Source organism: Conger conger, chromosome 10 (genome assembly GCF_963514075.1).
Source record: "Conger conger chromosome 10, fConCon1.1, whole genome shotgun sequence".
NCBI classification, from domain to species: Eukaryota; Metazoa; Chordata; class Actinopteri; order Anguilliformes; family Congridae; genus Conger; species Conger conger.
The window spans coordinates 33434131-33505969 of NC_083769.1; the positions used below are offsets into that span (position 1 = coordinate 33434131).

General features: G+C 46.3%; 2 protein-coding genes across 3 annotated transcripts in view; one reads left to right on the forward strand and one right to left on the reverse strand.

Annotated features, from left to right (window-relative positions):
* Positions 1-16267: 16267 nt before the first annotated feature.
* On the forward strand, positions 16268-60160 carry sema3b (sema domain, immunoglobulin domain (Ig), short basic domain, secreted, (semaphorin) 3B). 2 transcript variants are annotated; one of them, XM_061256976.1, is made up of 18 exons: positions 16268-16709; positions 37026-37349; positions 41127-41284; positions 43586-43648; positions 49698-49817; positions 50173-50266; positions 50506-50625; positions 50965-51107; positions 51291-51405; positions 51551-51620; positions 52157-52301; positions 52411-52630; positions 52827-52918; positions 53583-53624; positions 53899-54056; positions 55101-55156; positions 55745-55884; positions 56218-60160. In XM_061256976.1, exons 2-18 carry the CDS (start codon positions 37172-37174, stop codon positions 56713-56715), a joined length of 2412 nt encoding a protein of 803 aa, XP_061112960.1. In that variant the 5' UTR covers positions 16268-16709; positions 37026-37171; the 3' UTR covers positions 56716-60160. The 2 variants fall into 2 exon arrangements, with proteins under 2 accessions (XP_061112960.1, XP_061112959.1); XM_061256975.1 differs by lacking the exon at positions 16268-16709 and adding an exon at positions 32314-33117.
* A 7306-nt stretch (positions 60161-67466) lies between these two features.
* Positions 67467-71839, reverse strand: part of sema3bl (sema domain, immunoglobulin domain (Ig), short basic domain, secreted, (semaphorin) 3bl) — a 44809-nt gene continuing 40436 nt past the window's right edge. The window contains exon 16 of the mRNA XM_061256918.1: positions 67467-71839. This exon is cut by the window's right edge and continues 216 nt beyond it. Coding sequence (XP_061112902.1) covers positions 71561-71839 — 279 coding nt within the window. The 3' untranslated portion in view covers positions 67467-71560.

Below are 71839 nucleotides of genomic sequence, written 5' to 3' on the forward strand. Positions count from 1 at the left end.
GTCTGTAGGGGAAAGCCTTCCGCTCATTTTCACCAGTAGATCCCCCACTCTGCTGCCCATCCACATACAGTATAGCTGTAATCTTTTTGTGTTTTTTTGCGCAAATGAGTGCATGCAGTGTGTGTGAATGAGTCTGTTTGTGTGTTTTTGCAAGCGGACAAAAATGTGTTGACTGTGTGTTGTACACACAGAGGAAGAGGTGCCGTGTATACACTTGTGTGAACAGATGATGTGGTGTGTGTGTCAGTGTGCTTTTCTCTGTGTGCACAAATGATGATGTGAGTGTGTGTGTGCATGCAGATGAAGTGTGGTTGTGTGTGTGCACAGATGATGATAATGATGATAATGATATGTGTGCACAGGTGTGTGTGTGTGAGAGAGACAGTGTGTGTGTGTGTGTATATATGTATGCGTGTCTGTGAGAGAGTGTGTGTGTGAGCATACAGTATGTGTGTGTGTGTTTTTGCTGGGCTGTGTGTGTGTATGTGTGTGTGTGTGTGTTTTTGCTGTGCTGTGTGTGTGTGTATGCGTGTGAGTGTGTTTTTGCTGGGCTGTGTGTGTGTGTGTGTTTTTGCTGGGCTGTGTGTGTATGTGTGTGTGTTTTTGCTGTGCTGTGTGTGTGTAGATGTGTGTGTGTTTTTGCTGTGCTGTGTGTGTATGTGTGTGAGTGTGTTTTTGCTGTGCTGTGTGTGTGTAAGTGTGTGAGTGTTTTTGCTGTGTGTGTATGTTTTGTGTGTGTGTGTATGTGAGTGAGTGTGCGTGCGTGTATGCGAGTGTGAGTGTGTTTCTGCTGTGCTGTGTGTGTGTTTTTGCTGCAGGGCTTGAATGTGGGAATGCAGGTATGGTGAGGCCGCTGGGGCTTAATTACAGCTTTCTCAGAGCTGCGCTGCTTCAGGAAGCCTCAGGAAGGGCAGGAAGAGGGATCACTGCACACCCTCAGGCTTGTTCTCTTACCTTCTTTCTCTCTCTATCTATCGCACCATCTCTATCTCTCTTTCTCCTGCAGTGCTCCTGAATAGCATGCGAGGTAAAAAAAGGAGTATACGTGTTTGTTGGGGGGCAACTGGAGGGATCTGAAAGATTGTGAGCAGAAGAGGAGAAAGGGGACGACGGAAGAGGGAGGAACGAAGGAAAAAGGTGATGAAAGAGAGAGAGAAATCCCCTAACTCTGATAACACAATTTAAATTACAGTCCTCAAGCTGTGCAGCCAGTTTGTTAACAGTGTAAACATCAGAGGCTGAGGTTTCACGGGGGCTGGCTGCTTTAACGCGTTAGCACAAGCACATGTAGCAGCTGTTTTCGGTAAGTATTTTATGACCTTTGACCTCACATCTCCTTGGACAGCAGCCCTCTTAAAGGGAACACTCTGGTGGGGTATGCCCAGATATGATGTGATTAACCCTGCACCTTTTTCACGAGGATGCTCGTTCAAAATGATAATCAAAATGATAATCACTTCATTCTTACTATTTGGATGCAGCAGCCAGTGTGTTGGTCTTATGTGTCTATGTCAGAGGTGAGGACAGTATTCAAAAAAAATTATTTGAATTAAAACGTATTCATGTGAGAATAAAAGTAGCCCTCTTTATAAAGTGGTTAACATATTATCCACACAGGTAATGTTTTCTAATGAGCTTGCAAGCAACATTCATGCCTGGCAATATCTATAACTGGCTATAGCTGTGGTGCTACTAAGTGGCACTGTGAGTGGGCGATGCTTCGCGTGTGTTGACACAGGGGAGCTGACAGGGAACGCTCTGATGAACTTCAGCGTGACACCCTGCTGCCCGCTCTCCTCCTCGCTGCAGCTCAGGCAAACAGGCTTGCTCCGTCCGATCCGTCATGCAGGCCCTCGCTTGCCCAGGTGAGCTGAGCGCTCTTTCACTGGAAAAAGGGACTGAGAAGAAGTCAGGGGGAGGAACAGGGGAAAGGGCTACAGGCAGATTCTCTGTGGATGAGTCATTGTGTAATACGTACGCTCCCCTGATTCTCCTATTCTACAAGATACGCTGTAAACAATGACCACTGATCATATGACCCTGTGGCTATTTGTTTTCCATTCTCATCATGTTGCCAGCCCTGAGGGCGTGAACTTCCACCATGGCTAGCGAGGAGCACCTGAAGTGTCTTCCCATAGTCAGAGGCCAGCAGAAGTCTACATGTCAGAGGTGAAAGGTGCCAGAAGCTGTGTTAAATTCCCATTCTTTGGTTATCCTTCGCCCTGTGGACACAGGAACAGATGTCATATCTGGACTGGAGCGTTGCGCCAGACCAGATGGAGGCCGCAGGGTGCCTTCGGCAGAACTGACTCAGGAAGTTGCATTTTTACAGAAATGGAACTTGTGGCTCATTTTCTGTGTAGGGAGGTTCTGCAAGTTCTGTTCACTGGATACAGTTGGGATTGGGATAATGAAGCAGAATTAAACTAATTAATGTTGGACAGAGGAGCAAATGGAAACATAGCTGTGTAAAACAATGTCATCTCCTGTGCTGATAACCAAAGCGAGGGGAAAGGCATACTCTTCCTGCTGAGTTCAGGAGCCAGACCCACACAGAGGTCATAGTTGAGCTGGCAAAGGAGGGCAGTTAAGTGACAAATAAAACAAGAAAGAGACTTTTTTCATCTCCCTCCCTCTGTTCTTCTCTTGCTCATTAAGCAGTGCTGGGTCATAGCCGAAGAGACAGTGAGCGTTCCACATTTTCCCCCTCAGGGAGCTGCCAAGCATGGCTGTAATCTTTCACAGGCTGGAAGATTGGGTAACAAGAGCTGTGTTTTGGTTTAGTAGGCCCCGGCAGCTGTGGAGCACACTGCTGATTCCTCCCTCCATAGAATACTGGTCAGGCCATACAACGCAGTGCTAGTGCTGACCTAGTGTGCCCCTTCCACTCTGTCCTCCTGATTTTAACCTCTTTACAGAGGTAGGCGCCAAACCCACCGTGTTCAATAATGATATAATGGAATAATGGAATGGAATGGTTTTAATCACGATTTCTGCAGAGACATTTTATTTTATATAGTATTTTGTTACTGTTAAATGTTTATTGCTTTTCTCAGAGTGTATTATTATTCATACCCCAGTCTTGAGTCATAACCGAAGGCTTTGATCACTGTTCTGAAGGGCATGTGCTAGAATTCATGGTCTGCAAATTGCGGTTTTCCAATCACCACTTCTTTTCACTTAGCTGTCTACCGACTGGCTGCTGCTATGCCAGATGACTGTGCAACTGGTGTAGCTGAGTCTGGCGGGTCACATGGTTTGACTGGCTGCTGAAGGGGGCAGGGAGTCCTGGGTGATGCTAGAGCCAATTACATGTCCCCACAGGGTGATGAGACAGTTGGCACTGGAACAGTCAAGGTATTGAAAAAAAAAACCTGTTATTCCCGCAAACATTTTTTATGATCTCTGCTTTTATTAAGGAACATTTCAGTTCAAAGAAATTCGTCATGACATTTCACAAACAATCTAAAGGGTTGGAGGTGTGCACACAAAAAAATGGACCTCCACATTGTTTGTGTAATGTGTTGAGTCATAAAAAATGAGTGCAGGAATAAGGAGTTAATATTTTAATATTTCATTATTTTGAGGACTTTTATTCCTAGCACTTCGTGCACTCAGTACACATGTACAGCCTCTGTGGTAGGACCCAGCATGGCAGAGCGCTGCGTTGTTGCAGTAAGGCCTAGACGCTGGGCTGCGGAGTCTGAGCAGGTTAAAGATGACTGTCTCAGGCTGCGGCAGCCGTTCCAGTACAGCGCAGACAAAAGGGCCCGTTTGGGCCACACAAAGCCCAGTCTCTCCACGGGCAGGAAGAGCGGGCCGGGGACTCTTTCACGCAGCCCGGCAGGTGCGGCTGATTTGATATATTGTTAGCGGCTGCGGTTCACTGCCACTGCCACTGCGCTGCGGCAGCTACAGCCAGGAAACCCCACAGGAGAAAAAAGTCTTTTTGACCGAAATGAGAAAAGGAAGGCAGAGATGGGGAGTTTGTTTGCAGAGGGAGAGAAACGGGGCAGAACACAGAAAGATAGAGGAAGAGAAAAGAGTGTGGTGGGAGAAGGGGAAGAAAGAAGAACACGGATGTTTGCTTTGGGAAGGAGATGAGAGACTCACCGGAGGACATGAATAACGAAGACTGGCCCACCTCATTTAGCCCAAGATCCAAAAGCCCTGGCGCTACAAGGTGTGCCCAGTGAAGATAAAGACGGTGCTCAGGCACATTCTGGATCTCCCGAGGCTGATAGAGAAATGGGACCATGTCCATATTCACATGATAATGAAATTCCAAGATAGCATTCCTATTTTACTCCAACGTTTTGTGTGTCTACGTCTAGGTAGACTCTGACGAAGAACAATCAATAAAAAGCTGAAAGCACAGCAAGAGACACAGTGTTGCGGAGTTTATTTTATTTTTGACTAAGTATCGGCATGTAATAATCATTATCGTCATGTTCGCAGAGAGGAGGGGGAGAGTTAGAGAGGAGCTGAAGGGAGGGCGAGGTGTGGGTGGGGGAGTCTGGCTTGGGAATTCTGAATCAGTCCTGTCATGGGTGAAGTGGAGGCGGAAGATTTCCACCTTGTCAGAGAGGAAAAGTGAGTTTACGGAGCTCTGGTTCTCAGTTCTGAGTAGTGGTGGGCAGTGACACATATGGGAGCAAACAGGAAAAGATATTGAACTACCAAAATGTCAACACCTTTTCTTGGAGAGTGCGCACCAAAGAAACGCACATTCACACACAAATGCACACGCACACACATACACACACACATGCTGAAGTGCAGAATAGAAGTGGGATAATAGCAGGATTACACTGCTTGCTGTGAGAGGCTGCTGGACTGAGCAGAGCTGGCAGCTTGTTATCCTCTCCCTGGTGTCAGCACTTTATTTATTTATTTGTTAGCCAGCTCATTTGTCAACCTCGTTCATGCCCTACAGACATCTCGTATCAGCACGTGTCAAGCACTTGCAGGATTGAACGGGGAAAGGCTGGAAACTCATCGTGTATACAGTGTTTGCTTTGCTGTCAGTCCTGTGGTCCTCTGTTGTATACGCCCCTGTGACCATGGAGCCACACCTTCTTCCTCGTCTCCATCTCCACACACGCCACAAGCACGCGGAACTGAAGGGACACCGTGATCCCACACAAAGCTGAGGAAATACAATATCCTGTTTTTTGTACAAGATTGACAGCAGATGATTGTTCAGTGTCCCCTCTAATGGCAAACATATGCCCAGGGAGAGCTGAGTGGGAGACAACAGGACCCTGCATGGGGGCGTAGCCTGGGACCCATTGTATGGCATGGACAGAAGAGACACAGGAAGAATCTTCTTTGTGTGTGTGTGTGTGTGTTTGTCTGTGAGTGGGAGAGCTAGAGTGAGAGTAGCAGAGTGGGTTTTGCACTCTATGCACTTTCTCCTGTTTTATATATGTCCCCAAAGTCACACAGTAATAGCAAAGATTCACTGAGACGTGTCACACAGGCCCTGTTCCTTTCTGGCTGTGTTGAAATTCTTCCTTGGTTGAAGACTTTATTGTGCTGGGAAATGTGAGTTGAAATTGGGTTAGCAAAGTTACTAGAGCAGTACTGACACTCCAGAATCACAAAGCAGATTCTGCTTAAAAATGCATTTCATAGGACTAACAGAACAGAGCTAGTAGAACATGCTGTCTTTATGAGGTGACATGCCATGTATAAACTTTTTTTTGACTGCTCAGTGGCATTCAGGGGACAGGGAGGCTTTTTGGGTTTTGACAATGTGACCACAAGGAAAGATGCTCTGTTACATATGTATAGTACGTGCCAGTGCCACATTTCCAATCTGTCAGCCACTGGCAAGGAGTCCCTGAATTGATGAGAATGTCGGCAAATAATTTCACTATTTACTCTATCCTTTCTGTGTGGGTTAGCAGAGGCTAACAATCTCAATCATCATCATCATCATCATCATCATCATCCTAATTGTCATCATAAATGTGATTTCTGAAGTGTGTCTTATATGCAATGAGTTGGACTTTGTTTATCTATATTCTACATCAATGGTATCAACAATAGGGAACAGATGCGTGCTTAACTACCGAACTTAACAGTTTAGCAAAGTGCACACGTACACGCACTCCTCCTCATGCTAATGGGAGATCCAGGTGCACCACACATCTGCTTTAACAATGAGAGCCAGAGCGTGGGGCCAGAGCCACAGTCACACTCCTGAGTGCTGACGCTATGCTGGGCACAGTCCGGCTCCAGAAGGCACGGGCTGCAGATTACACACGTGCTTCACTACACACCGTCCTCAGCAGGACCAGAGGAGGGGGAGAACATGATGGTGAATATGAAGATGAATGATACTTTACTTGTTTATTTGTCATTAGTCTCACCTTGCCGGCCCATCTGCTGCCGATATTTGGCAGGCTGGGAGAAGCTCTTTCCCCTGCCTGGTTCCCTGGCCCTGTGGAGGGGTGTTCTGCTGTGGAATGCTGCTTAGATGCGGATGGCAGCCAGGTGTTCAATCTTCACCAGCAGTGTAATTACTGGCCTTGCCAAAAGTCCCTCTGTTGGACCATCTGACATCCCTGTGAGCAGTGCTGAGAGGAATGATTAGACCTTTGGATCACACTGTTTGTTACCGGCTGAAGTGGACATTTGCTCGGTATCAGAAGACATGGCCTATGAGCTGAAGACGTGGAAGCAAATATGTTTGTGTTATATATGTTATCTTTTCAGTGTCTCATTTCTAGGCTATGCAGCTTGGGGAAGACTACTGCTGTGCTGTGAATCCCTCACAGACCAGTATAGTGCCCACATTTATCAGTAAATAGTAAAGTATACCTAATGATAGTAGACTATCAGTACAAACCTGGTACTGTTTAAGGGCATAGACATATGTGCCACACATCAGACATGAGAATCAATTGCACATGCATGGTCCAAAAGTCCTTTCTTACATAGCAAATTTGGATAGATAGTTGCATTTTCATAGAGCTCACACTCAAAGCACTTTACAACGATGAGGGGGAAACTCACCTCAAACACCACCTGGGTGATGCAATGGCAGCCATTTTGAGCTCACCACACATCAGCTGAGGTGGAGAGAGTGATTTTTTTTTGCCAGTTAAATTGTGGGGTGATTTTGTGTCAGGTTGGGCCAGGACACCAGGGAGCCCCCTACTCTTTGCAAAGAGTGTTATTGGATCTTTAGTGACCATAGTGAGTCAGGACCTTGGAGTCAGATTGATGCAGAGAGAGGACCAGAGAGTCTTGGGGGGGTGGGGGGTGGTGAGGGGGTTATAGCAGAACACTGATCTCAGATCAGAAGGTCTAAGCCAGGCACAGCAGGCAGAAATGTCAAAAGTCAAAAGAGGAGACTATGACTGGGGTACACAAAGACAAGCTTTCCATCTCATAATGTGGGGCAGAAGTATAGAATGTGCATTAGCCACCGCAGAATTAAACACACCTGAAGCAAATAAATAATGAAAAATGCATGGTGGGGGTCCGGCTGGCTTTCACTTTGAGGGAATGACACGATACTGTGGAGCGATCCCTGACTCTGGAACAAATTAAGTATGTGGATCAAAGAAGAGAGAAGAAAGGGGAGTAAGAACCTGAAAGAAAGAGAGAGTGGCACAGAGAGAGAGGGAGAGATTGAGAGAGAGGGAGAGAGAGAGAGAGAGAGAGAGAGAGAAGCGAGAGGAACATTGAAGACTGCATAGTGTCATGTTTGCTTCTCTGTCCAGATCATGCGTGTGTATGGGGTGTGGGGTGAAGAATAAGAAGGGCTTATTCTTGCGGCTGTGCCTGTGGTCCATGATTGTTTTTCAGACTTCTTTTTGAAGTCAAGGCAGCTTTAATCTTCAATGCTGAAAGGGAAACTGAACTCCACATGTGTATCACCAGGTGTTTGAGTAAAAAGAGATTCCATGAGAGGGGGGGTTAAAAAGATTTAGACCAGCGCTGGAATTGACCTTAAACCATAGAGGACCTGGTGATGATGATAGGTGTCCTACATATATGCTTACATACCCCTGTTCGGCCACAGGCTAAACTCCAACCTCCTCTGTGCTGGAGGTCCTCCCACCTGGTCATGTCCTGAGAGGCGGAGGTATCTCAGGCCAGGGAAACAATGGGGTCCTCTACAGCAGGACCCCGTGCCACTGTCCAACGATCATTGTGTGGCCAGTGCAGTGATGTCATTGTGTGTCATTCTCTTGCATAAAGTTCACACAGTGCCCCTATTCATGGAGCCACTTTTACTGTCTCACTGTCATTGTGGTAGTCATAAAGATTCTGAACTGTGTGTGCATTCAAAATGGAGCCTGTGGTATATTTGTGATCTAGATATTATGACACAGAAGTGAACGTATAATTATCAGATCTGCAAACAAAAGATCACGTTCCATGAGTCACAGCAGCCACATTTATTCAGACTAGCGCTAGCTGTGATGAGGGAATTGTCGGAAACGTAACTGATTCAAGTATTTCGGACATGAGTGGGGAGAGTGTTGAATGGAGAGTTGCTGGCTCTTGACGATTTTCCTGGTGAATTGGCCTGTCTTTGTCACTCTTTCTCGGTTGTGCTCCTTGACGTGTTCGTGATTCCCCCAGAGCATGAGGCAAGTCTCACATGGTTAATCTCTGCTGGTCCCCACGCATACCCTGCCCCCCACCCTTGAGTGTGTTAACCTGATCTTGATTTAATGTGCTACTGGAAGGGACACCCTTCTTTGTGTTTGAGTGTGAATGTGTTTGCCTTTAAGGCTCCAAGGACAGTTCATTTGTTTGCCCATTTGGGGGGTGTTGGGTTGTATAGGAATTCTCCCTAAGACTTAAAATGCAGCAAAGATGGTGGAATCCCATTGAAAATCATCAGCAAACATCAAGTGTTTTTATTTCTAAACGCCTTGCTGTGGTTTTCCTCACATGGTGCACCTGTTGTCCTTTTAGACCGGTCCCCATGTGGCATGTGGCATGTGACCCCAGCAGGTGTTTAAATTTATCGCATGTATATTTTTCTGCTGTAAGCTCTGGCTAGAATCTGAGAGGCTTTGAAACATGAGCAGCAAGGCAGGAAGTGGAGGGCTCTTGGCTGGGACATCGCCGGCATTAACGTGTGCAATTAAACAGAAATAAATCACTCTGACTGCTTTCATCTCCGCGGCCACTACACTTACATAACCTCCCCGAGCCCAGGCCAGCTCTGCCAAGGGCACACGCTCCAAACTCCCTCGTCTTCATCAGGTCCTGCGGCGTCCCCATCCCTCTCAAATGTTCCTATTCATTCACCTCCTCGTTTATAACTGTCTTACGCTGTTCGTCTGCTCGCTCCCCCCCCCCTCTGTCCTCGCACTGCTGCTCACACACATCCTTTCTTTCTATTCTCGTTCATGTGAAATGTCCCGCCGCCTCTGTGTGCGCTCACCTCTTCCCCTGCAACGTTAGATTTATGCAGAACGTCTGGTTGAATTGCTCTTCAAGGGCATGAAAACACTGATAAGTGACGCGTTGAAACATATCCTCGGAGCTCTCCGCTTTTTAAGACCTTGTGTGGTGACAGCCTGTCAATAGAGCGAAGCATCTTTCTCTATTTCCTGCTCTCTCACACGCATACACACGCAAGCTCAGACATTCACACGGACACCCGTTCACAAACGCATGTATACACACGGAGATCAACAAATGAAAAAGTATAATGATAACTAATCATTATTTTTCAGTCCATGTTCTTTCTTTATTTACAGAAAGATTGCCATTTAACAAAGCACTTAACTCCTCTGACCTCCACGGGTGATAAACAATAGCCAATTGTCAGTGTAGCATCTTGGCATTTGCACCACCACATCCTTTGTGCTGGAGATGTAGAAGTTTACGCTAAACGTTCACACTATGGCTAAACGCAGCCACGCAAGCCCATTTCCCACGGCTGTGTGAGGTTGCAGAGATGAAGACCCTCCTGCTTATCTGTGCATGTAAAAACAGGTCCGCGTTTTGTGTTTATAAGGGATTTATGACCCCCGGGACCAAGCAGCTGGCCAGAGATGCGAGGCAACAGGGGTCAGCCGGGCGGAAGCTCCCACAAAGCGGGCCGGACAGGCAAACTGAGCGCCATCTCCGGTTTAAAGAAAATAAGAAAAACACAACCAGCACAGAAAAAAATGAAAGTGATTTCACATTGCCCACTTCATGAGTAATCACATGCATGAGGTCCAATTTAAGAGGAACCAGAAATGTCATCAGCGACAACAAGCTTGTACTTTTCACCATGACACTCGCTGTGAAGACCAAGTGGCCGGATTCTGAAAATAACGTGCTTAAGACCAGGGCTCAATGGCGCTGTTATTCTCATACCGCTCAGAGGTTATTAAGTTAACTATTTCACGCTATGCAGCATTCATGTGCCATTATGGGTAGGGTGCTGTATACACATGATATGATTCATCAGATCAGGGTCAGTTGAAGGTTCCTCTGTTGAAGCTTTAATGGAAGGGAACTTTGATTCAGCCAGTTTCACCTCCGGTTGCATAGCAGCGTAATGGGTAATAAGGTAGAACGTCATGGGGAATTCAACAAAAATGCCACAACAGCAGGCCAGAATCCTATTACCTACTATCTCAGAATTCCACTCTCTTCCCCTCTGGGGATTTAGCCCTTAGCCTTTTAGCCCGGAGAATGGGGCTACCATGTGTAGGATGACAGGGAGAAGCTTTGGAGAAGTTGGCCAAGAGAGAGACAGAGAGAGAGAAAGAGAAAAGAAACAAGAAATGTATGGATGTTTCAATTATGGTGTGATAATCCTCTGTCCTGAATGAGTTATGAACAGAATGGAAGCCCCCGCCCACCCACGCAAGAAAATTGGCCTATTAGACTGTACAACCCCCAGGAACAAAGCTCAGTTTTCTCCTCTGCAGTACAAGGAACTTTCTGTCCCGCCACCAGAACGGTCCGTTTTTCTAAAGAGCAATCTGAGCCACGGCTGACACAAGGACGAAATGCCGAAAGGCTTTTTGATTTTCAGGTCCTGTGCTCAGCAGTGTGTGTGTGTGTGTTTGGAGAGGCCCTGCTATATCATCATCTGTATCGGCCACAGGACAGAAGAAAGCATCAGTGTCCAGGTGCTCGGTGACAGACCTGCTGGAGCGATGAAAATGCAGGGTGACTTTTGTGCCATGCAATGCAGCTGGCTTTGAGTCCATAGCGCTACAACTGGTATTAGTGTTGGTATGTGCACCAAAATGCGACACTGCCTTAGAAGCCTGGAAAGGGCTCATCACTGTTATGCACATTTATTCAAGTACGTAAATAAAATAAATAATGAATAAATAAAAGCCAAATGTGCATGCATCTCAACAACATAAATCATTTACTCAAATATCCTGGACACATTTTTCCATTTGGACTTTCTTTGCTGAGCCACATGTTCCTGGTTTGAGCTTGTGTAATGGAGCAATGTGGGGTAGCCTTTGAAGTGAAAAAGAAAGAGTCCTTAATGTGACTCATGTTCAGGGTAAGAAAGCAGGCAAGCACATTTTTTTTTTGTGGAGGAAAGTAGTTTTTGCTAGTGATGAGCACTGAACTGGCAACATTTATGCTCAAGACTATTTGCAGCTCTATTTGAGGTATACATGCATTTTGTATGTATTATACATGAAGGTTCATGTTCACAGTACTGTAGAGGCATGCAGTACTGGCTCAGTGGTGGAAGAGGTTTCAGAATTGGTTTGTTTTCAGAAATTACACTGAAAAACCCCCACAAAATAACAAGTATTTAAGTCTTATATTGAAACTTAGCCTTAAGACCGTTTGACTCATTTAAATATTTGCCAATAGATTAAGAAAATTTCACTTTCACTTTATCTTATCAACATTATCTTAAAGCAAACTAATATTTTGTACTTCAGAGAAAGTGTCTGTTTACTTTGCTCTGTAATTAGCAAACAATAGACCTTACAAATCCATCGCTGATCTTTTAAAAATTGACAGGTGGTGGCTATGTGCCATTGAACAGAATCTTTGAGTCATTTAGACTGCCAGGTGAAATCATTGTAGTCCTAATTGCTGAAAGTGTGGTCACCTGGTTACTGAAACTGAACTATTTGTGAAAATGCCAAACCTGCATTAAAACAAAAGTCAAAAGTCAGTCTGAAAAATGTTCCAAGACCTGCATTTCAGAAACACTGATAAAGAGCATATATAGTAGGTAGAGTAACAGATGTAGTGCTCACCTGCAGTATTAAGGAAATAAAGTGTTCTGTGATGCCATACAGATACAGTACACACTATGGTCATGGAGGTCACTATCAAGGAGTACACAAGTAGGTTTGTGTTTCCGCAGATAAAAATGACATCATACACACGCACGCACACACACACACACACACACACACGCACACACCCTGGACACTGGTGAACACAGATGTTTCAGGAAGAGGCCCTTTAGGGCTTGGGGGACTGCTGATAACAGCAAAGACAGGTGTATTCAGTAACCCCCTCCCACCACAACCCCATTACCCACACAGCCACCCTGACAGCTCTTATTCATTGCCTCTGCAATCTGTGTTGGGCATTGTCTTGTGCCGTGTACCTACTCATCATTTCTCTGTTTTTATCCTCTCTCCCTGTCTCTCTCTCGCCGTTGCCTTTGTATTTCTCCATATATTAAAATTGCCAGGCATGGTTTATGATCCATGGAGTGGCACAGAATCTGCAGAATTGTATTTTCACCTGAGAATCAGTGACCGATTCAGACCCAATAAACCAGGTAAGGTGAGTTAACTGTGATTACCTACTTCTTGAAGCAGTCAGTAATTGCTGTGTAACAATGAAAATCAGCCAACCGTACCATTCTCCGGGATCAGGGTGGTAGGCCCAGAGGAACAGGCTGTATTGCTTCAGTAGTCACTTAGTGTTCAGAGTCTGACCTGACAGTGTGTGAACAGATTAGGGAACAGGGAGGTGGTGTGTCCAGTATCTCAGTGTTCAGACTGTGGGACAGTTTGTTCAATCAGTAATTAGGTAGATTGATACAGTGGATACTCCTGAGATCAGTGTTTAATGGGGTCGAGAGCCAGACAGTAGCACGCTCACTGGCGTTATTTGAAGGATAAGTTCAGGAACTCATGTTTGGAATTCTTGCTCCTATTTGTTCAGCGCTCTGTTACTCCATCTGGATAATTTCAATGTTTAGACCCCCTTAAGTTATATTCCAGCACTGACAAGGCCTGCTGAAATCTCTTCCAGAAACAAAGAAGGTGGAAAAAGCACCCGTATGGAGTTACTGGGCTTCTGTTGCACAGCTTAGCAAATCTGATCCAGAGGGCCTCACTTTCCACTTAGGCAGCAGGCCCATTCAGCCTCCTCTGGGAGAAAGCACACAATGGGACACAAAGAGTTACAGGCAGACCCATGGAAGGCTCCTGCCTCTCAAATGCAACTAACATGTACAGGTGTGGCACTGTTTATCTGTGTGCTGGTGTGTGTGTGTGTGTGAGAGAAACTTTCTGCATTAGTGAGTGGAACTGTGAATGACTAGGTGTGACCTGTGTGTGTGCATATTGGCGTGTGTGTATGTGTTTGCGTAAGTAACCGTGTCAGTTGAGGGAGAGGTGTGCTGGATAAATCTGTGTGTACAATGCGAGAGAGGGGGCAGGGGTGGAAAGGGCCATTAAAAAGCAGAGCTAGTCAAATAGTAAGTTGACAAAGGGCAGTGGGGCAGGGGGTTGAGGGGTTGGGAGGCTTGGAGGAGGGGGCTGGAGGTGGCTGGGGGACGAGGGGGGCATTTAGGAGTCCTGCAGTCGTGTAGCTAAGACTGAAGGAGCAGTGATTCAGTGCTGGGGAGAAAAGCGTCCCTTTGAAAGCTGCTCAGCTGGTCCCTGCGCTGTGATTGGCAGCCACAGTGGCCTGGTCTCTGTGGGCCATTCACGGCAGATTGTCCCCCTCTCTCACGCTGAGGAAGTGTTTAGAGGCCTTTTACTGCGCTCCCCACGTTTCTCCAGGCATCCCTTCCTCCTTCATTACAAGCAGGAAATAAAGGGAACGCAGTCCCCTTCTGCTCCCCCATCGACACCGGGGGAGAAGGAAGAAAGGACTGTATTATCATTTATTTTGCTTATGGAATGTAGTTCTGTTATTCACTTTGACAGACCGAAGAAAACATTCTTTCAGCTGTCCAAGGTTTGGTTTTATTGCCTGCGTGTAGGAGGGGAGCATCGGTTGATATTCCAATCGGTGTGACGGTGCTCAACATTTGGAGCCTTACCTACACACTTTGGCACCATGGTGTGGGGCCAGAGTACTTTCCACTGCTGTGCTCTGTTCATCACAGCGCAGCATTCACTTCTAGGTAGAATGGCTTTCTGACTCAGTAAATGACAATTAAAAGCTACAGCAGACAGTAGACCTAAACAACCCAATGAGGCAATGACAGGCATTACAGGAAGTAGAGATGAAGTGACTCTCACTGGTCTGTGTGTGTGTGTGCATGCGTGTATGTGTGTGTGTGTATATGTGTGTGTTTAGAGGGTGGTGGTGCTTTCTGGACCGAGGGCTCATTTTAAAGCATGGTCCAGGATGTGGCAGGCTATAATAAGAAGGTCCCGTGGATAATGAATGCCCTGGCATGGGCTGACCTGCAGTCACACTAAACAGGTGAGAGCTTCTCAGTACGTGTGGCTCACTTGAGCACTTGAGTGTATTTGTTTTGTATGCTCATTCCTGAATTCAGCCATTGGTGCCAAATTAATCTAATGGTACATATGCAATATCTTTTAGAACTGATATGGTTGGGCAGGAGACCTGATTGCTGGGGAAACTACGTCTGAGGAAAAGACAGTTAGTGTTATTTAGAGTCATTCTGCAGTGTTGCACCTTTCTGGTGATGTAATGTGAGAAGGTGATGCAGCAGAACTTGCTGGAGTGGCCAGGTTTGTACTGTAAACATACAGAGTTGCTAAATTATGATGAGCTGCCTGCCCATGACAGTATCACCTGAGTTGCATGTAACATTACATTACACTGGTGTGTGAGCAAACACTTTATACATACATACACACACACACACACACACACACATGCACACACATACAGACATACTCACAGACGCACACACACACACATACATGCACACAAACACTCTATACATACACATATATACACACATGCACATGCACACACACACACACACACGCATACACATACACACACACGCACACACATGCACATACACACATGCACACACACACACACATACACACACATACAGACATACTCACAGACGCACACACACACACATACATGCACACAAACACTCTATACATACACATATATACACACATGCACATGCACACACACACACACACACACACGCATACACATACACACACACACACACGCACACACATGCACATACACACATGCACACACACACACACACACACACACGCACACACACATACATACACACACGTAATGAAGAAGTGCTGAGAAGATTGCGGCTTTCCCATGGCAACACAGGATGTAGTCCCAAACTGTGCCTTGTCCCACTACACCAAGGCTGTGTCAGGTGTCAGGAGTCAGTCAGTGTCTGTAAACACAGACATCTGCTTACATGGCCGTGTGCCCTGACTTAACAAGTGGGCAAAACAAAGACACAGATGTGTTCCAGGGGTTAAAGGTGAAGCTGTTAACACTGCCGGCATTAGAAGGCTGATAAACGTTGTTAAGTGGAACTCGCCGGCGTGGAATCAGCCGCACTATCTGAGGTCGGGAGCGATTTGGGGAATTTCACTCCTCCAGTCATGGGAAAGGAGAGGGCGCCTACGGGACGCCTGCCTGTCCCCCCCCCAGCTCAGCTGGCCGCAGTGCACTCTGTTATGGCGAGCCACGCCCCGTGCCCGGGCAGAGCTGGTAAATGATTCACTGCAGCAGGAACTCAAGGTGAGGCCTGACAGGACAGGGCCGGGGAGGGGGTGACTCTCCACGTCTCTCCTCCGACTCCACCGCGCTTCGCGGCGGTCTGAAACATACGGGAAGAGAACGCGGTGTACTCCCCGCTCACAGATGGGCAGCAGGGGAGATGGAACCGACTCACTAGGGTTAGATAAAAATGATAGAGAGAGTACGAGAGAAACTGAGAGGGAGAGAGAGTCACCTCTGGACAGTCTACCAATTGTAGCCTACCACTGTGGAGGGAGGGGCTGAGAGAGGGAGGGAGGAAGAGAGGCAGGGAGGGAAAGCACTGAGCAGCTTGTGAGAAAGAGAGCCAGAGTGAGTGAGAGAGAGATAGGGTGAGAGAGAGAGAAAGAGAGAGAGAGACAGAGACTAGCAGAGATTGAGTGAGTGAGTTGCTGGGATTGAAAAGCTGCTTGGCTAAGCTATCCCACCCCTCAAACCTTGGCAGAGGAACAGTATCTGGACAGAGAGAAAGAGAAAGAGAAAGAGAAGGAAGAGGAAAGAACACTGGTATCCCATCGCAGAGGACCTGGAATTGAGGAACTTGGGAGTCACACGCACACACACAGGGGAGTTACAGTGTGAGCCCGCCTGCCTGCCTGCCCCTCGGCTGTGGTCTGATCCTTATCTCTGCTCCCTCCCGTGACGAGAGAGAGACGCAGCTGCAGCTGCTGACCGCGAACGCTCAGTGCTCCCGGGGAGAGGACCATGGCACCTGTCGGAAGAGCCACACCACAGTGCTGAAGACTCAGGCACAGAGTACAAAGGTGAGGGACTGGGACTCTTCTTCTCTGTGTGAGGGTGCGAGTGGATGATGTTACCGTTGCAGCCTGTGTTTCTCACATTGCTGTGGGACTCCTCAGTGGGCTGTTCTGGAGCTGCTATGGGGCAGAAGTGTTGTTAGAGTGGAGAAAGTGCTGGTTCTCTGGTTCACAATGGCTTGGTCCGCGTTTTGATTTTGTAATTCTGTGTGAACTGGTTGATTTATGAATTGCCCAGGCCATTATGCTATGACCTATGTGACTAATTACTTCAAGGTTAATTTGTTCTGTAATACTGCTAGACAAAAACAGATTTTGTATGATTTTCCAAGAAAATGTCCAAGAATATATGATAATATTTGATTCACATTTTGGTATTCTGCTCCTAAAACCTCGATAGATTACACTACCAATTACACATATTGAAGTTGTCTCACTTACTTAGAATTATCTCTGCCTGTAATGCCTAGCCGTCGGTCATGAAATTTATTGGCCCTTAACACTTCTCCAAGCGTTCCCTGGTTCTACCGCAATGTTTTCCTGCTCACGCGTCTCATCTATCATTGAAGCGGTCTGTGTGGAAGGCCATATAAAAACAAGTTTAGGGCTCACATGTCCGTGGGCACAGAGCTCTGGTGAGTGTCTGGCTGCCCAGAGGGAATGTTTCTGATTGGAGGAAGACGCTCTCCTCCGTAAGCAGTGTCACTTGTCTTTGTTTGAAATATTTAATCGGTGCTGTTGCACTTCTGAAATATTGACTTTGTGGTAGCTGCAGGGGGGGAAAGACAAAAGCAGCTTTGAATGCAAAAAGCAAAAGGATGTCATCATAAACATTTCATGGGATTTTTTTTTTTTTGAGAAGCAATTGAAAAAAGGCATGGCTGTCTAGCATAAGCAGAGCGCTTGTAATCATATTGAATTTTGCCACAGAATACACACATTTGCTCATTATATTCATCTATTTGAATTGGGGGAAAAAAACAGAATCATTGCTAGATGTGTTGTATATTCAGAGTGCTGGTGCCAGTGTGAATCAGCCTCTCTAGTGTACTTTATGTGTAATGGGACTGTAGAGGCCACTGAATAGAGTAGTCTATTTTTTATCATTCAAGGACTCCACCGCATTTCTGAGTGGCTTTGCGAAATCAAAATTTGCAATTGCTTTATATTGTCCTCAGCAAACATTGAAGTAAGCGTATGAGTGTGTATGTGAGTGTGTGTGTGTATGAATGTGATTGTGTGTCCGTGTGTAATCATCTTTCATGTGTGTGGTGTAGGTTCTTTCATCATGTTCTCTCTGCAGTATGTCACCTGACAGTGCTCTGTCCTGTAGATCGTAACGCTGATTTGGACAGGGAATCTAAATTAAATTACAAGTTGCATAATGAGTATTACCTTGTGTATCCTCATAACAATGACTTTATCTCCATGTCTAAACATTTTTAAATGAATGTTTTTAGTTTAGAATTATAGGGTCAGAGGGATTTAGACACCGTTCACATGTATTTTTAAGTATATGTGCAGTTTAACTTTGAGTGAACCTTCTAACCTTCTGATGATGTACAAAAGGTTTTCTGAAAACATAACCCATTCCTTTATGTTGAGAGAATATGAAGGTTCTTATTTCTAATAAGGTTAAACTGGTGTGCAAGAGAGTGTGCAGCCATCTTGACTTTTTAATATCAAATGAATTAAACATGGGCCAAATGCTTTCATGGGAGCCTAATACTGATTGCGAAGGAGATTTTCGCTCTGTCCTATTGCAGTAAGAGCAGGCACTTTGCAGTGGCAGGCTGTGGAGCGCTGAATTACTCTGACACAGATTTATAATCCTGGGGCTGAAAAATTAAACCACCTTGGCAGGCTGGATATGGCTGCGACAGCTCCCCTGGTCTCTTTGGAAATATTCAGTGTCTTTTTTTATTATTCCCGCTTCTTCTTCTTTTCCGTAATGCACAGATCTGTCCATCACAGCCAAAGCAGAGTGTGGGGGTCGGGGTTGAGCTGCTGTAATCGTGCGTTTATACCGCATGCTGGGGGGATGTCAGGTCACTGTCTCTGTGAACTGGGGGGTCGGCATGCCATCACCTTGAACTTGGAGGCGGCAGAAACCAGAATGGAAATGGAATTACTGGGGCAAAAGACCTCCCAGCCACCCCCCTCTCCCAGGGGGTGTGCTTACCAGGCTTCTCAGGCTTAGTGGAAATGGATTTGGCATCTGTGGTATGCACCACAGAGATAAGGAAACGGGGGCCCCGGTAATGCACTAGTGAGCGCATTCCACCTGTCATACTGCCGGTAGAGCCTTCAGCTCTGGGCCATCATACTGCTGCTCTGAATAGCAGGGCTTTGGATCGTGGTCTTCAGACCTTCTTGCAGTTGTGAATTGATCAGCAATTCTTGGTTTGGTGGCTGAGGCAGAGTTACTTAGTCTCTTGTCCAGCTTGCTCCTGGTCTGACCTGCCCCAGAGGACCTTCCCTGTGTGTGTGTGTATCATGTTCACATTACAGGGTAAGCCAGGGATCCTATTGAACAAGTCTCACTCTGTGGAAGAAAACCTTCCCCCCTGTTACACATTACCTACCATCCTTCACATCCACCCCTTAACATGCAAATCCCCGCCAGTATTTCCTGGATTACTGAGCAGATAAAGCTGGCTGTGGCTCTGAGATTTGGGCTTGTGTAATGTTGATTGATTCGTTCTCTGTTTAAGTGCACCGCCACCTCAGCTCACTGCTGTAGTCAGTACAGCATAAAATTAGGCTCTGGGTCTTAGCCGAGCAGCCTTGCTCTGGCAGGTCACGGCTGGAGGGTGAGCAGCTAAATGTGGCTTTACAAAGGTGCTGGTGCACCCCTCCCTCTTCTGAAACGCATTAGGAGTGCGGAGGGTCCACCATCACCTCCCTCGCCGCTGTTCCCCAGATGCTAGCCGAACGCCGCTTCCTCTCCCCCCTCCCCTCCTCCAGTGGCTCCTGTGCCTCTGGAATCGCTGCCAAAGGTAATCAGGGCCGTTTGGGACGGGTGCTCTGCGTGGCGTATCCTCTTCAGCGGAGAGAAGAGAGAGGCTCAGCCCATAAAGCCCGTTAATTGCGCTGCTCCCAGCGGGAGTAGGGGGTGCGTTGTCGGCCCTGCTTCATTTCTAATTTGGTTTTTCTTGTGATAAAACCCCACACGAGCGGAGGCTGCAGGGCGCTTAGCGCTGTCAATCTCCCAGGCTCTGCCAAGGGTAACAGATCCGGAGGGAGGGTGAACTAGAGGCTGGGCCTGGTCCAATCTATTGGGTAGGTGTGAGCATGAGTTCAGAAAAATATTCATGTCACCTACAAGAGGAAGAACAGTGGGAATGTAATTGAATTATTTTAATCTATTCCATTCTGAGGCTTTTTTTTTACACGGCATACAATACAATTATCTGCATGTGTGTTCGTTTGACTTGAATTAGTTTTTACTTGGACTGGGATTTTTCTAAGAAAAGAGTTATTTGGCAATAGGTCATCTCAATGGATATACTGTAGTCATGTTTGTGAAGTAAATAAGGTGCTCTGAATGGGGACATCTGACTCATGAAGGGTAAGGGTAATAGCCTGGAGGTAGAGAATCAGGGAGCATTAAAAGAGCCTCGTGGAGAGTAAAAAGCAGAATGTGTGATAGAATATTGAGTAGCATACTGTATGCAGAAGGTGGGGGTAAGTGGTGTGTGTGGGGGACGTTGGGGACTGTGTGTAGAGGATGGGCGCAGGTGGTGTGAGGGTGTGAGAGTGGGACCTTGGGCAGCATGTGGAGTGTCGGGGGCAGCTGGTGTGGAAGAGGGGTTTTGAGGAGGGCAATGGAGGGTAGGGGGGCAGGTCGTGTGGGAGAGGAGTGCCAACTGTGCCATCTTAAACCCACGTTTCGCTGGTAATTGGTGATTTTTAAAATCAATTCACATTATTTAGCCTTTAGAAATGGCATTTTCTTGGGGTAATGTAAAGTTTAGACCGTTTAGATACCTACAAAGTACCCTCACATGCCCCTCAGGAGCAAATACCAGAAAAGGTGCCTTAGAGTAATATAAACAAGAAAAGAAAAGAGAGAAAGAGAGAGAGAGAGAGAAAGAGAGAGAGAGAGGAGAGAGAGAGACAGAAAGAGAGAGAGAGCTTGGGTGTGCACCAGCACCTGTGCTCCTGAGACTTAAAGCCCACAGCAGGTAGTACCTCAGTTTTGTTGTCCTTTGTTATCTGCTGAGATAAACACTTGCAGGTAAGCACAGTGCGGCTGGTAGATGAGAGGCGCTTGATTAGGACGTGTGAAAGGAGCGCTGACTTGTGGCGGCTGTGGACAAACAGAGGGTGCCTTTGTGTCCAGCGGTGTGTTTGTTTAACGCCCACCACACCCGTGCCCAGGCTCGGCTCATTAGACACGGCAGGAAGGTTGGGCCGGAGCAGCCATCCAGACGAAGCGCTCCCTGGGTGATTAAAAAGAGGGAGTGTGAGCGCTGCGATTGATTGCCTGTCCTCGGAATGCAATCGGTGGTCGGATTACAAGGTTCGAGGAGCGAAGGGCAGAGGGGGAGTGCCGGGGGAGGGGGGTGGAGAGAGAGGGGGGTTGACAGATAACCTGGAGATGTGTTGGGGCAGGCCGGTGTGTTTGGATTTGTTCTTACACGAGGCCTGAGCACTTCCTTAAGGGGGTAAGAAAGGAGAGCGCGATGATTTGTGTCGCTGGCTGAGTGAAGGGGGCAGGTGACCTGTGAACCGTGTGATGACCGGGCCAAAGCAAACGTGTCCCCCTCCCCCCAGACCGCCATTTCATTACCCAATGAATCACTGACCACAATTGATGAATCACTGACTACAATTGATGAATCACTGACTACAATTGATGTCACTCTCTCTGAGCTCATTGATAATTGAAGAAGTGTGACTCTAGACCAAAGAAACTGCAACACACAACATTTGGAAGCCAATTTTTGTCACTAATACATTTAATTTCCACCAATTGAGACTGAATGGTGACCTGTAATGGCCTTCAAGAAGAAATGGAGCTCATATGAATGTAAGGCCCACATTTTTGTTATGACCTGCAACGCTCAAAATAAGCCCAGGCTGTATATGCACACCCTCACACTCGCTCACAAAGAGAAAAAAAAACTTTCCGGAAGTTTTTGGTAGACATGAACTCCAAAACATGCAAAGAAGGAGAGAATGGGGGACGTTGGGGGCCATCGGTGTGGTGAAATGGGGCCCTCGGGGACCTGTGACGGCCCGCCTGTCAAACTGATCCAGAGTATCCTTTTCTGGGTCTTTGGGGCGAGGATAAACACCCTCAGGGGAGCAGTAGTCGTACAATCAGCCGTCGGTGGGTGGGGACTCTCAGCTTTAGACACTGTGCGGTCTTATTATCTGCCCATCTGACACACCTGTGAAGGAAACAGTGGGGGTTGGGTTAAAATAATAACCTCACTCCCCCATAAAACCCGGTACTCTCCCTCCTCAAGGTGACTCTGTCAGATAAACCTGGCTGCTGTTGCCCTTGTTTGCACTGTGTAAAAACCTCCTTACCTCACTTACTGATGTGATCCTAACCCCCACACGGCTTTCACGCCACCGTAGCTCAAACTGCAATGTATAGGGATCATAGAATGATGAAAATGTTGAAGGGGAAATGAAGAAAAACGGACATGGTGATGTAGAAAGGAAATTGAAAACCTGAGACCTGAATATTTCAATCTGGCCGCTGCATTGCCTGACATATAAAAGTCATTAATTATTGTGTCTAATGGCTCTTAGATGTCCTTTTGCATTAGCTAATGCTCATCAGTACACTATGCAGCATGGGACTATTTGCATATTCACATGCAGCTATTCAAATTTCTAAGGCCTGTATTCTTAGTGAGATAGGTTGCAAGTAATAGAATATGACATCTAAGTGTATCACTGTAGGTACATTGTGAAAGTAGTCCAGCCCTCCTAGCCTAGACCTAGTTCTTGAGAAAAAATTTTTTTAACATGGGATGGAAAGTTTTATATAAACAATTTGCTCTGCCCTCTAGTGCTTTAACTATTACCAGGGGGATTGAGTGTTCATGTCTCCTTATGTGCCTGGATGTGGGGTCACAGGCGATTATGTGAGGAGGAATCTCAGGTGATCGTTGATAGCAACAGACTGGTTCCCATTGTGCTGGGACGAGCTGTGGGACCCATGCCTTAATGCAGCAAAATGAATCCCTGGGGCTCCCCAGTAACACAATACATTTCCAATCACTACATCTGACCTCACACAGAGCGCAGGGCAGAGTCACACTCAGATGGATCTATCGACATGCCCTCAAGCTTTTGGGTGCTGAGAGGGTGCTTAAAGCCAGTGCAAGGGGCAGCCAACCGGAGGAAACAAGACTGGGCAAAGAGGCGGAAAAAGAGGCATGAATCAACAAAGAAGAATGCACCGGATTGTTATGGAGGAGGTGGGCAGCACAGTATTCTGCAGACAGGCAAAATGTGAGTGGGGGGGCCGTGTCACTGAGGCAGAGACTGGACGAGAAAACAAATTCCAGACTGCATTCTTCTGGAACTTCTCGGAATGATTCCACAGACATCCAACATTCTGGGAGGCTTAGCCAGCAGCCTTGTTCCATCTTCTATTGCAGTTTGATCTTTAAAGCAGCAGTTGAACCTGCTGGTTCTACTTCGGGTCAGCTGATGGACGTGTGTACACTACGTGAGCCTATGCACTTGAACGTGTGTGCCCGGTGGCATGTTTATGTTGAGTGTTTTGTTGTTTTGAGAATTGTTGTGAGGTGTGACACCTAGAACACCCCTTATTTGCTTCATGGCATCAATTTGACTGCCTGCAATGAAAGCCATAATTGTCCTCTGCTTGCTGTGACAACCCCACACACCAGCCACTTTCAGAGAGTCCTTTATTATATGTTTGCAGTGCTTGGACCCCTCCCTCTCTCCATCCTTCCCCTCCCTGGTAGCCCAGAGCAGGGCTCTGTCACTCACAGCCCTCAAGGCCACACATACTACTGCGCAAGCACCAGCCAGCGCACCCCATGCCACTAGCTTCAATGCAGTGACCGTTGGCAGGAACAGCGTGTGCTCCTAATGGGAAGGATGTCCATGCATGCATGATGGAGGAGGCCTCTCCTGCCCGTGTCCGTAAACACTGCAGTAGGCCCAGTGATGTATGAATGTGTACAGTGTGCCTTGCTACAGGTCAATTTACCGCGAGACCCTGGTGTGGTTTTATGTATGTTGCATTGAGGCTTACCATGGGAACTGTTAAAGTCATTAGATCACGTAATAGACTAATATACCTCTCTTTAGGGTGAGGAGAAAAGAAAGCATGGGTTGTGAATATGTAGTGGTTGTTTCAGTAAAAGTTTCCTTCAGTATCAATCCCAGTTAACAGGGTTGGCTTTGTCAGCTTGTCCATTGGGGAACGATAAAGGTCTGTTTATACAAGTGTTGAACAGGGAGTGTTAAATTAGGAAATGTACATGGTTTCAATTTGTTCTGAGTAAAAAAGAAGGTCCACTGAGGAAAGTCCACAGTGGGGGCATTTCAGATTGACGCAATGTGTGTCAGGTCTCCCTGCGTGCATGTGATTCTACATATGGCATAAGCAGTATTTCATGACTCTAACCTGTGGGGTTTATGAGAACAAATATGTTCCTAGCATTGCTTTCTCTTGTTTTTATGACTTGTATAACTGGTCTGCTGGAACTCGGTGGTCATCGACAGCTTTGGAGAGCCATTCTCTGACCTGCCTGCTCCACCAACCTGTGTCTGAAATCTCCCTGCATCCTCACGTCCAGTCAAATTTCAATGCAATTTAGTGTACTGCCCACAGATCAGCGCCTCAACATCTTGCAAATCGGTTGCTGTAAGTTGCTTTTCAGCTCTATGTTCTGTAAACACCTTATAACTCAACAACTAATAAAGTTTTTTTCTAAAACCCCCTGTGGCAAAACCATACTGTTTTCAAAGAGACAAGTAAACAGGTTCTGTTTGTGAGGGCTCATTTTTTGGTACTGCATGAGGTTTTTCATGACACTGACAAATGATTGCCACACGATGACAAAATGAAACACACTGAATAGATATTCATTTTGCAGTCAAAAAGATAAAACAAACAGTTTAATCAGAGAACCCAGACAATGACACTATCTGATAAATATGACTGAACTAAATGAAACTGAAAGTGATAAAGTAGCAGTAACATATGAATAATTATACACACTAAACATACAAATAGTACATGCCAGACAGTCCAGTAGGTTTTAATCAGTCTGATTTGTATATCTCCTCATCGTTCTGTGCATATTAATTTAGTGTGCATGCTGTAGCTTTAATTATCCTAGTTAGATCCGATTTTAAGCCTGAGTATTCCTTAAGGGCCTTTCCACCGAAGCTGGAATCTCCCAGTGTTTTCATAATCTAATATACAATCATCACAATGTGGGACTGAAGCAATGACCAGCAAATAACTCCAACAGAATTTCACTGGAAAAAAGTCCCGGCATCAACCCAGCCTATACTTAAATAAAACTGGCTTACAGTGGGTTGTGATAGGAAATCATGGTGTTGCTGCGGCTTCAACTGGCTGCTGCAAATCATTTCTGTCGGTTATAAAAGAAAGAGAGTGGCCTTACTGTATGTAGTTAATGGTCCCTATACTGATTACTATGTGTACTTATAGGACCCATTACTGAGAGTAAAGGTCCCATTACTGTGTATTGTGTGTAGCTACATTACTGCAAGCCACATTAAAGTGGCCTCCATGGGGTGGGCTATTTTTAAAGAAAACCTCAGTATGCCTTAAAGTAAAGTGTGAGATTTTTCAGTCCTCTCGTTGCTCAGCAGGTAGGATCTTGATTTATTGTGACAACAGCGTGAAAAATCTTTGCTGCATATTTCATGTGAACTGAACCTGGCCCATTTCATGCTTCAAGGTATTATATTCATAGACTATACTGTTCATTTGTTTTGACATTGACTATCACAACATCTGCACCAGCTTCTCCCATGTGGCCCAAAAACAGTGTCCCCCTCTGCCTTTTGCTTCAGCGGCTCATTCGGAGCGCGCTACCCCACTCCGACTCCAACACGCAGACACGCTTCCAACCCCAGCCTCCAACACTAGTGCCAGCACCTCCTCGTGTTTTAATGACATTAGCAGGATTCCTCCCTCTATCCAGGGATCCAGGCTGCTTATCTGCCTTTGTGAAGCGCTGACATGTGCACATTGTTTTCCCCGTGGCCCACGAGGAGTGTCGTCTGCTGCTAATCCTCCCGTCTCGCTCCTCTCTGGGCACGGGCAGCCCCCGCCGGCGCCCCACCCGACGCGCCGCGCCTCCTGGTTTGCGTTTCGTTTCCCTGCGTGACCTCACGCCGCATTCCGCCGCGGACTCTGCGCCCCGCCGTGCCGGCCTCACGAACACGGCGAAGAGAATAAGCGGCTCTTTTTATCTGGTCACTCTGGTTCCTCCGTCTCTCCTCCAAGGCTGTACGGGCCAAAAGGGTTTGTGTTAGATGCTTCATTGCCATCAGCATTCAGCCGTCCAGTCCTCTGGGCAAAGCCAGCAATGTCTTATGAAGAGCTGAATTCTGCCTTCTGATTGGCAGTTGGCAATTGCAGCTTGACTTTTTCTCAATGGATTACACAGGTGACTGCTTGTTGATGAACCGCCCCCCCCAACACTTCCCCCGTTAGCTGAGTGATGGAAAGACGGTTCAGAGAGAGGAGAGGAGAGGAAGGAGTGGAGAGGAGCAGAGCTGAGCCTGAGGAGGGTTGGACTGCCCTATCTCCCTCTCTCCTCCCTATTTATCATTCCCAACCAGGCCTGCAGCCTCATGGTGCCATGTATGGAGATCCCATTTAGGAGACATCTCCGAGGACTCCTTATCCACCATGCAAAACCCGCTACCCTTTGCTCCCAAATTCTCTCTCTCTCTCACTCTCTTTTTCTCTTTCTCCCTCTCCCTGAGTGCATGTTTTTTTAAACACCGTGCTGTAGCTTGCTTTTTGGATAGATGTTCTAGCGCTACTGAAAAAGCAGGTCTCTCCAAACCCACGTCTTACAAGTCCTTCTGACCATAAAATACAACATTTAGAAAGCATTTTTTTCGGGTTTAATTTTCGGAAATGCCAAGGGCAAGGTGCGATCTAGAGGCTTTTCCGGGATAGCTGACTTTCCACAGATGGTAAGGCAGCAATGGCAAGAAAGGAACAGAGGAACAGAAGAGAGATAGTTGCACACAAATGAACAGCAGCTGTCAGAAGTGACACATCACCGGTCCCAAGCCCTGGAATGTGCGCTCTTCTGCTCTTCTTATAAACAATAATTTGCTCCAAACATCTGCAGGATAAAGAAGCAGCAGTCGAGATTTTGTAATATCTCCTATCAAATTGTGAGTTGGCCTTTAGGCAGAAACTATATTTTTATTTTGGCATGCTTTACCCAGTATTACATCAGCTCCCTGGTTTCTATCATCCAGTTTTTCTTTTTCTTCTGAATTGTCATTTTGGCACTGTAAAACTGGTATGCAGTGCTGATTGCATACCAGTGTATTGAGGGAAATGTGGATTAGCCTTCACTGGCAACCCAGCCAGAGAGCAGCCAGCCAGTGCAGTGTGACCTTGGAAATGATGAGATGGTTAACTGGTCTCTCAGCTGTTCCTACCAGAGAACTAGGGGTGTTTGCAAGTTCACTGTGTGTCAGTGTTGTAGTGTTGGATATGTGTGTTTGCATGAGTGGAATACTACACTTGTGTAGGAGTTTTTTTGTGTGTACAAGTGTTTGCATGTGTTTCAAGTTGCTTTATCAGCTCACTAACTGGCAGCAGATATAGCAGATTGCTATTTTTGGTACAAGTGTACCTTAATTCCAGACAAGCTGTTTTAATGCTGTGGGAGAGAGTACAGCAGAGCTCTGTCAGTCACCATGTGAACACGCCAGCCTCAATTCTAGCAGTGGTCTTTCATTTTAACGCAGTTTAATCATAGCTGTTCTATGCCCTGATAAAGGGTGTTTTCCCAAAGGGTGTTTCCCAATGGTAGTATATTCCACTCCTTGTGTCAATCTCGCATGTCAGAAAGCTTTAATAAAAGCAAGCTGAACCCCTTTAAAGCAGCTTTGGAGTGTGGATTTGCTTTGAGTAAGTCTTGGTGGAGGGTTTGGTGGCAATGTGTGGGGTCTGGATATCCCCCCCAAACACCTAGACTTGTCATGGGCACACCATCATCCATCACTCTCCAAGGCCTCCAATTGCCTTTAATTATGTTTTAAAGCATTAAAGCAGGGGAATTCTGCTCTTTCTCCAGTGCTACCCTGGGTACACCTGAAGTCTGTGAGTTTATAGCCTACTCGAACCCTCCCTCAGCTTTTATCCAAATGTAAACGATTAAATAAACCTTTAACCCGAATACAGTTGTTAAAAGCTTAGTGTGCCTGTCTGCTTACAAGCATGTGTGTGTTTGTGCGTGCATACGAGAGACAGAGTTTGCATGTGTGCGTATGAGCTCATGTGACTTTGTACATACAGTATGCATGTTTTTCCCGTGAGTTTCACTGTTTGTGGAGGTATCGTGTTCAGCAGAGATAGTTTTATACCTTTGCCCACTAACGGGGAGCAGGTACCTGTTGCAGGGGAACAGAACGCTCTGCTTAAATCCCCTCATCTCTGAGTGTGCTGGGAGAGATGGAGCTGCTTCCCCAGGGTGTCAGCAAGCTGTCAGACCTCTCCGCTATTCATTTCATTTTCTGTGCGTTGACTGAACCTGTCTGTTTGGATCAGTGGCTTTTGGAAACAGCTTTCCGACGCCTTCATCTGTTTTTCTCGTAATGAGGCCGAGCATTTCGGCCTTGGCGCTGCATCGCCTCGACGGCCCTTGTCACTGAATCATAACATTTAAGAAAGTACATGCTGTCCCTCACCAGGAATAAAGGCAGTTCAGCAGGCCACAATCATCCAGGAGAGGGGGCAGGGAGCACAGCGGAGCATGTTGGGGATGTTGGAGATCATTGAGATTCTTTCAGGAGAGAGCATTCTTTACTGTTACTGTGCAATACTGATAGTAATCAAATGTCAGGTTTTAAGGGTTTTGAACATCTGTTGAAACTGATAAGCATGTCGCTTCTGGGAATAATGAAGATAACATGCTGAACGGCAGTGTTAGCCTGTATGAATTTCAAGGAATTCTAGCTCTGGTTTCTAGATTAGACTGGAAGTCTTGACAGAACAAGGGAGACTATAAACCTGATTCATTGCCAGCCTAATTTATTATGGCCTGGGCACCTCAAAACCGCCCTTAAATTGCAATGGATGTGAGAGAAAACTAGCTCTGCATTTCTGTGGTAGGGATCTGACCCTGCCTCTGCCTCTAAGAGGGAATGATGCTGGCTGAACCAGCCGGGCGGGGAGCCCCTCGCTCTGGGGTCATTTGCGCGTGACCTGCGGGGTGCTGGGTGGAGTTTTGGGCACGCTCCGCTCGGGGAAAGGCACGTCACGCAGGGCTGCGCTGCCTCACGTCCAGGTGAGCGTGACAGCGACGTTAAGCCCCTGCCATGTTTAAGGGTGTGGTAATCCCCCTGAGTTGACCCCGTACCTGGCGGTGGGGCGCTGGGATGGAGGAACAGGCTCCAGTCCTCTCCTGCATCAAAGCCGGAGCGGATTACTGGTAAGTGGACCCCAGGGCGCACCGCAGCACTGCCCCCGGGGCCCCTCTCTCCAGGGGATTATCTCCCCTGACCCCAGCACTCAGAGCCCTGGGAGTGACCCCTGGAGCCCAGGCGGGCCCGGGCAGAGAGGCCTGAGTGTGGCGGGGAGAGGGGAGACGCTGGGGGGTGGCTGGAGGAGAGGTGCGTGAGATTGGGGAAAGAGCCAAGGGCAAGAGAAGGGAGGTGGGGGGAAGGAGTGTGCTGCGGAAGGTGAGAGAAATGAGGAGGGGGGTTGGGGGCAGTGAGGGAAAATCCCATTCACACTGCAGGTTAAGCTGCCTTTTTCTGGAAGAATCCCCCTCATTGTGGTGTGGTGGTGTCTCCACCCCCAACTCCGCTCTGTTATCTGTGACATTATGGAATGGTAGCTGCTGGTTTATTGTGCAGTCTGTGCAAATGAGCTGGTGAATCCCTGTATCTTGTAAGCGCTAGTGTGTAAATCCAGACAAATAGATGGCTTTGTCAATCACATGGCTAAAAAAAGCAATCTCTGGATGTGTAGAATATGTAATATTAACTGCTGAATATAATTGTCTGGTATGTTTGATAATAATACACCACAAGATATTACATTGGTTCAGTGTGGCATCAATATACATTTTTGACTTTATTTAGTCATTAAAATATATTTAATTGTGTAAGTCCAACATGATACATTTTAGTCAACTACTGTACTTGTTCAGATAAAAGGTGCACTGATATGCATCAAATCTGACAAAGAGAACATTGTTCTTAATGCTCAAATTTTTTACACATCTTGAGTGAAATTGACAAAAATGTTATGTACTATATTCGCTAGTTAAAATTACAATTTGGGAATGGCTTGGCAGTACTTTGCAGATGGATCATATATTAAGTGTTGCAGTTGTAAATGAACCACATTTGTCATAAATGCAGGGACGTTTAATTTATAAAACTCCTGAGCACACTCTTCAGGATGCATTTTATTTCCAGCGTCAGAGTCGATCAACACCTCCTGCGTCTGCACCGCAAGTTCATGTTTCCCAGCGCGCTCGTGTTTATTTCCTAACCTCTCTTCAGCCATGACCTCACTACATTTCCTCATTCATCTATTTATACATGCAAGCCTGCAATAAACTAAAGGCACATAAATGTCAGACGCACTTCATGATGGGACTTTGCCGTTTGGAATCGCAGGCTCTAATCAAATCAGTGCTGTTGCTTGTTCAGGGTCAATTGGATTTAGGGGCTGGATGAGATTAGACCCGGGGAGACGCATCGGTAATGTGATGGATCTGCTAGCGGCAGCGCTAATGATCTGCTTCGCCCTGGAATTTATTTTATGTCATATTTCTGTGTCACAGCTCAGTGCAGCCATTCGTGTAATTACGTTTATGTCCCAGACATGATCAACTGGTCTTTTGTTTGGTGTTGTATGTCTTGTATGAAAAAAAAAAAAAGATTTACTGCATTAATGCAAGGCAGTTTATCATTTATGCTAAAGCAAATGGCAGCCACATGCATGATTCATGCCAGAAATGGCAATTAACCATTTCCATAACCACTACTCTTTGGTGCTGTTCTTTTAACCCCTACAACTCATTGCTCTTTGTGAAAGCTGGCTGCTATGAATAGGAATTTTGTCACAATCTGGGTTCTGAGTAGTTTGAGATGTTGAGCTTTAAAGCTTTCACATCCTAACACAGCAAAATGGAAATGCAGGGCACTTATTTACAGATCAAAATGATAGACACCCAAAAAGTAATATCAAAATCCTATCAAATTGCCCTATAAACAACATAATTATGTTTTTTGTCAAAATGTCAGTTAGTTTTGATAGTGTGGCTATAGCATTTTTCTGCGGACCAATGGAGCCAGCAGTCTTACTTTTGACTTGCAAAGGTACTCAATTGGACAAATAAATCACAAATATTCATGGGAATATTTTTGAAAGGATGAAGATGTTCTGTGAGTTTGTGTTTGACCGGCCCCTCTAGTGCTGTGTCTAGTCCGTAATTACACACGCACATTTTTGTACGCTCCTGGGCGTTTGTTTGGTATTGTCTGAATTCAGAGGGGCATGGCTTGCCTTTCCCAGAGCCCGCCCCCCATCTCTCCCCATGAAGACGTGATTGATTTGCGCGCTGTCCACTGGAATGGCCTGTCCCCCGGAGGGGCGGAGGTGGGGAGGGAACTCTGTGTGTGGCAGGCAGTAAAGGTGCCATACGGAGGGCAATAAGCCGCCGCTGGTGACCCCTGTGTCCCTGCCGCGTCTGTGACCCTCTCATTTGGGAGGGCTCTGTCTCAGAAGCAAATAGTCATGCACAATTAGGGGGGGATGTTGGGTAGAAAAAGAAAAAAAGGCTATGGAAGAACAAATGGATGATAGGGGGTTTTCCTCTTTTAAAAACCTGTTGTTTCATTGATTTCATCCCTGTCACATTTTTATTGTGATTTACTTCTAACAAGGGTATTTTTTATAGATTCCTATAGCCCCCTGATCGCAGCGGAACCTGCGTCTTCAGGGGCCAGGCTGGTACTTCCCTGCCTGGCATGGGGCCACTTCTCGCTGCGTGTGTGTTTAGACATGGGGGGCGGCAAGGGGACGTGGGGGGTTGGTTGGGGGGTCAGAAACAAAAGAGCTGTGAGCGCATGCTTGCTGTTGCTGCCCGTGTCTGGGCGGGACCTCCGGAGCGGAGAGCAGGGCTCAGCTGGTGCTGAGCAGAGAGGAGGCTGGGAGATTTGAGGCCATCTGAGCTGAGAAGGGTGTGCGAGCGGCTGAGCGTCTGATCCCGGCTCGGCTGCGACAGCACCTCAGCTCAGCGGAGAGGACGGTGCAGGCACTGGGTCCTCTTGTGGATCTGTTTAGCGTGTGAGGTGTTATTATAACGGAGGGAGGGCTTTCTTTTGCTCTGGCCCAGTGCTGTGGACTGGCCGGATTTCTTTTTGGTCCCAGGCAGAAAAATCATGGTCAAGAATTCCTGCAATGTGAAGTGAATAATGTTCTGGCTGTCTGTCTTTCTCTTTCTCTCTCTCTCTCTCTCTCACTCTCTTTCAGTGCTGCCAATCTGATGATCTGCCCTCCCTTTAAAACCTGCAGAACCATAGCACCTCCTCCCCTATCACCCCCCAAGCATATTTGCCTGTCGCCTGCAGTCAGAAAGGGAGGGATTATGTATCCTGGCAAGGGGGAGCACTTTGCCTGACTCCCCCCTCTCTCCCTCTCTCTCCCCCCCTCCTCCAGTCTCTCCGTGTTCTTGAGTGGAGGCTATTATTCCAGTCCCATTTGACTTGCATACAGGGTGCACCAGCTCTACTGCACTTGTAGGAGAGGGCTGTTTTATAGTGTAGGTAGGCAGGATACTCCAGCACCCTTCTGAAGTTTCCTCTTTGAACTACTTGGATGCGGATAATTCCATTTTTCCCCCTTTGCCCTCCCACTACAAAGGGCTGAAGAGGATCTTACTGTTATGTGTGCTTGATTGTGCTTGAGTTTCTGTGTGACGGTGCAGAGCAGGTCAGCTCTGTGTGTGTGTGTGTGTGTGTGTGTGTGCATGTGTGTGTGTGTGTATTTGTGAGCCTTTGTGTGTGCGTGTGTGTGTGTGTGTGAGTAGGTGTGTGTGCCTGTGTGTGTGTGTGTATGTGTGCATGCTTTTTGGGAACACAGTAGCTGATTTGGGGCTCTGTATGGCCCCTGAGAGGACTGTCCCCGGGGCTGTGCGCTGACTCGATTGGAGCACAGAGCAAGGTGAGTTTTTTTGGGGTGTTGTAGCCGCCCCTCTCTCCCCCCTTTCTGCAAAGGAAAGGGGGACTGCAGACCAATGAAACGATACTCACTTTTTCTATTTCATTCATGGCTGAAAAGGTCTGGGGGGGTGGGGGTGGGGGGCTTTTAATGACTTGCAGTCAATTGTGATGTTTGTTCTTGTAAACCACTTCAGATGAGAGCTTGTTTTTTCTCCTTTTCCTTTACTTCTCTGTTATTCCCTGCGTTGCAGGAGGCACTGTCTGTTGGTCTGAAGCCAAACCCAGTCTGTCCCACAGAACAATCAGATCCTTTCTTCTCTCCAATCTCTCCTTATTGCTGCATATGTAGGAGGCACTGGGTGCAATAGGCTTGTGACACGCAGAGACCCTCGCAATTGTATTTTCCTGTTACATTGCGTTTGCTGTTTCATTAACACATGTTTTTCGTTTCTGTTATATTCCACAGGTTTTTAGTCAGTACCACATGCATTATAAAATCCTTTGAAATTCCAAGTTTGATTTATATACTGCGCATACTCAAATGTATATTGTTACATTGGCAGTTTTCTCAATTCATTTTGGAACAGACTGCAGTAGAAATGTTGAAATCAAAATAAATGCACCTGTCAAAAAGTCAATGACCTTCATTAAGTTGTATTCTTTTGCACAATAAGAGTAGTTCAAGCAGCCACCCAATAACCTTAGCATTTGCAGGGACTGACAATGATGGCTTTCAACTGCTGGGAGCTTCAGGAAATGTGCACAACAATAAGATTTAAACTTTCCTTTATTCTGAAGACAGGAGCCGAAGCCTTTTTGTTTCTGGGCCGTCTGTCGTGGAGCATTATACAAACAGTGAACGGAGTTGCCTGGATACTCATTATTAGCAAAGCACTGGGTAGCGTTAGCCTTTTCAGATAAATTCATTCAGTTTTCATGAGGAAAGTTGAGTTGCATGTTTATGTCAGGCGATTGGGAAAGAAAAAGGTAAATGCATCACTATCATACATTTTGACAATTTGTTTTGTGTGTAGGAATCAGTATGACATTACAATCCCTATTCTGTCTGTGCACAATGTTTCGAAAGCCCTGCTGTTGTAATGCCTGAGTACTTCCATTGTGTGTGTTCTCGCTGTGCTGAGGCAGTGGTTAGTGCAGTTGTGTATCTGTGTGTTGCAACTCAGTTTCTGCAAAGCCTGTTGATATGTTGTGGGTGAGTGGGATGACGTCTTTTGCTGTCTCTCTGTATATTTTGTCTCTCTGAATTTGTGCCCATGTTTATGTGCTTTGTCTTTTTGCAGTCTGAGATAGATAGTTCTGTGTACTTTAGGTCTGTATTGTGATCAATCTTTATTTGAAGATGCTCTGCCTTTGTTTTGCGATATGTTGCTGGGTGTTATTGTGTGTATGTGTACTCTTTGCTGAGTGTGCTGTACATGTGTGTGTTGCAGTCTGTGTGTTGAGCTGTATGAAGCTACACACATTGTAGTTCTGTGCCATTGAGTGTCTGTGTGTTCGCTGCAGTGCTCTGCATACTAACGCTGTATGTGTGTTAGACAGTATCTGTGATGTTGGGTGCTGTACACAAGGTAGCTATACTATGAGCAAGACATTTCCTCAGATGGTGCTCAGTTTCTGCTTGTCTGGGCCTCCCGCCTGTTTCTCACATTAACCAAACTTCATCTTTAATCCCTGTCCCTATAAATTCCAGAACATTCCCTGTCTCACCTTGTTTAATTCCACGTCTAATTACCATAGGGAGGATAGGTTGATAAATGTTGAATCAGGATGACGAAGGAGGACTAGGAAGGGTGGTACAGTCTTGCTGTGAGATGGTGGTCCCAAGAGAGCACCAACACAGCAGGACTCCAGCTGCCATCGCTCACTGTAGCTCTGAGGCATCCTGTGCATTCCTTCCTGTTCACAACATCCTTGCTGCAGTTCTGCACATTTCAACAGACATACGTGCATTATGGTAAAAGTGGGAGCCTTAAGGAAGTATAAAGCACATGGAAGACGAGTAATTGGAAATGGCTGAGGAGGCTGGTGGTGGGTGTACAGAGGGAGGGAGCGCTGTTCTCTAGGTTCCCTGTATTGTAATATGCGTGATGTTAGTCAGCTTGTAGCCTCTCGCTCATTATCTCAGTATCAGGGGCTGCGTTCGGACCTGACGCGGCTCAGCGATTCTGGACTCTGTTCAATATTCAGGGCTTGAGGACTTGTCTGCCTCAGGCGCAGAGAGCTCGTTTACCTGCCAGTGGAGACGCGTGTGGGGAGCGCCCGAGGCCTCGGTAACCCAGAGAGCGGGCGGATAACAGAGGCCTGAATAACTCCTCTCCCCCTGGAGCGTCCGTATCGGCAGTACCACTGCTCGCAGCAGCTGCTGCGCATTTCAATGCTCTGCCCGTGAGTGCTGCATTCGCTCTTCTGCTCCAGCTCTGTGAGCGCCGTCAGGGTGTGCTTCAGGGCCCGCCGCCAAGCCCGCCTCGGCCCAGGATGCACTGGGCTAGCTGAGAGCGGCGCAGCTGGCAGCCTGACAAAGGACACGCACCCCTCGCACCTTTTCCTCCGCTGCTGCAAGGAGACACATTGTGCTCAAATCGCAATGTGCTGATAGTTAAAGGGCTATTCTCATTCGGGACAGCTCCCGAAGAGTACATCCTGTACAGAACAGTATACGGGCCAGGGAGACCTGGACATGGTACCTGTCAGTGTGTATCAGTGTGTATCAGTGTGCAGCGTGCAGGGCTGATGCTCGGTTGCAGCTCGGGTGTCAAGAAAGCTGCAGTCGAACTGATGATGTTTCAGGTTGGACTGGTTGAGCTTGACATTAATCTCCCTCAGGCAGTACTCCTGGGTAAATACTGGAACATCTCATCTGGGCTGAGTGAGAGCTAATAGCTGGGAGCACGCAGGTAGAGTGAGAGAGAAAGCTCTGATCGAGTACAGGGCCCTTCGTATCTTCTGATGGCTTCAGTATGCCCCGTGAGTCAGGTGTGAAGACTAAATTAGTAGCACTAATTGTTCAGCTAATTATCTGGGAGAGAAGAAAACCAGGGCCGGATGTGGATTTGAGGTTTAGATTTGATGATTGCTGCCCTAGTTAATGTGAATGATTCTTCAGGGAGCTACATGAGAGGAGGAAAGACTAACAGATGACGCCACACTGGAAACATGAACTTTATCAGGGCCCCAACACTCAGACTCCCTTCACAAAGAATGCCTTTCAGCACAGGTTGTGGTAACCTTTACCAGCCTACTACACCTGATTCTAATGAGAGAGAGAGAGAGAGAGAGAGAGAGAGAGAGACTGGGGGGGGGGGTGCAGGGGTATTTGCTGTGCTGTTGTAAAGGTGCCATCTCTACAGTACAGTAGTCTTATTGAAAGGTTGATTGCATTTGGCAAAGTTCTGTGCAAGTGCTGCAGGGAAATAAAACAGGGCTGTTGTGCCCACAGCAGCTCATCCCACTGCTTTCATTGCTGTCTCACTTACTGCTTATTGCCTCTCTGTAACAAGGCAGAATAAGCAGAAACGGATACTGTGAACAAAAGAGTGATTGACTGAAAGGTATGAATGAACCTAGGATTGGCACTGTTCGGGGGAACAGGAAATTTGTTTGCGTTGGGTGAGATCTGGCATAGCCAAAAGCCACAGAAATGTCAGCGGGATGGCAGCTCCCCCCCACCCAATGGTAACCACAGTGACTCCAGGCTCGATAGTGTTTGGACACAGTCCCGTAATGTGATGCTATTGGATTTCTCTTTCATAGTGACTGGTGTTAACATACAGAGCCGAGGCATCAGGTCCGTCCCTGATTAATATAGCTGGGGGGTTGTGTGTGGGGGTGGGGGGCACTCTGTGCCAGCTTGATGACTGCCATGTTTGTGTCTCTCTGGCCTATCTTTAGGTCCAGTGGTCATCCCTTCACAAGAGCTGAGAGGTGAGATTTGAGAGTGACGGGATTCAAGAGTGGAGAGGCGCCAGTGACGTCCATAAAGAAGCAAAAATAGCAGAAGCTACCACGACGAGCCTGCGAGAAGCACAGCCGGCAAGATGATGACGATGATGATGATGGTGATGGTGACAATGGTGACATGTGGATCTCTGCTCCTGCTCGGACTGATGTCTGCACAGGCCTCGTCCAGTGGACTACCCCGGACAAGTGGTTCTACGTCATCCTCCTCCTCTTCGTCCTCTTCTTCCTCTCCTCGTATGAAGCTGACCCATAAAGGTATGGCTCGGTTCTACTAATTTACTATTTTAAACCCATGTGCCAGTGTCCAAGTGTTTGAGTAGAAGATGTCTGACAGTAATGATGGTCTTGGTAAAGACAGTTGATAGATATTTGCCTGGTTCAGCCCCATAGAGCCGCAAGAAGTTTTTCTCAAGCCATTTCCTTCCCTTTAGCGCAGCCATGACTTGTTGTGGAGCAATGAACCAACTGTCCTTGAAGGAGAAGGGTTCAATAGACAAAACTATTAAACTTTCTTTGTGAGGAGATTAATTTGCTTTACTTGGTTGACATGAATGAAGGTTCTTTAAGCTTATGCAATATTTCCCATGCTCCAGGCCATGTTTTTGCATTTGAATCTGAGTGAAAGAATAGAAATCTGGTACTTATTATGTATATTTTAAGGGTGTTCTCGGTTTTCTATTGCTGGTCCTGTTGAGCCAAAGTTTGCCAGAGCCGTCCCCTTAGTTTTATTCATGGTCTTGGTATATGGGGCACAGGTCATGCCATAAGGGCTTGAATAGCATCTCCATTTCCAGCCTGTGTAAAGCGTTTCAGGTTTTCTGTTCTTGCTTGTGCTCAGTGCAAATTTAAACCACAGTGCCCCACTATTCACTGTGGTGGGATGATAATTCTGTCCTGAGGGAATAGGGCTTGGTATTCTTAAATAAATCAATTATTTATCTGGAATGAAAACCCACTGAAGTGTGCAAGTCATTTAAAAATGGAGGTCCAGGCAGCTGTGAGACTTGTGTCTGTTTGCAAATACAGCTGGAGCCAGTTTACAAGCTTTGGGGCATTTGTAGTTTGCTGGTGAAAGCGATGCAGTGTTTGCTGGTGAAATCAAAGTGCCTACCTCGTTGTGAACGCGCATCAACCTTTCAATCTATGACTCCTCGGCAAGGAGTAGTATACAGGATTACAGACTGGCATAGCATTAACTACACTAAAAATGTTAAATCTAAAGGTCCATTTAAAACAACAGATTATTTTTTTTGTTGTTGCAGACTTTACCAATAACACAATAAAATATTTTCCATTTATTTACCAAGATGGGTAGTTAAAGATGTCATGATTTTGCTTCACTAGAAAATTAGTTAGCTCTCAAGCTGATGGTTCATGATAGCTGGCATCTATACATTTACATTGTTGGACCCGGCTAATGTTAACTTCCCAGACTGATACACCTAGCCCCAATTCAGTACTCTGCTGGACATTTTAAAATAGTACCCGTTTGACAGCAGACACCAGCTGTCAGAAAGATAGGCCTACTCTCAGAAAGGTCCTATTGTAAAACATCCAGCACGTTAATAAATTGGGGCAACGATACAGCCAAGGCTGGGTTCTAGAGAGAACAACCAATACAGTTGGCAATCAGCGTCCTAACCAGTTCCAGCTAACATGATCTTTCTGAAAGGCAATGTCAGCTTACCTAGCTAGCCTACATAAACTACCTATACTACTAGCAAACACTAAATTCTTCCAGATGCCCGCCAAATTAAGTAATGTTATCAATAATAACTATGTAGCTACTTTGGTGGCTAAATTCACTGAAGGAAAATTATTTATTTGGCTGGAAAGCAGGAAGCCTGTGGTAAAGTACTGTTGAAATGTAGACCTACCTGTCCAGCAGAAACAATGCGAGCTCCGCATCCGGCTTCAACTCCACTTGCTCCCGAGGCTCTCGCCACCTTCTGAATTGTGTTAATTTCTTTTACTTTTATCCAAATTTACTGTCTTCTTTTTGATGTTACACTGCACCCGAGCATGTCTACTGTTACATGAACATGCACGGTCAGTCTCTTTGTTGATTGGTTTGTGACATGACATTTGTAAACCGCTTTGTTCTGTAAGCGAAAAGTATTGCATTTCGCTCACAGCGGCTCTTTCTATGATTGCGACCGTTAGTGTAGTTGGATGTCTGAGGTGCAGTGCATCCTCAGACATCCAGTCTTTATTTGTGTCAGTTTGTAGTGGCTTCCTAGGTTCAACCAAGCCCAGCTCAATCTCCTCATCTTCCTGTTTATGATCAACCTCGCCATCCACCACCCTTCAGCGTGTGTTACCTGCATTGAATCAAGTGTCTTAACTGCCTTCTTATATTTGAGTATCTTACCAGAACAATACACAGTTCCACATAGAATAATATTATGGCCCTCACCCGATGTACATAAATAAAACTTTATACGGGATTTTGGGAACTGGTGAACCATCCTAACATTTGTAGCAATGCACCCCCTTGTCGCCTCTTCAGTGTGGTGATAAAGGCTCTGATTGGAACATCTGTTGCCCCAAAGAGCCCCAGGAGTCCACTGTCTCCAAGGCAACTGTGGAAGGCAGCCATAGTGCCACAGAGAGAACTGAGATTAGAGAGATTCGGGCAGGGGGGCTCTCCATGTGAGCACAACCCAGCACCTCTCTGCTCTGAGAAATAGAGGTTTGGATGGTCAATAAGTGTGAATCACAGCCTTGCATTGGACTTTTAATAGTCCACCTCAGAATAACCGGCTCTTCAATCCCCCCATCGCACATGTAGCTGAGGTCATGCAGAAGTGATGTAATTAGCCCAGGGATATTCCAGCTCAAACAAGTGAAGTGAAACTCAACCCAGAGGAGATAAGCTTCCAGAACGGTGGGAGAGTTAGTGGAGTAGTTTCCTCACAGGAAGCAGCCTCGGTGCTAGCTGAAGTCGTTGATAATGGCATTACATGTTATACTCCTCCAGGACCAAATTATGTATTTGATTGAAATATCCTGGTTCTTCACAACCAGCACAAACAGTAAAAAGAAAACACTGGCTTGCTGAAACCTTACCCAGCTCAGACGTCATACTTTTATCCAGAACAGCGAGCCTGAGACTGAGACGCGGAGTCTGCTGACGTGTTTGTGAGATAACGAGGCGTCACTGCGGACCCAAGCTGTCTGAAGCTTATATACAAAGGCTGTGTTGTGAAAGAAATGTAAATTGTTGACATGTGAGAATGGTGCATCTCCTCATAGTCAGTGATGGGGGCCACTGGAAGGGACTCTCTGGGAGAGGTATCTCTCACTGAGGTAATGCAGCAGTCTGAGGCCTTCACTCCATGCCCTTACAATGTTTCAGCCCCCTATTTTAGCCCTGGAGTGTCACTGCAGTGCTGAGTTATGATTTTGGCACTTGCACTTCTGAAGGCGCTGCAGCACTGTGCTGAATGCATGTGTCTGTGTAACATATTCACGTGTGTATGTGAGAATGTGAATACCTGTGTGTCGGAAAGAGTACAAGACTTGAGTATAGTGTTTCAGCAGGATGTGGGTGAGTTCAAGTGTGCGTGCGTGTGTGTGTGTGTGCATACAAATGAAAGTGTGTGCGTTCGTGTGTTTATGTGTGCAAATGAAAGTGTGTGTGTGTGTGTGTGTGTGAATGAAAGTGTGTGTGTGTGTGTGAATGAAAGTGTGTGTATGTGTGTGTGAATGAAAGTGTGCGTGTTTATGTGTGTGTGTATGTATGTGTGTTTGTGCAAATGAAAGTGTGTGTGTGTGTGTGAATGAAAGTGTGCGTGTGTGTGTGTGTATGTATGTGTGTGTGCGAATGAAAGTGTGTGTGTGTATGTGTGTGTATGTGTGTGTGAATGAAAGTGTGTGTGTGTATGTGTGTGTGTATGTATGTGTGTGTGCGAATGAAAGTGTGTGTGTGTATGTGTGTGTGAATGAAAGTGTGCGTGTGTGTGTTTGTGTGTATGCGTATTGAAGGTGTGTTTCTGTACTCCACTGTCTAACTGCTCGCTGTCTCTGCAGAGCTGCAGGCCTTCCACGGTGTGCGACGCTTCGAGCTGGAGCGCTCCTGCTGCTTCAGCGCTCTGCTGCTGGACGAGGAGAGAGGGAGGCTGTTTGTGGGGGCCAGGAACTTCCTGCTGTCCCTCAGCCTGGACAACATCGCCAAGCAGGAGCACAAGGTCAGTCCCTCAATTAATAATCAATCAGTTGACCAATGAATCAGTCTATGCTTGACAAGCAATTATTTATTTCTGTTATTTTGATCCATTTGACCATATTCAGTTTTTGTTCAGTAGAAATCCATTTGGTGCATACAGGGAAGGTCAGTGTGCTTGTATATGCTGAAGGCAGTCAGGATGGCATACTACAGGGAGACAGTACGGTGCATCTGTATGGAGCGTACACAGCATCGTGCAGGCCGTGTGTAATGGAGCAGTGATGACAGATTGATGGATCCCAGTCTTATCTCTGAATGGGAGAGATTGGGGTTCAGGGGTCAATGCACAGTGCTGGACTCCTAACAGAAGGGATCAGTTCATCTTTGATTAACTGTCATCAGCTCCCCCATTCCTCCTCCCTTGCAGTTGAACCCCCTAACCTTTGATCCTCCCCGCACTTCGCTGCCTCCCCCTGACAGATGTGATATCTGCCCTCAGCTCCCTATCCATCAGGCGCTGAAGTCAATGACCGACTGTTCCCACACCCTCTCAACTCTGATTTACGGCATAATTGGAAGGTTTAGTTACGCAATTACAGGGCTATTGTACCGACTTCTCCCAGGTCGTTGTTTTTTTTGTTTGACTTTGTCCTGAGGACGCAAGACATCCCGGCATGAACAGTACTGAAATCTTTAACCGGATGAAAATAACTATACAGTGTATACTATGTATGAGGTTTCGAGATGTTGAGCCACCAAGTGGAGCCATCTAGATTAGTGAAGTCACTGCTGTCTGTTGCCTCCTCAGGCAAAAAAATGACGTGAACAGGATGCTGCGGAAAATGAGACCAGCGGGCCTTTCATAAAGCAGATGTGATCCCTGTACCAGGCTGCTCTCCTCTCTCATTTCCCCCCGAAACCCTCCCCCGAGACATTCACACCTTCCAGGCAGAAAGTAGCATCAGCACCTCCCCCCGCATTGCACAGGCTGAAGAATTTCCCCAGCGTTTCTCGAGCAGGGGCTGTGCAGTGCTTTTGGGTAAACGGGGAGTAGGCTGAATGTGGGTCACTCTGGGCCGAGAGGGGTAAGTTTAGGGTGTCGCTCGGTTTTGTGGGCCGTGTTGAGGGTGTTTTATGGGGAGCACAGGGAAATGGTCTGGGGCGCTCAGTCGGTGATTTCACATTCCTTTTCCAATGGGGGGAGGCAGGGGAGGGGCAGGTGGAGGAGGTCGGCAGGCCTCTACCTGATAGGATATTTCAGAGGCCCCCAGGCCCCCGCTCTGCCTTCTGCACCTTAGACTATGGTCGCTGCAGACTGCCTTGACCCTGAGGAAAAGTAGATCTTTCCCACAGCTCCAACTCAAAGCCGGGCTATCACATTACTTAACCCAGACCCAGGCTGCCCCATTACCAAACCCAGACCTAAGCTCCCATTACTAACCCCGTAATCCTGGCTGTCACATTAGAGAATGCAGACCCAAGCTGTCCCACACAGTAGCATATTTAGCATGAACTCAACTCTTACATATGGTCCCAATTGGACTCATATATACACATCTATAGACATTTTACTGAGTATTACTTAACCCTGACCCAGGCTTTCCCATTATCGAACCCTGACACAGGTTGTTCTGGCCCCTACCCCAAATGTGAGCCGTCTCAATCTATTTTGATACTCTGCTGAACTGCTAGGATGTCTCTGTAAAGACAAGCACTCTTAATTAGAGTGTAATGTGCATGCACTGTATATAATGATTGGGTAATATCACTGTCTTTCAAGCACAAATGAGAGCTAATTCTAATTTTCACTTGAACAGATGTCCCACCATTTGGGTTTACTGTGTCTGTTACTGTTATATAAATGCAAAACTTTACAAGCAAAGCAGTGCGTGTTCCGGGGTGCTGAGATAGCAGGGCAGAGGTGCTTGCCCAAGGCCCTGTACTGCAGCTCAGTGTGGAATGCACATGTCTGTCACAGCTTGTTTGCTTAACTATGACAAATCTACTTCCTGCACCGCGCTGTTAGTTTGTTTTAGTTCACTTTGATTGAATTCATGTCACACGTGAAGTTTGATGGATGACCTTTCAGAAAGCGCTGTCCTTTAAGTGAAAAGGTCTTGTGGTCTGGTTTTGCGCAGTTAAGTCTTTTATGATTTTATGACAGCGCGTGAGGATTCCTGTACCCTCAGACCCTCCTTGTCTCAGAAATGACCCAGCGGGGACAGGCAGCCACGTCCACCCCTCCGGGGTCATGACCCCAGACATACCTCTGTCCCTGCCGTCCTCCTCACCTCTGAACCCTGACCCCTGTCCTCTTTTTCAGATATACTGGCCGGCCCCTGTGGACTGGAGGGAGGAGTGCAACTGGGCAGGGAAAGACATCAACGTGAGTACCTCCTCGTGCTCGCACATGCAGGCCTGGTTTGTTTGCCCAGCGACTCGCCTTTTCGGCTCATTGTTCTGCTCTACACTGAAGAGCCGCTCTGAGGGGCTGGGGCTCCTGTCGCCTGGAGTGATTTGGGGCGTGGTGGGGGTCGGCCCGCTCGGTGAGAAGACTCCGGTCTGAGCCTGTCTCAGTGACAGTGACTGGCACACAAACGCGGTGGTTTCCTCTGCTCATTTCGCATGCGGCTGGGATCGGCTGGGACAGAAGCGGGCCGATTCTTCGCAGCCTGGGTCCCGCTCTGACCTACCCAGACCGCTCTGGGGCCAAGCGGACCACCCACACGCGTGCGGGATGATTAGCCCCCCTCCCAGGCAGCCTAGAGGCTGGCAGGTCCATGCTGTGTTTGTGTTTGGTGGGGAGAGGGGACCAGGGGACATGGGATTGGCCACACAAATACCTCACCCTCTGCAGGCTGATTATACAGCTGGAGCCGGCAGACAACAGGCCCCATTCATACTGCAGCCCTGGCTCCTGTTACACCTGAGGAGGAGTGTCAGCTGTGTGTGTGTGTGTGAGTGTGTGTGTGGTGTATATGTGTGAGTGTGTGTAGGGGTGTGTGTGGATGTATGTGTGTGAGTGACTGAAAGTGTGTGTTTGTTTGTATGTGTGTAGCTGTGAGTGTGTAGGGGGTATGTTCGTGTGTCTGTGTTTGTAGGGGTGTACGTTGGTGTGTGTGTCTGTGAACGAATGAAAAGTGCGTGTGTGTGTTTGTTTGTGTGTGCGTGTGGAGGTGTGTGTGCCTGTGTGTGTTTCTCTGCATTTGCTGTTGTGTGCTTGTGTTTTTGTGTTTGTGTACCCCCATCCCCCCAGCTAAATTGAGACATTAGTCTGGAGTGTTTAATGCTAAATAATTGAGCGAGCAGCCGAAACGCTGGAGAGCAGGGGAGAAGCCCTGCTGTGGCGCTCCTCCTGCTTCATTATCACAGGATGGGCCAGCCGGCTGCCTGTGGCTCCAGCGCCCTCAGTCTGCCGCTCACTTATCTGGATGCCGAGCCACATCATTTCTTTCTCCGTCCGGCCCTGGGGTTTTCTTGGCGCTCGTCCTTGCCGTTTGTGTAAAACGAAACCGCACAAAAGCAGTTGTGGCGGGTCTTCATCCTCTGAATAAATTGCGGGGATAAAGCGCAGCTGCTCTGTGGCTCCTCGCAGCTCCTCCGCCATGTGCGCTGAAAGCTGTCGGTTACGGGGATTTCACTTACGCCTCTCTGGCATAAACAGAGACCTGCGTTAGCCCGAGAGCACCTGAACAAGACCAGCTCACCCAATCAAAGAGCGACCGCTCCCTTACATGGAAAAGCTAGTCGGGATTAGCCCAGGTGAGCGAGTGGTGAGAGTGGTGAGGTTTGGGATAGCGGGAGGAGCTCCACGCCTGTCAGAGGGCTCGTCTGCATGCGCCTCACCCCAGGCATCGGGCACAGCTGCCATTCCCTCTCTCTCACCCCCCGCACGGTCTCCCAGGACCTTCAGCCAATCACGAGCAGAGCGAGGGCTTTCAATCAGCACCTGTTCGGAGGCCTGCGATGGGTCCCATTGCTGCACACAGGAGAGGAGAAGGGCGGGGTCATTCTCTGGCATTCAGGGTGCTGGCCTGCTGGGTGTCCAGCGGGATACCAGGGCTTGGCTGGGAGGAGCAGCTTGTTACAGCATGCCATAGTTTCATCACCCTTCAACAAGAGGGTGGAACACGTTTGGCACCAGGATGGGTCTCGCCCTACCAGGACGGATCTGCCTGTCTTTGTGTGTGTAGGTTGGAGCGTGTGTGTGTGGATACGTATCCCAGAAAATATGTGTCAGGTACTGCCTAGCCCGCGCTTCAGGCTATTATATTTATTACATTTGTTTGTAAGTGTTACTATGCAAAGATTGAGTGAGTGATTGTGTCCTCCCAGAACCCTCCCAGGGTTACGAGTTCTCCATTGTCCTACTCTAGGGACAACACATGGTGGACAGAGCCAGCAGCTGACCCATTTCATACAGCCCAACCCCTCTCTGTGATATGCATCCCTATTATGGACCTGCGTACTACAGAGGCGTGGGACACAGTCAGTCCCCACATTCCCCGACCCAACAAATAACTCCCACCATGGCCACCATGAGAGAGATGTCAGAAATGGTGGAAGGCACAGAAGTTCCACTCATAAAAAATAAAATAAACCAAACTAGAAGGATGATTTCAAAGGTATCATTTAGTAAGTATAGCCAACTTTGGCACTTACATTTGAAATAAAGAAGATTATTGGACAAAGTTCAGGTCAAAAGCACACTTAATGCATGCGGTGCCCAAACCCAATGCCACTAAGAACAGTGAGTGGAGCAATGGTAAATAAATAAAAAAAGCAGCATATGCAAAAGTAACATACAGGTGTGTGTTGCTTACATACAAAGAGCACAGCACAAAACCCTAGGCAAGCATATAATGAGCTACACTATATACATATAGTCATTCGGCTAATAAAATACAGGTGAAAAGTTCACATTGATTGAAACAATTAAGTGATCAATTAACATGTCACGTGACTTGATTGGACCAGTCTGCTTAAAGAATATCAAAGTTTAGCAAAAAATAAAAGATACTGCTAGCACATGAGATCCATAAGATCCCGGGGTCATATTAGCCCACAACTAACGAAAATATATTACAGAACAAAAGCATATGATTCATCTAACCCTTTTAGACCATAATAAGCGCTAACATTTGGTATTTAAGTGAATACAGGCTTTGGCAGACCTCTAATACAGAAATAATGTAGCTTTGTATTCTGCACCTACTCTGGTTTTCCCTGGATAAATATAATAAATATGGCATTTATCATATTTGTTGTTTTGTCCATGTTTCTTTTTATTGCTTCAAGCTTTTCACTTTTTAAAGGTTTCATTTGAATGTTGTCTGTCTCAGTGAATGCACCTGGCTAGACCCTGAGCCTCATTTAAATGTTCTTTGAGCCCATTCAGTTCAGGCTTCAATGCACCTGATGTCAATTTGTACTTTGCTTTCTTGTGTCCAAAATACAATGTTTGAAAATATAAAAACAATAAGTGGGTGCAGCGAGTACACGTGATATTGGTATGTGTATGTGTACATCTCGTTTGCACTGCTTTGAAAATCACCATTATGCGTGTGTGCATTTGTGAACTTGTCTGTCTATGTGTGTTAAAAGGTCATAGCTGGGTAACTGGCTTATATTGCTGTTGACTTTGTGCTGACAGATTGTGTGTGGCTCCAGGCTTTGTTGTGTATGGTGGGCTGCCCTACCTACCATCCCGGGTCAGCTGACTGTGAGGTCCCCAGCAGCACCTGAAAGAGATTTGCTTAACTACCCACCCCCCTTAACACACACACACATGCACACACACACTCAGGCCTTTCTCTCCGCCCGGTGAGGTGACCTCCCTCCTGACCTTAATTACTGCGCAGTGTGTTTCTCAGTGGGACGGGACGGGCCACCTCGAGGAGGGTCCGTAATCGGATTGCACTGCAGGGTTGGGCTCTGGGACAGAGGCTGCCCTCCTCTCTCATAACACACGCTCCCGTGCTTCTTCTTTCAGCTGCCTTTTATAGGTTCACTTTCTAAACTATAAAAGGTAGCGAAAAGTTGAGCTCTCTTTTATGCTCCGCTCCAGTTGTATTTCTTGTTGGAAATTGATGGGCTGATTCGTAAATGCTTTAAAAAGCACTGCTGCTCCTTGAATTCTTGTAAATGCTAAGACAAGATGCAAGAGATTTTTAAAGGATCAACTGAAAAGAACTTTTCTGTTCTTTGTCAGCTTGGAAAAGAGCTTGTTTTTATTTCTCTTGAATTTTGTTATGGGAAAGTGTATAAGTCAGGGTAAAAGAGATATTAGATAAGAGAGTTATCCTGAGGGATCTAACCACCGCCACCTTGAATTTTTGAGCTCTAGAGGCACGCTAGTGTGCAAGGCATCTCCGGAGTGTCAGGTCAAAACTGAAAACTGCCATGGCTCTAGATTCTGTGGGATCCTGAGCAGAGCAGAATCTGGAGCTGCTGTAATGCTGGTGGCCTGATGAGTGTAGAAGGAGGGCTCGGCCCTTCCTCGGCCCAGGGACATGTTCTCTGACCCAGCCGAGCAGTGGGAGCGGAGCTCCTCTCTCCGCTTTCCGGGCCCTGTAACCCAGCGGGCCAGACGCTGTGCGAAGAACAAAGCACCTCTTTGTCATCCCGTGCCATGAATGTAGCCATTCTGACCTTTTTTGTGTGCTTTTCACAGAATTGTGAAATTACAGTGTTCGTTTTGAATGAAAGGAGTGTCATTACCCGGAGGGCTGACTCACAGCAGTGCCTGATCTGAGAGCCGGATGCCACAATCCCCTCCTCTGAGTCCGTCAGAGACCCCGGTCCCGGGGTGGCTGCCTGCATGTGCTCACTCAGAGGCCATTCATTTAATGGGGGCTGGAGAGTCAGAGGTGACCCCTCCATTGTAGCCTGTGGAATCAGCCACACAAAAGCCCTGATCAGTGACGCACAGCCTGGCACAGCCCCTCTCTTTACAAGCCCCCGTTATTTATTATCGGGCAGCTCTTTTGTGGGCCCCGCACATCAAAGTGCTCCTGGTCTGACCGCCGCTCCAAGCTGCTTAGCCCTCAGCTGGCCCTGCACTAATTGAAAGTTAGAGTGCCACAGGAGTCCGAGTGGGAGGGAGCTGGGTGGGGGGTGCATCCCCCCGCCCTAAACAAACATGGCCCCCGCTCTGTTTGTCAACAGCTTAATTGGCTCGTATATGAATCCCCCATTAGCTTTCAGAGCGCTGCGTTCGGAAGGAGGCCCTTTGTTCCGGCCGGGGCTGTGTGTGAGGATTAATGACGTGGGACGGGGAGTGGTGGGATGAACGGGTGTGAGTGCTGATCTCCAAGATGTGGAGTCCGCAAAAGCATGACCCACCCCCCCCACCCCCCCGACACCGCCACCACCACTCAAATTCATGAGCCACAGTGGCAGTAGCGCTTACATTAATGAGGCAAATGAATGATGACTCTGTTATTACACTGAGATGGATCCTGTAGGGAGCTTTTAAGTGGTTGGCCGTAATGGCCGGTGCAGCAACAGATGGATAGAGAAACACATTTCTTGATTTATTTCAGGCCTGAGTGCGGCTGAGGTCCATAAATTACAGGAAGTGGACAAACAGCCGGCGGGAGAAGCGAGTGTGTGGGCATATATAAGCCCCAGATATGTGGATGCTCCCTGTCCCCATACCCTCTCCCCGGAGGCCAGGCTCCCCCAAGGCCCACAGCCACTGAAAGCTGATCTGGGCTGGACAGATGTTTGCCACTCAGTAGCCAGTTTCTGTCGTAACTCCAGACGGTGTAGCAAATTATCAGCACTAATGGAGCTGGGGGAAAGAAGAGAGAGAGCGGTTGCATACCTCTCCAGATAATTACAGTATGGGAGTCTAGAACAGCTGGCTGTGTTAGGGGAGACGGGGGAACCAGCTGTCCTTCCCTCCCGCCCGTACAGAAGTAGATAAGGTGGCAGTGTGGTGTGGGAGGTGACCACTATGTCTCCTGCTTCGGTCATTCATGTGTGCGAGTCTTTCATGTGCTGCAGAGTTCAGCCATTAACCTTAATGTTATTGAGGCCACTTTTGTAGAACGATGTTGTCGCTGTGAGTCAAAGGCCGTTTACTGCAGGATGTGACGGCAGGTTGTTTTGTTAGCCGTCCCCTCTCCGGGAAATAGTGCTCTCTCCATTGAGATCTCCAGCGATTGTGAAACTCTTATGGCAGTGCTCCGTAAAGGTCAGTACATTGGCCTGTTCTCGGTTTGACGTCATCCACCAATTTATAGTGCACTGAGAACATTTGGAGATGTTCAGTTTGTGAATATAACAAACTGAAAGCAGTTTGGAGCGAGTGTAATTTTTTCATATAAACAAGGCACTTGACTAGGCTGTATACAGTGTATTCATATGTGTGCACAAGCATTAGACTCACATAGGCTGATGGTGACCTCTTATGTGTTTGTTTTTTGCAGAGGGAATGCGTTAACTATGTGAAGGTCCTACACCACTATAACCGCACCCACCTGTATGCCTGTGGAACTGGAGCCTTCCACCCCACCTGTGCCTTCGTAGAGGTGGGGCAGAAGATGGAGGTGCGTGTCCGGCCTTTCTGTGATTGCTGCCTACCCGCTGTTTTAGCCTTTTCGTTTCAGTATAGTACAGTGCAGTAAATCACATTACATTAGTTGCTTGGCAGACACCTGTAATCCATTTGCACAGTAAATTTGAGAATTTGAGGTGAGGTTCTGCACTTAACTGGGCAGCAGTACTGCAGTGTCCAAATATGATTCTCACACCCATGGTCCTGTGGCCCTGTGACCTCACTTCAAAAACATGACCACTATACCTGTGTCCTGTGGCTTTTCCTTTCTCTGTATTTTCTCAGTTCCTGTTAATTAATGATGTTCCCAACCTCAACCCCACTCTCCTTCTTCTGCACATGTCTAGGATCATGTGTTCCGTATTGACCCCTCCAAAGTAGAGGATGGGAAAGGAAAGAGTCCCTATGACCCTCGCCATCAAGCAGCTTCAGTCCTGATTGGTAAGACCAGCCTGTTGCTTTCTCACAGAGAGAGACACTGTCTCTGTCTCTCTCTGTTGCTTTCTCACTCTCTTTCTGTCTCTGTCTCTCTCTGTTGCTCTCTCTCTTTCTCTCCCTCTCTGTCACTCTCTCTCTCTGTCTTTCTCTCCCTCTCTCTTTGTCATTCTCTCTCTCTCCTTCTGTACTGTTCATGTGCACCTGAGCTGTCCAATCCTGAGCGTGTCACCCCCGTTTCCCAGGTGACGAGCTGTATGCAGGTGTGGCCACAGACCTGATGGGTCGAGACTTCACCATCTTCCGCAGCTTGGGCCGACGAACCTCCATCCGCACGGAGCAGCACGACTCCCGCTGGCTCAACGGTGAGATGACCGCCGGGAACAGGGCTAAGGGGTGGGGGACAAACTCTAAGCCTGGGAACTTGCAAACTTAATGTATTTGTATTTTAGAGTGCCAATTAGATTACACCAGTACCTACACAATTATATAATTTCCATAGTGCCTTTTTCAAATTCACAATGATTTAGCAATATCTGCCATTTCAGCATTGTTTTGCATCATTTCTTTATTAGCTGTGAAATTGATTCTTATTGTGAACACTCAAACTGTGCATTCATTTCCTTTGTTTTTAATTTCACACCAGTGGGTGTTTGTGTGAGAGGGTATGTCATTCTTGTCATATGCATTTGTGTGTACCACAGAGCCTAAGTTTGTGAATGCCTTCTGGGTGCCTGAGAGTGAGAATCCGGACGATGACAAGATCTTCTTCTTCTTCCGTGAGACTGCTGTGGAGGCCCAGGGCCTGGGCAAGGCCACCTATTCCCGGATTGGCCAGCTCTGCAGGGTGAGCAACCAATCACAGTTCAGCTTGTCTTGCCTACACACACCACACTGGCTTTGATGCCTTTACCACAGTTAAATATACAACAAATATATTATAAACCCAAAATGTGGAAGTAGACTAAAATGTAAAAACTTAAAGCCAAATTGGAATATGCGATGTATAGATATCTATCTTGTGTTTCAGAACGACATGGGTGGCCAGCGGAGTTTGGTCAACAAGTGGACAACATTTCTCAAGACCAGACTCATCTGTTCTGTGCCAGGCAATGACGGCAGTGACACATATTTTGACGAACTTCGTAAGTATTGGGCACAACAATGACATCAGAAATCACAGTCTGGTTGGAACATGATGCTTTGGCATTAACTAAAGATTCCAAGGTTTCCTCTGTTTGTCTTTCCTCTGAACTCTGACCTGTGACCTGTGGCACTTTTTCCTCTCAGGGGATGTGTTCCTGTTGCAGACCAGGGACAGGAAGAACCCACTGGTCTACACAGTCTTCTCTACTTCCAGGTTAGAGGTCAAAGACTGCATTTTACATTACATTTACTGGATTCTGGTATGATTATTGATGGTCGGCAATTCCCATAAGTGTGCGTGAATGTGTGTGTGTGTGTGTGTGCGTTTGACAGTGTGTGTAAATGTTGTTGTTGTGTGTGTGTGTGTGGGTGTTTGACAGTGTCTGTAAATGTTATGTGTGTGTGTGTGCGTGTGGGTGTGTGGGTGTTTGACAGTGCGTGTAACTGTTGTTGTGTGTGTGTTTGTGTGTGTGTGTGTATGTGTGAGTGTGTGTGTGGGTGTTTGACAGTGTGTGTAAATGTTGTTGTTGTGTATGTGTGTGTGTGTGTGTGTGTGTGGGTGTTTGACAGTGTGTGTAAATGTTGTGTGTCTGTTTGTGCGTGTGGGTGTGTGGGTGTTTGACAGTGTGTGTAAATGTTGTTGTGTGTGTGTGTGTGTATGGGTGTTTGACAGTGTGTGTTTGGATATGCATATGTTTGTTCTGAACCTGTTTAACTGATTCTGTGACTGTGCCTTCTGCCTCTTTACAGCAGTGTATTCAAGGGCTCGGCCGTTTGTCTGTACACCATGAATGACATTCGGAGGGCATTCCTGGGGCCCTTCGCACACAAAGAGGGGCCCAACTACCAGTGGGTGCCCTTCCAGGGAAAAGTGCCCTACCCCCGACCAGGCATGGTAGGTGCTTTAGTCTGTAGTCTGTGGTCTGTAGAAACCATAGTCACACCCTATGACTGTTCCCATGACAGCTCATCTCACCCTGTGCCTGTACACATTCCTCCTGCAGTGCCCCAGCAAAACCTTTGGAAGCTTTGAGTCCACCAAGGGTTTCCCGGACGACGTGATCCAGTTTGCGCGGCACCACCCACTCATGTTTAATCCTGTGTACCCGCTGAACCGCCGGCCGGTGTTCCTGCGCAAGAACGTGGACTACAGCTTCACCCAGATCGCCGTGGACCGCGTGGGCGCGGCCGACGGCCAGTACGACGTCATGTTCATTGGAACAGGTACTCCTCTCCTATGTTCACGTCACCACCTACATGTGCTGTTGATGTCTACAAAAAGGAAATAAGTCAAAAGATGGAGCTTTTTAGTTCATCTACCTGATTATAATTACATGCATAGTAGCAATAGTAATGTCAAGACAGAAGCACATATGATGTTAACCATGCAGGGTCTGATTGTGTGCCATGTTACCTGCAGATGTGGGGACAGTCCTGAAAGTCATCTCTGTACCCAAGGAGAGCTGGAACAACATGGAGGAGCTCTTGCTGGAAGAACTGCAAGTGTTCAAGGTTAGAAAACTGTATTTCTGTTTAAGTGTGTGTGTGTGTGTGTGTGTGCACATGTGTCTGTGTGTGTGCGTGTGTGTGTGGGCACATGTGTCTGTGTGTGCATGTGTGTGTGGGCACATGTGTGTGTGTGTGTGTGTGTGGGCACATGTGTCTGTCTGTGTGTGTGTGCGTGTGTGTGTGTGTGTGGGCACGTGTCTGTGTGTGCGTGTGTGTGTGGGCACATGTGTCTGTGTGTGCATGTGTGTGTGGGCACATGTGTCTGTGTGTGCGTGCGTGTGTGTGGGCACATGTGTCTGTGTGTGCGTGTGTGTGTGGGCACATGTGTCTGTCTGTGTGTGTGTGTGCGTGTGTGTGTGTGGGCACGTGTCTTTGTATGCGTGTGTGTGTGGGCACAGGTGTCTGTGTGTGCGTGTGTGTGGGCACATATGTCTGTCTGTGTGTGTGTGTGCGTGTGTGTGTGTGGGCACGTGTCTTTGTGTGCGTGTGTGTGTGGGCACATGTGTCTGTGTGTGCGTGTGTGTGTGGGCACATGTGTCTGTGTGTGCGTGTGTGTGTGTGGGCACATGTGTCTGTGTGTGCGTGCGTGTGTGTGTGGGCACATGCATATCTGTATTTTTGTGCACAGTATGTACTCATCCGCACCTCTTATGTTTCTTCTCCTCAGGACTCCTCTTCAATTATCAACATGCAGATCTCCTCAAAGCGGGTAGCTACCTTCGTCAACATCCGATAACATCTCCTAGATATGGAGTTAGTTACAGCGGGAGAGAGGGCTTCTGTAATAATATATAATGGAGAGACATTTACTAAATGAGAACAGAACACTGTGTTTATAAAGAATGATCCAGCAAAATCAGGCAAATCAGAGTGTTCTCTAGTATCTATCACCATATGGCCCAGTGTCATGTTAAAGTGTCCGCTAAGCGCAAATCTCACTCTGCTTCAGCAAGATAAAGTTCTGCCTCATTCTGTTTCTATAGCAACAGCTGTACGTGGGCACAGATACCGGGCTGGCCCAGGTACCCCTGCACCGCTGCAGCATGTACGGCAAGGCCTGCGCCGAGTGCTGTCTGGCCCGGGACCCCTACTGCGCCTGGGACGGCACCTCCTGCACCCGCTACCTCCCCAACACCAAACGGTACACAGCGCGTTCCCGCTTCACAGTTACAATTACAGTTTAGTATTTACCAGAGTGACTTGGACAGTAGTACAGTATCAGGACTGAACAACATTCAACACTGTTGACAAGGAGGTCACCGCGCATAAACCAATGAAGAAAACTAATCCGGTGCTTCTCAGATACCGGACAATATGTCAAACAAAGGGGGGAAAGTGTGTGTTAGTCTAGATTATTTGACACTGATGAAGACACAGTAGCGTTGAAACACATCAATTTTGCACAATTAAAGGCCTTCTTAACATTCAACACTGGCACCTTCACGTGCCATTAAAACAATAAAGTGGATTGACAGTAAGGAATAGACTACAGAACATACAAAATGTGCTTCGTCAGACCAACGGATCCACCAACAGGAAAGAGGACAGAAATCTTCCTCCATAAATTCACTTTTTTGATGTGTATTTAGCTGCATCTGAAGATTGGGACAGAGTTGTAAAAGTACTACCAGAACAATGTCCTTCACACAATGGTGACAACATCACCTGCCATCACTGACCAGTTACTGGAGAGAAAAGAGTTTAACACTCCTGTTATTTCCGCTTTACTGTGACCTTATTTAGTTTCATCCTCCCTTCATCCCTGTTAGACAATCTCTTGTCCCTTTGGTAGTCACTCAAGTTAGAAGAACTGTGGTTCTTCTAACTTGCTAATAGCATGCTTCTTTGATGCAAACCAGCTCAGGTATATTAATGAAATTTCTCCTCATTGGCTTCTTGGATCATTTGAAGTATCTGTAAGCACGTAGTCTGTACTACATCTGTACCTCCCTGTCACTGTTTTTATGCATACGTGTATGCATACATTAAAAGACAGTAGTATAGCATAGCCAGACTTGCAGCTCTAGGGTTGTAGGGTTTGATTCCCTGGCATGGCACCACTTTCGGAAGCAGGATACTAAACCTGAAAAGGAAACGTCCAGCTGTGTAAATCTAAGGTGTGTCACTCTCAATACGAGCATCTGATAAATGTCAAAAATATGTTAATTTTTTTTCTGTCACGCAGGCGATTCCGGCGGCAGGATGTGAGGAATGGGGATCCCAACACGCTCTGCTCTGGAGGTGAGAGCTGCTGCTTTCTGTTAACTTTAACACCTTTAACATCTTTAACATCTCCTGCTGCTGCCTGCCTGCATCAGTCTGATCCTGATGGAGTTCGGTTCTGAACCCTGCGCTCCCTCTGTCCCTGAACACAGTGCACTGCTCTGTCATGCTAACGCAAATGAATAAAGACAGGAAACAGAGTTGCCCAGTGACGCCATGCATTCTGTGGGAACATTGTGCAATGTTCTGAAATGTCAGAGGGGTTAAGCAAGCTCTTATAGTGGCGGTGAACTCTGTGAGATGAGATGGTGTGCATTTACTGTTCTCGCATTCACACGTCATAGCGCGTAGCTCCTGGATATACAGACACAAAGCAAACCAAGAAATGTAATAAGTGTAATACCCAGTCAATCAGCATGTTGTTCCTTTATCCTTTATCAGTAATCTGAGTAACTCTGACCCAGGTATCCACACAAATTACGACTGTGATAAATAGATTGTGCAGCTACGGTTAATTGTGTGCTGCAGGTCATGTCCATCCCCCGTGGCGGTGTTGCTGATGTGGTAATGGGTGATAAATCATATTGACTATGCTGCCCCCTGCAGACCACCACAAGCAGCGCGTGGCTGAGAAGAAACTCTACGGGGTCGAGGGCAGCAGCACCTTCTTGGAGTGCATCCCAAAATCACTGCAGGCCCAAGTCACCTGGACCTACCAGAAGAACACAGACAGCGCCCGGGACGAGGTGAGGGAGGAGGGGAGGGGAAGGGGAGGGGGCAGGGCAGGAAAGAAAGAAGAAATGGATGCGAATAGTGGAAAAAAAAGAGGATTTTGAGATTAAGGGGGAAAAGTACATTTTTCTGTGTATATACTGTAGGTACATGTGGCAGTCTGAATAGTGCTAGTGTTGATGCTACTTTGCCTCAATAACTATTTCATAATCAGTCACAGAAATCAAGTATTATAACAGATTTACCTGACCTTGTTTTTTTGTGTGTGTGCGTGCACGTGTGTGTGCACGTTGATGTGTGTTTGTGTGTGCGTGTGTACACATTGATGTGTGTGTGTGTGGTGTCAGGTGCGTGTGGATGAGCGCGTGTTACAGATGGAGAGGGGGCTGCTGGTCCGCAGTGTGTTGCGGAGAGACGCGGGGCTGTACCAGTGCCACGCCATGGAGCACGGCTTCACCCAGACCCTGCTGGGCATCACCCTGGAGGTGGTGCCCTCCTCCGCCCCCTCGCTGTCCGCCGAGCCCCCCAGCCAGCTGGACCCCCGCAGCGGAGCCCAGGGCCCGCCCGCCTCGCCCCGGCTGTGGTACCGCGACTTCATGCAGCTGGTGGACCACCCCAACCTGAGCACGGTGGACCAGGTGTGCGAGCAGGTGTGGCTGCGTAAGAACCGGCAGCCGGGCAAGGCCCCCCCCGTCGCCCCGCCGCCCCGCCCGGGCCTGCCCGCCGGCCCCGCCCGCGGGGCCCCCAACAAGTGGAAACACCTGCAGGAGATCCGGAAGGGCCGCAACCGCAGGACCCACGAGGCCAAGACCCTACGGGCCCCCCGCAGCGCCGGAGAGTGGTGAGGCAGGACACGCAGGAGGGAGAGAGAGAGAGAGGAAGAGAGAGAGAGACTGGTACAGATGGAGAGACTGACCGAGGAGTACCAGAGGTGGCCGAAGCCACACACTGTATCTCCTTCTGTGTGAATACTTATCCTCCCTCACCTTCAGCTTCACCAGACTACCCCCTTTCCAAGTCACTTTGTTAAGCACTGTCCCCCTGAATACACACATACAGTGTGAAGAGCAGACTGGACCCCCCTCCCATGATCTGGAGGAGTGTGTGGAGCAGTGAGTCTCACTGATAGTCTTTGCTTTTTTCATATCCTTACAACTGGAATAAACTTAGAACTGAAACACAGACACACGTAGACACATGCTTCACACAGATTCATAGAAGCATACGCACATCTCTGACACAAAACACTGCTCTGTGTTACACAGCACCGCGGACACGTCATCACCAGCCGAGAGTTAAATGGGTTCACCGGTTCTGGTGACAATGACAGGGCTTCACCCAAGGAGGAAGTGGGTGACCTCATGATGACATCATAAAGATGGGAAGTAGAACGGTGTGGACAGACTTTCATTGAGGACCAAGACCCCAGGGAATGGGGCTGACTGCTAATTCCAGCCAAATATCAGCGGCCCTTCAGAGAAGAGAGTGGAATGTACCTGTTACCACACACACACACATGCAGACATACACACACAAGCGCACACTCACTCGCACACACACATACACATAATTTGTGACAGGGACAATGTTGTTGTTGATGATGATGATGATGATGGTGATGATGTTCATGATGATGATAATGACGACGGTGTATTTACATTATCCAGTTCAAAATGAAATGTGGACTCCTTGCATATATTCATTAATATATGTTCATGGTTTTATGCCTTTTACTTTAAGTGTATACTCTTGCCCTAGATGTAGGTTTAGTACTGTTCCCAACTTTGGCCTAAACCACTGAAGACAAGCAAGACCACTTATGCCATTCCAGTGCACCTTGCAGAGAGATGGCATGTCCTTAGGGTCTTAGACAAGGGACATTAACTGTCTCAGAATGTTCCATGAAAAAAAAATATATATTATTGTAAATGTACAAAACAAATTAAGCTAGGTACAGAAAATGAAATGGGGGGAAATAATACATACAACTGGGCAAGAGGAAAGATTTTTGTCTATTCTATTTATTTTTTCTCCAATTATCAGAATATAATTTTTTATTTTTTGCTTCTAGTGATGTGTGTTGCATGTTGACATGCTTTCTTTGGGTAAGGCAAGGCCTAAAATGGCGGGTTAGTAACACAACATCAGCACAGGAGGGTGCCAAAGGGTGCTTTAGAGGTGAGGGTGAGAGCGGGATGGAGCACAGAGACATGACACAGAGCTCCTCTGTCTGAAAACACGACTGGGAATATTTTTGTTCCTTCTTTTCACATGCTAGTTAGATTAGTCAATGTGCTTGAAAGTCTTACACCCGTGTTCACATTTTATACTTAAAAAAGCATCAATATAAAAAAAAGAGACAGACTGGGACATTCTAGGACAACTTTATGGATTTTCCTCTACTTCAACCAAGAGTGGATTTTCTGCTTCTTTTCTATTACGTCAAAGAACATAAATTATGTATGAATTTTCTTCCCCCATTACCTTATTGTGAGTCTTCTTGCTTCCTACTGAATGTATGTGTGATGTGAATGTGTGTGTGTGTGTGTGTGTGTGTGTGTGTATGTGTATGTGTATGTGTATGTGTATGTGTATGTGTATGTGTGTGTGTGTGTGTGTGTGTGTGTGTGTGTCTTTGATTGGTGCACAGCTTTGACTGGTCCTCACTGGGTGTGCAGAAAGTGACCTTCTCTGCAAGTTCCTTATTTAAATTCCCAAGCCCAGGCCCCACAGACCTGGGGAAATCTGACAACGTGCACAGACGAGCAGAAATACTTCTCTCCTTTTTTACCAAATGACTTGGACAAAATGATTTCATTTTATGTGTAAGTTGATTTATATATAGATATATTTTTGATGCATTTCTTTCAAAGGATTTTTTTTCTATTTCATTTGTAACTGTACACCATGTTTACCTGGACTGATCCCTGGAATGTATGACGAACGTATAATACTAATGAATATGCCATAAATGTATCGGTAACATTTTCGACAGGATTATTTAAGAAAATCAACTATAGTACCTGTGATAATGGTCATGTTATCTAACTGCCCAGGACTGAGTATCTGCTGTGTAGTGTGGAGCAGGGATGCATTGAGGCTTCTTGTTAGTGACATTCCTATGGAGGAGAGAAAGGCTCTTTTTTCACAACAGTGGGCAAGTTTGGATTACCTGCCCCCAGAACATGCCACTGTGTTGTACAGCAGAGTGTGAAATGTGTGCGTCAAGAGCCATCTGGTGGCCACAGCCAGTACAGGCCTGGTGCGTGTGACTGTCCCTTGTGTGGAATGCTGTGAATGTCTTTTGTTAGGGTGTGGCTTTGTAAAACCAACATAAATGCACTGAACAGTGTATTTTGATGTATGGAATACTGTTTGCTATTTATACTCGTGTCATGTTGTAATTTACTCCTAGACTACAGCAGTTCAGTGGGTATCTTCTATTGTGCTCACAAATTGCTGACAAACAGTTGTGGTTTAGCATGGGACAGTGGAGTGTACAAGACTTGGTAAAGAAAGCACAACTATTAACAAGGTTATAGAAATATTTATGTGAAAAGATAAGCTAATATGTTGTGGTGGATTGTTTAATGTAGACTTACATTTGTACTGTCGGCATTTGGCTAGAATAAAAAAAGACATTTTTTAGTTGCAAACATATTATTTCTAATTTCTTTATTTAGTATTGTTGAAGTGAAATTAAAGTAGGTATTAAACTTCAGATATTCCTTGACATGGTGTTGAATCTGCATACTTGGGAAAACATTGACAGAATTCTCCCTGCCATCCAATCAGCAGTAAGGTGTCCTTGATGCTGTGAACCCCCAAAGCTCCAGTACCACCAATATCCAATCAGCTGTGGAGTTCATTTTGCCATCCAATGGCCATCTGCCACAGCTCACACCTAATGCTGCAATGGAAGACAGATGTAGTCCTGTTCTATTCCAGTGGTACTATCCGAGCATGTATTTGTGTGTATTACTGAAGAATAGTTCTGTATAGTGTGGTTCCAACCCAGACACACTTACCATCTTACTCACCCTTAATGCTAATCCCAACATTCTCTGTAAAAGCATTATACTGATTGATGCGTACGTGGGTCCTGGTGGGGGGTATTTGTATACCTGCAGTAAGTCAAGGGAGATAGAAAATTGTGTTCTCTGTGTAGGAAAGTCAAAGGTCAAAGGCCAAAGTTGATGTGGCACACTGTAATAATTCCGTACTTCATTGTGAATTGTCGTGTCAGATTGAGATGTATTTGATTAACACAATAAACAAACAGTTACTTAATTGGCTCCGCTCCTGAATCAATGCGGTTTATTTTAATATCATGGTAATATTGTAAGCATTTAAAACGACAAACTGTTTGTGCTGTGTTTGCTTGTAAACACATTACTTTGCAGTGCAGCTATTATAATTGCTGAACCAGTGAAATTGATGCGCAGAAATCAATCAGTTGTGATGTAGCATTTAAGATATGTATTTTCACAGTTAGAACACAGGAGGGCACCTGTGATCAGTAGCATAAGTATCGCTGAAGTTTATTTCACAGCTAGAATTCTGTTCCTTTGCTTTGCTGGATTCTGCTGTAGAGTGCACCTTCTACCTGGCAATGTGGCCTTTTCATTCTGTCACCTTTCAATGGATGCACTGTGATTAGCCTGCCACAGCTTTGAGTAGCCTGGGAACGTGAGGACACCATGAAACTCACTGCCTTTTAGTGCCCCTTTCCCCTCTCCAGCCACTCTATTTAACCAGATCTCACAATAAGAGCACAGTGTTTCTGCAGTGCTTCTCTCACCTACACTAATGCTGAGGGGGGGAGGGGGGGTCTCACTTTAACATTATGCCTTACTTTACATCCCTCATTGCTCCATCAACAAAACCTGCCACCAGTGGCCCCTTACTTCTTTTCATACGCTGCACTCACACAGCTAGTGACAGCAGAGATATTAAACTGAGAGAATAATTAATCATGCTGGCAACCAATTAGTGTTGTTTCCCCCACTCCCCCTACCCTTTGAGAGTGCTGAGGGGTTTGGGGTCCCGGGGTCCTGGGGTCCTGGGGTCCTGGGACCAGCAGGGCTAATTGAGGAGTCATTTCCTGAAGCCTGCAGTGTGGTGGGAGCTGGTCATGAACAGAGAGGCGCCCTCTTCTGCAGTTTGTGAGTTACTCACAAACAATGAGGGGCAGACACACATATGCATACAAAATGACCCAGACACAGCTACACACATACAAAGCGGCACAAACACAGTTACACAGACACAAAGTGGGGCAGAAAGTTCTTACAAGGACACAAGGGGGAAATACAGACAGAGATGAGAGAAGGGAAGCACAGAGGGAGTGTCACACGCCAGTGAGTGACAGAGCTACAAGGAGCTGCAGCTGTGAGGGGATGTGAACAGGGCCCGGACAGAGGAAGGAGCAGTGTCAGTGTGTCAGATCCTCGTCAGGCCTGGACACTAGACCTCACCTCACTGACACAGCGTGTATAAGTAGAGCACACATTCAAACATACACAGGGGAGAGTAGGACACTAAATAAAATCACACATCCAAGTGTCAAGCTGCTAATATAGCATTTCCATTGCCTCTTTGTTCTACAGTTTTTAGGCTTTTATTAATTAACAGGGATGGCATACAGAGTTATTACGTTTTCAGTGTGGGTCTTGGTGAATCATTCTTTACGATTAAGGATTAAAACCAAACTTCAATCATAATTGTCCCGGCAAGCGGTATCTGTAGACTGGAGTAATGTTTGCCTTTGGTGATGGTTTCCATTTCAGCTGGAGGTCATTGCTCAGACCCACTCTTATTCATGACTCTGTCCTCTCTAAATAGGAAGCGACATGGAGGATAGATGGGGAAATCTCTGGGTCCTCCCAGGGATACCGGAACACTCCAGAACACCCGCCAGGCACCAGCTCTTCAATCACAGAGGAATCAGAGGGCTTCCTGTTTAACCATTCAGGCCAACACTTTTTCCTGAAAGAGGAAAAAACCAACACTAGACACTTTCGAATTCCAGATCACATGCAGATCCCAAGGGGATAATATAGCTATAAATGGAATTGCAGTGCTTTCTTCTTCATGACCGGTTGTATCTGTAGAGAGAGAGAGCATCTGCTGCAGTTACTGCTGCGGCTGAGTGGTGGTGAGTCGGGGAGGTTCTTGCAGAAGTGTGGAATGGATACTATATGATATAAGATATGTGCCTCAAAAGATAATATGACAGCTGGGACCTGTGGAACTGTCTATCCTGCAGTTAACTGTTAACAGTTTAAATCTTTCAAAAGATGAGTTTAGGGTGTCTGTCAGTATTACTCAAGTTTTGCAAAAGTATTACAAAAGTATTACAAAAGTATCACTCGAGCCTGCTATTTAACTGACTTTTCCCACCCGCTTACATTGACTTTGAGGTTACGTGCCCTATTGCCCCAAGACACATACCTGGTAAACTGTACTTATCAAACTCCTGGTGAGTGAAATACCCCCCGCCCCCAACATTAAACACAGACAGGTCTAATGATTAATGGTTCCAATTAGCCCTAATTACCTCCAGCTCGTTTAAGCAATTAACCCGGGGGTCATAAGGACATGTTGATGTAAAGGAGACAGAATTTCAGCCTTGCTCTTTTTCCAGGGCCTCATGTTTACTGATGGATGGCAGGAAGTCCCTGCAGTGGGCGGGGCCGGCTCGTAAGGCAAACACTTCAGCGACGCGCGAAACACAGAGCGCAGAGCGAGGTGGAAACGCTAGATAACCAAAACAGTGCTCTCGAAAACAAACAGCCTGTAATGAGTGAAGGAGAGGAACAATGCGTGAGTGTGTAGGGATTCCAGGGGGGGAAGCTGCCTCTCGCTGTCTGTGGACTCTGTCCTCACTCTGACAAAGCAGATTGAAAGATGTAGCAAATCACGGAATAACAAGAAAGAGTACGTTCACTAAGCTTCACATTTATTCCAAATGCCATATCCCATTATATCACTCATTGACGTGAAATAGTTTAGGGAAATGTATTTGGGAATGGTGATCTAATTGGCAGACTTTGTGATCCAGGACCAGACTTCTGACACGCCTCGGCACCTGGGGATTGCGATAGCAGGGGGTGTCAGGAAAAGGCAGACTTAAGTTCCTCAACGGAGAGAGTGAAGGAAATTGGGTAAAGAGGGGCTGATGACTGATCCCTCCCTTTGGCACAGTCCCTTAACTCTGTCTACAGTAAAGACCCAGCAAAGTAGAGAGTGAAGGACTGGATAACTATCGATGCTTAGCACTATATTACATTACATTACATTATTATATTATTACTATATGAGTATAGTTGTGTAACATAGATGTGTGAGAGGCAGTATAGCTGTGTGAGTGGGAGTATAGCTGTGTGAGTAGGAGTATAGCTGTGTGAGAGGGAGTATAGCTGTGTGAGAGGGAGTATAGCTGTGTGAGAGGGAGTATAGCTGTGTGAGAGGGAGTATCACTGCGTGGGAGAGCGTAGCTGCAGTCCAGGTGTTCAGTGCAGCACAGCATTGCCAGGGAAGCGAGGCTCATGGGTACAATAGGAACAATAGGCAGGGTGTTGCATACAGGAAGGAAATAGGAGTGAGAATAGGGCAGTTAGCTTTGGTTACTTCCTGTGCGCACAACGATTGAGTCAGAGAACGTTGACTAAACCTTGATGACGGTGTATAGTAGTGAAAAATTATACATGACTATGCTCTCTTGCTCTCCCGTATGCACGCCCCTTGCTCTCGTCTCTTTCTCTCTTCTACTCCTAAAGCAGGCTGGTCTGTCATTGCAGACAAAGGGGTGTTATAATCTCTGCAGCTGTGTGTGTGTATTGTCTGTGTGTACACATGTGCGTGTATTCTCTCAGGCGTGTCATTCCAACAACGCAGTGGGCTGTAATGTTTTATTGCATCATCAGGTTCATATTGCATCCCAACAGTTTTCTTTTACAGTTTAGTGTTCTACCCTTCCTCCCAAGGAAATGAAGATACACTGGACTTTATAAAGGAAAAAACAGGAATGCTGCATTAGTATTTAACAGTAAACAAGCCATAAAGTCCTGTCCTCCTGCTCATTTTCTTTCATCTTTCATCAACAATAGACCTTTCACATTCCTTATTTCTCCTTTTCACATCCATATTAATTAACAATGTGTCCTGCATTGTATTTTCATTGTATTAAATAAACATGTAAGTTATTTCAATGTTTTTCTTTTTCTAAGAAGATATTAGTATATTGTATATTTTATTCTGTTGATATTGGAATTCGAGGTGGGGCTTTTATAGAGCCTAAATTAGGCAGGCAGTCACAGAGCAGGATTTTGTGGAATAGCAGTTGCATGAGATTTTTGCAAAGATATGACATGAGAAAGGTGACACCTCTCACTGTCATACTGCACATGGTCACCCCCCACCCACCCAGCCCACCAAACCCACCTTCTGTACATTTGGTCCAAAGGAAAGAATGCTTTCCACTTGCCAACAAACATAATTTCTCAGTGACACCTGATTTTACATAAAGTCCCTTATTCTTCTGGGATAACAGAACCTGAATAAACAAAACTAATCTGGTCTGAAGAATATCTGGAGTTCCAAAACAAAGTTCATGCGATTTCAATTAGATTACACCACGCAGATGGCCAATGAACTTTTGAGGGGTATTTATAAACATTAATCTGCTTTCAACAGTCAGAAAATAAAGCTGAGTCAATCAACAGCTTCATTAAAGGCTGATACATCATGGCTTAATACATGGGGTATGAGTGAATAGGTATGACTTCAGAGGAAAGTGAGAAGGTTTGTGAGGAAATCCTGAGTGTAGGTCCCAGGTGGTCGGGTTAAAAGACGAGGTGTCTACAAAGCCAGTGAGCGGCATGGAGATGACCATGGAGTTTGAAAGTGCAGATGGTTGCTGGGGTTGTGGCCACATGTTGCCAGGGGTGACGGTGAGGGGCAGAGAGGAGCTGGGGTGAGCCGCACTCCCTCTGCGTACGACGTGAGGAGAAATGCTCTCTCGTCTCCATGCTCCCAGAGGGAGGCCCAGTCCAGCAGCCCGGTTAGATGAGCTATTTTCCCCCTCTCCCCCCTTCCCCGACGATTAGTCTTCATCACACCTCTACCAGGCCTCTACGTGTGGCAGAAATATGCAACAGTTCCCTTTGGCTGACAACCAGTCGTTTGTCAAGGGATTTCTCCATGTGTCTTTCCTTTAAACTTATAGTACAGAACAATGAAATATTCCAGGGTTTTAAATACACACGATACCATTCCACAAATGAAATCAAAGACAAATCCGGAGGGAGATTCTTGGTTTCTGGTTGGATCCGCCCCCTTGATTGAGAAATAAGAAACTGCACAAAACGCTATTACATCATTCCACTTTTTCTGTCTGGATTTGAGCTATAGGCCAGATATGTGCTCTCACTCTATGTGAACCAAGTTCTTGTACAGCAGTTGAATACATCTTGGTTGAGCCTGTCATACTTCAACAGTTCAAGTGAGGGCAGTAGCGAGCAATCTACAGTTCATGAAGGCATAGCTGATGAATTCTATCACCCTCTGATGAGAAGACACTAATGATGACCATAAATACGCCCTGTCGTCACTTCAACAAGAAATGAATATTGCTATGGAAAAATGAGGAATTACAAACCTAAATGATAATGACAAAGCCAGACATCGTCTTGGTATGTACAGTTATCCAGGGAAGAAATGTATAGCTTCATTTCTTTCATTTTTTATGTCACACATCTGAATCACATCTTGAAAGAAGCCAAGCTCCTCAAACACTAAGCCAACATTCCACACCGGCATGAAAGTGATTTCACAAGTGATAGTTCACTAGACATGAGCTAATTGTAATGATAGATAAGCGGGTGGCCAGAATGAGAAAGTGGGGATGAAAAATTAACCAAATTGTTGATTTACAATAACTGAAAACTATACCTCCATCACAGTGTTTCTGTACAGTACTGTAGTTGGGCAATACTGTTTCAAAAATATGTTCCCCCTTTTGTCAGTACAGGGCAAGGCATAGACATGGTCAGCTTCTTGGAACTTCCCGGGGAAAGTTATGGCTATTGGCACAAGTGTTCACACAAACCGGCGCCAACTCCACGATTGTTTCCACTTTCATTTTTCAAATTGGACCAGGGTTATGCCTTAATCCTAACTTACTATAAATGTGAAAAACAATACTCAATCTCTCTCTCTTTCTCATACACACACACACACACACACACACACAGTAAAATGTTGGACAAAGCTTGAGAGGCTGCTAAACCTGACTGACCTCACTGTTGCAGTGTTGTCTTACAGATGAAGGTGGGCTGTATATGTTCCAGTGTCTGCAGATTGCAGCAGGGCGTGTGGCTGAATAACGATTCAGATGACTTGGCTGCGCTGGCGCTCCAGGGGTCCAGCTGGTTCCAGCCAGCAGCCCAACCCATGGCATGTTTCTCCTCAGAAATGTGATGTCACATCTCAGGGCTTTAGTGTTTATGGCTCTCCAGCTGCTGTGTGCTGTGTGTGGTGTTTTACAGAGCTTGTGTTATTGTGTGGCGTATGTTGCAGGCTTTCTCAGTCTGTACATTTACCAACACCATATATTTACCTTCACTTCCCTCTCCCGGTCAGCCTCTCATATGCACAATCACAGTCTCTGTCAGCTCATCAGGCGCAATTTCCTTAAGGGGCCCAGGAGTGAGCACCCTCCAGAAAGTATTAAACTGCATTTGTGTATGTGTGTGTGTGTGTGTGTGTGTGTGTGTGTGTGTATGTTTGTGTGTGTGTGTGTGTGTCTATGTTTGTGGTTGTGTGTGTGTGTGTCTGTGTGTGGGTGCATGCGTGAGACTGTATGTTTGTGTGTGTGTGTCTATGTTTGTGTGTGTGTGTGTGTGTGTGTGTAGATTTTGTGTGTGTGTGTGTGTGTAGATGTTTGTGTGTGTGTGTGTGTGTGTGTAGATTGTGTGTGTGTGTGTGTGTGTGTGTGTGTAGATGTTTGTGTGTGTGTGTGTGTGTGTGTCTGTGTGTCTGTGTGTGGGTGCATGTGTGAGACTGTATGTTTGAGTGTGTGCTTGTGTATGCATGCATGTATGTGTGTATGAATTTAAGAACCCATGATGTAACAGGAGTCATCTGTCCTCTCTGATATACAACCTATTTAATTACCATGCCATGCTACATTACCACTTAGAATATATGCTTCTTAAGTAATTGGACACTCATTTTCCCCCCACATTTCTTTCTTCGTGCTCCCATTTTATTGCTGAAACCAACAAAATAATAATAATAACAAATCCTGCTATAATGTACATATATAAGCGTAGCCTACATGCTTTAGATCTTCAGCTAATCATTATGTGAAAAAGCATGCATAAATACAAGAAATGCATTTACTTTTTCAACAAAACCCCACATTAACCAACAATATGCTTTGTGCACCATGCATGCATTGGATTTCAAATGGAAAAAATATTGGGTATTTCAAGATTTTTAAAAAATATTTTAGAACTCAAATGGTAGCGATGAAAAGTAAAGCAAATAATAGTTTAATAACAATAAAATAAATAATTTGTCTAAAAACATATTAATTCCCAGTGTCATTTTTATGGTACATCAAGAACAAGTCCAATACATAGCTAATAAAGTCATGCATGCATACAAATAAATGAAATACTATACAATACTATACTATTTAAGAAGATAACAAAAGCAATAAAGTAGAAATGGCATGAAAGTATTTTCTTTTTACGTTAAATGCCATTACCTAATTAACTCCCATGAATAATATACATTTCATGGCCGAAAGGTTAAGCTAGCAAAATCTATAAAAGATTTATGAAAATTCAATTGCACAAAATCAAAACAAAAACCCAGTGACCAAATAAATCATGTTAATAAATGTGTAATGAAAATAATCATCAGTTCAATCCTTTAATTAAAACCAAACAAAAGCTAAATCCCACAGTATAAGGGGTGCATGATTTAGTTTATTTTTTAAATGCTGTGTGTACTTTGGAGCTTCAGAGTCGTGGTTTATTGTACAAAGCTTGCATCCAATTAGAGTTTATAAGTCAATATAATTCCTGGGGAGTAAAAGCAAATGAAAGAATTCACAGTCTTAATGAAAGCAAGATCAAGGGGTCATTTTCAGTTGGAAGCAATGTCACTCTTTATACAATGCTGCTCTCAGGGTGGTGCGAGTGTTTGGGTCAAGCACTAACCTGCATCTACGCCAAGTCCTTCTACAGTTTTATAATGCATTATTTTATGTATTGTATTTTAATACGTTGTTTTAATGCCGTATGGTAATACCTACATGGCTGTGTGTTTGCTTCGGTTGCCTCTCACGCTCCCTCACTGATTTTCCATGTTTTTATTACAGTATGATAGATGAGCTATGCAGTGGAAAATGAGTTTTTTCCCCTACATGAACAGGGGGATTAATCAATTTCCCACCACAAAACAGGTAGCTCTGAGACACAGTTCTTAGTGGATTAGTAAGTACCACCACTGACACCATTGACTCAAGTATGTGAGAAGTAATTGTGTTCATCATAGATATCCAAACTGTCATTATGTTTGGTTTAATTTAATGGGGAGCAATATTATTAAGACATGTAAAGTAAATACTTTATAAAGCAATAGTGGCACAACCAATTGTAAATGACTTTCACCTTCATTGAACATAATATTTTAATTAAAATGAAATGGACAATATATGCATAATATGAAGTGTGGGACCACTGAGGTCATGTGTAATTACACAGCTGTTTGGAGCAGGGAATTGTGACATGATAAGGAGACAGAGGTCTGTTGTTTGGCAGAAGGGTTCAGTAATGAGGTAAGAATAAGGTTAATGAGATGATGTGTAGTCAAATACATCTATACAGTAAGCCCAGCCATGTAATATGATGAAATTACCAGAATATTACTGCAATGCAATTACAGTGTAGTAGTCCTGCCGATCACTGCACTTATTCATATACATATCCTTTCCAATAATTACCTTACTTTGACATCACAAAAATGTTATTGTGAACTTTACAATTATGATCTACAATTATGCTACCATCTGTTGGTAGCATCTGTCCACTGGATCAAAATGTAATGTGCATTTTAAAGTGTGCTTCCAGTTGGTTGAATAAATCCCGTTAACACGGTATTGAGGACTGGTTTTATGGTTATTACTTTCAGCCTTTATTCCTCTTAAAAGCCCAAGGCAAGCACTTTTGCAGACACATGGAAATTTACACTTCACCTAGCAGAAAAGACATGACTTTTGTTCCATTCTTCAGTTTATTTCAGAAACGGGATATCGTTTGAAAAAGCTCGGTTCAGAGCGCAGAGAGACGGGCCGACGCTGACGGCAGGCGTGGGAACGCGGGATCGATCCTCTGTGAGGATGAAAGACGTCTCGCGAGCTCGGAATCCCTGTTCCTGATCAGCGGTCGTCTCTCCGTGTCAGCACCAGCCCTGTTCCATTACACCGGCCAACGCTCTCGCTGCTTTGGCTGGGCTTTTTACGCAGCTCTCACAAAGACGCAGCGGGGCTGTGTAACTTCAAAGGCACGGCACACATGCCAAAAAAAGACTAAACTTCTGAGCCGCATTAACAAAAAAAAAAAAAAAAACCCTTTTAGATTTTAATTGCTTGTTTGAAACCGCTAAAAGACGACAACAGAAAGAGAAACACAAATTGACATGGCATGCACGACAACAGGTCCTTAAATAAAACACAAATACATTACGCATTAAATTATACTCATTGCTCCATAACTGTTACATACAGACTCGTATCCACTAACACCCAGACTCTACTCAATAGACAACCACAAAAAAATAAAATAAAATAAACAAAGACACACAATACACACAGCACATTGTGCAGACTCATAAATGATGTTAGCACACTACAGTTACAATTTTTGACGACAGTCTTATGGCAGGACCTCACATGCAAGGAAATGAATACTGTTCAATTCCCACATGACATTTACAGCTATTTTACAGAGTAAGAAAATCTAACTTACAGACAGGAAGGCTGAGGCTGCTTCAGCGCTTGTCAGAATGGGGTTTACACCACATGCTTTGCATTCAAATATCCTGGCAGCAAATGGTGAGTAGTCAAGGCCTCGTACAATAGCTTTCTCTGTCTTGGACAGAACTGTGGTCAATTCCATTTACACAAAATTCACTTCATGAATTATCCCATCATGTCCTACAAGATTCAATATTACTTATGCTCCTGGACCCACTGGCTTGAAATTAAATTGACTGTCTGAGTCTGATGTAAAATTTCCAGATACAAAATCTGTAAGTTGGACTGGTTATCCTCGGCTTGTCTGTTCACACTACACATTACATAATGTGTGTGTACGATAAACCACCACTTATCCCGCTCATTTAGCGGTCTTACTGAGTCACTGCCATTACACACCGACTGGACCAATGGCAATATTTGGACTGCTTATCTTGTAAGTTGTCATGGTAATTACCCCAGGCCTCCTCTGAAAGCAAACACAGTGTGAGAACTGTACTGTTTATGGTGTTAAAGCAGAACCACTGCACACATGAGGGGGAAGTATGTCATGGGACATTTGAAAACGGTCATGACGGTTGTATTCTGGAGGACTGGGAGTGTTTTATTAAAAAGCGGCGGGAGTGGCTTGGTGTGGTGTTTGCTTTGGCACGAGTGGCTGTGTCCCCCAAGCCACCTCTTCATCCATCCTCTGTCCCTCTGTGAGCAGAAGTGAGGGAGAGAGGGAGTGAGAAACTGGACCCTGTCCGCCATTACTCGAGCCTTCTCCACAGGGAGGGCTTTGTGGTTTGTCACTAAAAGGATTATAGTTGAACAGCAAAGACAACATCACAGTAATCCTCCATTTAAATAATGAAGTAGTGTTTACAAAGCAAACTGGAACATTCCCCCCTTTTTTATTATATGTCAGGCGTGCTACAGCGGACAAAGGGATTGTGGGAGCTGGAATTCCGATGATTCTAAAAAAAACATTTACTTTTAATTCGAGGACAGAATCTCACCACACACAACTCCTGTTAAGTAATTCAGTTCCACATTCAGTACATGTGACGCAGTCTGGAGAGCAGCTTGAGTCCGTTTCCTTAAGTGAAGCAACCTTCTTTTGTTTGTCTTTTTAATTCCCCGCAGGACTGGGAGGGTGGGGCGCAGTGGGGGGCGGGGGCTGGGGTCTGAACGCGGTGAAAGAGTTCACTGTGTGAGACGCCATGGTGAAAGGGGTACAGGGTGACAAACGCAGGCGTGGGATGGGACGGCGGGGGGTCACCGTCAACACTGTGAGTCAGCTGTGGGAAACCAGGGGACGTGGGGTGGGGTGGGGTGCTGGGCTGGGCAGGTGTGACTCTGGGTACATGAAGAAGGGCACTACCACCCAGCCCGTATTTACAGCATCATACAAGTCATGCAGCTCAGAGACGAACAGAGGGCACAGGTCCGGGCAGGCAGGGTCAAAGGGCACTGCGGGGAGCTGGGCTTACTGCAGAACCATGTAACTGCATCAAAAGTGAGTATCCTGGAGACTCAGATATAGGGTCAGATACACTCCACTCCAGTAGTCCCCAGCACAGTCCTCTCTCCTGCGTCTCTGCGTTCTTATATTACACGGCAGCGCAGTCTTTTCATCTCTCGCCCCCGCTCTCCGGTCACTCCCGAGCGCGGAGGTCTCGCGGGGTCCGGTTCCTCTCTCCGGACACCTTGCTCCGGGCCTTGCGGGCGCTCTCCTGGGCCAGGCGGTACTTGTCCATCATGGTTTTGTGTTTACGGCGGAGCTTGTCACTGCACCACACGCGCTCACAGTACTCCTCCACGTGCGGCAGGTTGGAGGGCCCGATCAGCTGCATGATGTCCTTGAACCAGGACCGGCTGTGGCCGGGGATGCCGGGGCCCCTGTGGCCGTGGCAGGAGGGCCCCGCCTTGTACCC

Bases quoted from the DNA above. Each gene is read 5' to 3' on its own strand.
- sema3b (XM_061256976.1), top strand. From the start codon at position 37,172: ATGATGACGATGATGATGATGGTGATGGTGACAATGGTGACATGTGGA. The intron at 50,267-50,505 runs GTAAGACCAGCC...CCCGTTTCCCAG, and splicing joins AGCAGCTTCAGTCCTGATTG to GTGACGAGCTGTATGCAGGT. The intron at 55,157-55,744 runs GTGAGAGCTGCT...TGCCCCCTGCAG, and splicing joins CAACACGCTCTGCTCTGGAG to ACCACCACAAGCAGCGCGTG.